Consider the following 72089-nt stretch of genomic DNA (forward strand, 5'->3'; position numbering starts at 1 on the left):
CTCAACTTTGGATCATTCCCACCACTTATCACTTTCCAACCTACAGGTACTGCTGAAGGAAAGTGAAGAAAATCATTCAAACTTTCTGACTGGTTCCATTTCAAAGTTTTGTTAAATTACCTTAACTGGGTCCTCACTGTTGCTAGACAATCCTACTGTTCTTCCCTTATCAATTCACTATCAAACTCTCTAGCTCTTCCAAACCTTTTTATCCCTTCTTAAACCTGGATCCCCTTCCCTCACTCCACTCTCTCAGTTGAGAACTTTGTCTCATTTTATAGAAAAAAAATTGGAGTCATTTACATGATCTCTCACTTCTTTCTTCTTCATCTCAGATCACTCAAGTGCCTTCTACCACTCTCTCCCTCCACCCCTGTTTCATCTGACAATGTGACCTTACTCCTCACCAAATCTAGCCCCTCTTCTTGTTCAAGAAATCCTGTTCCATCCTGTCTCCTCCAACACATTGCCCCTCTGTCATCTTCACTCTTTCGTTTCCTTTCAATCTCTCCCTGTCTACCGGCTGATTCCTTACTATCTACAAACATACTCATGTCTCCCCCAACCTGAAAAAAATTTTTTTTACTTGACCCTTCTATCTCTACTAGCTTTTGACTCAAATCTTTTCTGCCTCATTTACCTAAGTACCTCAAAAAGGCCATTTACCTTGGGTACCTTCACTTTCCTCTCTATTCTTAACCTTTTACAATCTGAATTCTGATAATCTTTCCACCAGAACCAATCTGAATTCTGATATCTTTCCACCAGAACAATCTTCCCCAAAGTTACTAATGATCTCTTAGTAACTAATTCCAATGACCTTTTCTCAATCCTCATTCTCTTCAACCTCTCTGCAGCCTTTGACATTGTTGATCACAATCCTCCTTGATATTATCTTTCCCTAGATTTTTCAGGACTTTCACTGTCTCCTGGTTTTCTTCCTTCCTATCTGACCACTCCTTGGCTAATCCTCCTCAAGATCCCTGTCCAGATAAATGATCCTCAGGATTCTATCCTGAGCCTTTATCTCTTCTCCCTCTAGACCACTTCACTTGGTGATCTCATCAGCATCGTGGCTTTAATTACCAACTCCATATTGATGATTTTCAAATCAGCTTTTCCTGCCCCAATCTCTCTGGGGACCTCTAATTTCACAACTTCAATTGCCTTTCAGACATCTCAAACTGGATGTCCTATAGACATATTAAACTCTATGTTCAAGACAGAACTCATCATCCTCCCACCATACCTTCCCCACTACTATTTTCCCTATTATTATAGCAGGACACCACCATCCTCCCAGTCCCTCAAACTTGCAACCTAGATTTGTCACTATCTTTGACCACTACCCCATGTCCAAGCTATTGCCAAGGAATGTCGATTTCACCTTTACACCATCTCTCAAATATGCCCCCTTTTCTTTTGGGGTGATGAAGGGAAATAATGGAATTTTATTTAGTAATTTATTTTCCCTCAATTACATGTAAAAACTATTTCTAACACATAAAGTTACAAATTCTCTTCCTGAACCCCACCCCTTCATTGAGAAGGCAAGTAATTTGATATAGGTTCTCCATGTGCAGTCATTATTCCCCCTCTTCTTCTCTGACATTGTCACCCTTCTGGGGCAGAGCGTCTCAGCTTGATTACTGCGGTAGCCTGCTAATAGGTCAACCTGCCTCAAGTCTCTTCTCAATCTAATACATTCTCCATTCAGTGATTAAAGTGATTTTCTTAAAGCAGAGATCTAATTATCACACACACACACAAACACACACACTTTCCTATTGCCTCCAAGAGCAAATGTGAATCTCCAGTTTCAATAGCATTCAAAGTCTTTCATAACCTGCTCCTTCCTATCTTTCCAGTCTTCTGGTAAAGAATAACCCTTACTCCCTACCTTGTACTCTTCAATCCAGAGACACTGGCCTCCTGGTTGTTCCAGGACATTTTCTCTCAGTGTCCCCAATGCTTGGAATGCTCTCTCTCCTCTTGGTTTCCTTTAAGTCTCAGCTAAAATTCTATTTTCAATAGGAAGACTTCTCTTAAGTAACTCTATCTTAATTCCAATGTTTTCCCTCTTGTAATTATTTCATTTATCCTCTAGAGATCTTGCTTTGTATAGAATTGTTTACATACAGTCTCTTCCATTAGATTACAAGGTTTGTGTGGAACTTTTGTCTCTTTTTGTATCTCCAGTGCACAGTGACTGGCACATGGTAGGTGAGATTTAATACATGTTAATTCAAGTTAACTGATTGATCATCTGTTCCTAATTCAAGAAAAAAAATGCACTATTCTGAAGTCCTTAATTTTTTTTCCTTATCAAAGACCTAATCTGATTCTAGAGTTAGGAAATAGTCTAATCCAGGGAATCATCTCTATAAAAGATAAAGAAATTTTTGTCTTGTTACTGTGGTCAGATTAGGAATAGAAATGAGAGAAGTATCTATTGCTCATACTTTAAATAGTAATAAAAATAATGTTCTTTTGTTAACAAAAGGAGGTATCCATTAACTTTGTTCTGAACTCAATATTTGGAGGTAGACTTTTGGTGACATCCACTCTCTCTGTCTTTGTCTCTGTCTCTGTCCTCTCTCTGTCTCTCTCTTCTCTTTTTCTTTCTCTGTTTCTCTGTCTACCTCTTTTCTATTTCTCTGTCTCTGTTTCTGTCTCTATCTCTCTCTCTCTCTCTCTCTGTCTCTCCTCTATCTCTCTGTTATCTCTCTCCTCTCTTTTCTGTCTCTATCTCTGCCTCTTTCTCTCTCTCTCTGTTTCTATATGTCCATTTCTCTCCTTCCTCTCATTTCTCTCTCTCTCTTCAGCTTTCTCTTTTTCTCTGTTTCTCTACCTCTCTTTCTTTCTGTCTATGTGTGTCTCTGAAGCAAAGTAAGGCTTTGGACTGCTTCTGTTTAACTAAATAGAGAAAAGGAATTTTTCGGTCCTTGTATTGTTATTGTTATTATTTCAAATAATTGCCTAGTCTTGCTGAATCCTCATTTTACTTCATATAAACTGACAATTTAGAGAAAGGTCAAGTCTACCATTAAGAGCTATTTCTGTATATATTCATGTAACAGACTCAATAAGAGGATTTATAAACATGTCATATATGCAAGCATCTTATATGCTTCACATTGTAAACCTAAGTTATATGAAGCTTTTTTAAGTATATGTAGTCTTATTCTATATTTAGATGTACAGTACCAATTGTGGGTATAAAGACCGTCTAGACAAAGAACTGGCAAAGTCTGCAAAAATTCATCACTGTAAAAATAAGACTCAAGTTCCTGTTATTTGGAGAGAGGCTTATACCAACTTCCTGCCAAACAGTGAAGTCTAGAGCTAAGTTCCTTTGGTCATTAAGATCTAAAGTCAGATTCCTCTCGAGGCTGAAGCTTGAATCAAGCTCCAGATGGGCTTTGAGGACAGATTCCTCTAATACTCAGGTGAGGATAGACTGAAATATTCAAAGGGAAAGTTATTGGTACCTCCAGATTGGCCTGAACAGTCTCTGAAATGGCTCTGACCCAAAAAAAAATTAAAATTAAAATTAAATAAAGCTAACATCACAGGAAAAGACTCTACAGAATGTTGTTAAATATGCTCAGAGATGGGCCTTTATCTTTAAAAGATCAAAACAAAAAAGCACCTTGCCAGTTTTATTCTGAGTAGTTAGACCTTGAATAGAAAATATGCTCACATAAAGTAGAAATCAGATACCCTTAAACATGACTGAAAAATGACTGGAATATGCACCTATTCTACTGTGCATCAAAAAAAAATACATGAGGCATCAGTTCTTAAGGGACAAAAATAGTTTTCTATAAGTCAGTTATAGAATCATAATTCACAAGAAAAATGGGCACAAGTCAAGGCTCAATGGGGTTTTTTTACTTTATTATTTATTATAGAAGAAATGTTTTGTTGCTGTTTCTTCTCTAAATTTTTATTCTAATATAGTTAATGCAGAAAACTAGTATATAGTGTAAAGAATAAGTTCTATAAGTTTCTTCAAGATTTATGGGTTTTTCTTTGTTTTTTAATATATATTATTATTATAATAATATCTAACATATTTAATATATATTATAAAACATTTTAAATGACAAAGGGAATGGGTTTCATCTACTGTAGAAATGATAATTGGAAATTTGTGGGCAAACTGAATCAGCATCAAAGGCTTAATGTTTTCAGAAGTATCTTTTAATCTTAAATATCAGTGTACTCAATATATTTTTGGTTGTGTGAACAAGGGAATGCCAATCAAAAAAGGTATTCATTTTCATTCTGTGTATGATTCGTATTGAAATCTATTTAATTAAAAGGTTTTCAATTCCTAAGTAGAATTAAAGTCAGGTTTAAAGTTTGTTTTTGTTTTGTTCCCCCCCTTCTCCTCCTCCTCCTCCTCCTCCTCCTCCTCCTCCTCCTCCTCCTCCTTCTTCTCCTCCTCCTCCTCCTCCTCCTCCTTCTCCTCCTCCTCCTCCTTCTTCTTCTTCTTCTTCTTCTTCTTCTTCTTCTTCTTCTTCCCTCCACTTTCCTCCACTGGAGAAAAACCTCTAAGGCAGCTTCTAGCCTCTGATAATACTTAAGAAGGTCTTTCTGAAAATAATGTATTTATAAACTTTTCCTTCTCTTCAACTAGGAGAAGGCTTATCTTTTTAAATCTTAGGAAAAGTAAAGCAAAAATGACCATTATCATTGCTATTATTTAACACAGACCTAGAAATGCTAGGTTGTAGCAAGAAAGAAAAGAAAGAAATCAAAGGAAGAGGAAACAAAATTGCTGTATTTTGCAGATGCTATAATAATTTACTTAGAAAAACTCTAAAAGGGGGGCGGCTAGGTGGTGCAGTGGATAAAGCACCGGCCCTGGAGTCAGGAATACCTGGGTTCAAATCGGGTCTCAGACACTTAATAATTACCTAGCTGTGTGGCCTTGGGCAAGACACTTAACCCCGTCTGCCTTGCAAAAAAACCTAAAAAAAAACACCTAAGAAAAAAAAAAAGAAAAACCCTAAAAGGTCAATCAAAAATTCATTGAAGCAATAAATTCAGCAAAGTTGCAGGACATGAAAGAAATTCATAGAAATGATCAATATTCCTTTACATTACCCCAAAAAACTATTAAGAAGAGCTAGAAAGAGAAATTTTATTCAAAATAATTTTTAAAATTATAAAATATTTGTTTATCAAGTTACCTAGGAATCATATGAATTCAACCATTTTCTAAATGAAAATGTTTTATTTTTTCCTAATTGCATGTAAAGATAGTTTTCAATATTTATTTTTATAAAATTTTGAGTTCCAAATTTTTCTCCCTCCCTCCCCTTTTTCCCTTTTCAAAATAAGAAGCAATCTGATATAGACTATACATGTGCAATCATATTAACATATATGAATTCAACTATTAAATACTTTTTTACAGAAATAAGACAGATCTAAATACTTTGAAAAATTATTGTTTGTGGATAAATCAAACCAACATAAATAATTAATTTTTTAGCAATGTGCCAATTTAACTACCAAAGAATTATTTTATGAATTTGGGGGGGGGGGAACAAAATTCATACAGTGAATCAAAGAGGATGTTAAAAAAAGTTAAGAAGGGAAATTTTTTTAAAAGCAAATCTCAAATGATACTACAAAGCAGTGATCATGGTGGGCTATAGAGTGGAAATAGTATTGATTAAAAATCAGGGTCTTCAATAAGTAGACCACATTAGGTACACAACATACAGAATAAAACAATTACAGTAGCAAAAGTTCTGATTAACCCAACTTCCATTGCTCACCATTGAGAAAAATTGCTAGAAAAGATGGAAAGCAGTTTGTCAAAAATTAGGTCCTAACAAATGTGTCACATTTCCAATTTGTTATATGAATAACTGTATTAATCTCTAAATAAATACATGATCTAGCCACCAAAGATGACATCATAGAGGAACAAGGAAGAATTTGTTTTTGGATTCATGAAAAAATACTGATAGAAAGGATCAAAAAAAGATAAAATGGATAATTTTGATTAAACAAAATGTAAAATACTTTGCACAAATCTAAAGCATTAAAATTCAAAGAGAAACTAGTAATTAGGGAAAATATTTGCAAGTTTCTCTGATAAAGCTATACAGAATTTCTTGATCTTAATCACTGACAACTGACAACTTAGTCAACTTAAATACTCAACAATAAAGAGAATGACTTGATTCCAATCATAAGACTAAAAGTCCTGACCTAATTTATTAATGGTCAAAGGACATAAACAGTTCTTTTTAAGGAAAAAATTCAAAGTATAAATAGTCATATGAAAAAAATTCTCTAAATCATCAATAATTAAAGAAACATAAATTAAAGTAACTGAAATTCTATTTCCCACCCATCAGATTATCAGATTGTCAAAGATGGCAAAAGAGAAAAAAATGACAAATGCTGGCAGAATTAGGGAAGGTCACATTAGCAAACTATTGATGGAGCTACCAAATGGTTGGGTCATTCTCAAAAGCAATTTAGAACATTATCTAAAAAGTTATTAAAGTTTACATAACCTTTGGCTCATCTATCCCACTGCTAGGCTTAAATTTCAATGACATCAAAGAAGAGGAAAAGAAGAAGCTAACTAGTGATAGATGATAGATAGACAAACACTCATAGAGATATCAGTTATATACAAAATTTTAGTTTTATATATGTGTATATGCATAATTTGTATACAAATGTAATTATAGTGATGTTTTAACCTACAAACTAAGGTGGTGCCTTTCTTTTCAAAATGAATAAACAAATTAAACAATTAGTAGACACAGTGGATAGGGTGCTTGGCCTGGAATCAGAAAGCTCTGATTTCAAATTCAACCTCAGATATATGGGTAAGTAACTTAATCTCTGCCTCAGTTTTCTCAGCTGTAAAATGAGGATAATAATGACACCTAACTCCAAGGGTTGTTGTGAGGAACAAATGAAATAATAAGCAGTGTGCTTGGTGCAGAGTAATAAGTGCTTGAAACCTTCTCTAATGATATATGCATATGATAATATTTTGCCATAAGAAATGACAAAATTGGGGCAGCTAGGTGGCATAGTAGATAAAGCACCAGCCTTGGAGTCAGGAGTATCTGGGTTCAAATGTGGTCTCAGGTACTTAATAATTACCTAGCTGTGTGGCCTTGGGCAAGCCACTTAACCCCATTTGCCTTGCAAAAACCTAAAAAAAAAAAAAGAAAAAATGGACAGTTTCAAAGGAAACTGTTACAGAGTGAAAAGTGAACAGAACTAGGAAAAAAATGTATACAATGACAACTTTATTGATGAAATCTTATAATTCTAATCAAATTGATTAGAAACAAGTCCAGAAGACTAAGGATAAAATACTCCTCTCATCACTGACCATAGATGCGATAATGTTAAAAGACAGAATGAAATTTTTAAAAATTATATATGGTTATATTGGGAATTTGTTTTGCTAAACTATATATATTTGGAGGGTAGAAGAGTGGCAAAAGAAAAGATTGGGAGGGATTGTAAAATAAATAATTTAAATGAAAATTAAAATTAAAAAAGAAAATAGTCCACATAAAAAGAGGTACTTAGAAAAAAGATTAAAAATGCAAAATATTTTTTAAAATAAAGCAATACTTCATCTTTGAGGGAAGAAATTAAATTTTCCTGGCAAGTTTCTTTAAATGATTTGACAGAATATAATTGTCTAGTAAGTTAGAAGCAAAGTTATCTAAAAAGAATTAGAAAGAAAAAATTAAAATAGACCAAGCAGTTGCTAGTTAAGCAATAAACCAAATGGGAAAATAATTATATGGCAAAAAGACAAAGTGTTGAGAGACTCAAAAGTTTCAGGTGTAATCAATTACTAAATAGTAAAGTTACAATATGGATTTGATTGTTTTCAAGCAGTATGTCATCTAAAGTAGATGGCATGGGTTATATATTTTATGCATAGCAAAACTATTCTAATTTGCAGAGGAGAGATTCAGTTGAGAAAAATTAGAAAAAATAGAACTACAGTGCAATTTGAGCATGAAACATGATTGAAAAATTGAGAGGCACAAAATTAAGAAATCAAGAATATTCCAAATGGTATAGAATGAGAGGAGGTAGAAAACAGAAGGAAATGTGTAGCATATTCAAATAAAGACTATATGTGAATAAGAAGGAAGTGGATTACTTGGTGTTTTAGAAAGAATGGGCAGAAAGAAGGAATTGAAACATAAGGAATGAAGGTAAGCATTCTAAATGTAAAGTGGGGGAGATTTTACAACTAAAAAGCTCTTCCCCATTGGGAAGATGGAGACCCAAAAATGGGTTTAACCTGGGGGGAAGGGAAAGGGGAGCTGGCCCACAGGAAGACTAGCCTATCTGAGGGAGTGTTATATTGACATGGGTAACTTCAGATCAGAGCTCCTAGAAGGAACAGGCACAGACCTCAATGGAAATTTTAATAATGAAATCCTAAATAACAAGTAGAAGAAAAAAAATCAGAGAATAATTAGGTTAAAGATAACTATCATGATGAAATAATATACATAAATATATGAGACAAAGAAAAAAGCAGAGAAATAATTATTCTTAAAATTATAAATTAGGCTGAGGCAGAGTAAGATGGTCACCAAAAACAACTTTAAAATGTGAGAGAGGCATGCAGCCCAGTACAGACTTGGCCAGTACAGACCCAGCCCCAGCAAACCCTTAAGTTTGGCGCTACTGAATCAGCAACTGCAGCAGCTGCTTTAAAACTTTCGGGTCACAGACAGTAAAGGTATTGACCAACTGGTCAGAAAGAAATTATAAGGGTCTCTGCTAGTACTAAGGCAGGACTCTGTTGCTTTGCATATATTTGGATCTTGGCTGCAGTCCTGGTTGGCAATCCCAAGGTGAAGAGGAGTCTTAGCACACCAGAACTGAGGTAGCATGAGAGTGGGGTCCCTACTCACTCTTTACAAAGAGTGTTTGTGGGCACATATAGACCAGAGGACAGGTCAGGAAAGTAGTTAACACCTCTCATTAGATCATAACACCTAGGCAGATCTGAAAACTTACAGATCTCTAGAAGTATCTCTAAAAAGAACTGCACAAAACCTCTAAAGTTTGGGACAGTGCACCCTTGATCCTTGAAGCAGATCCCTATTTAGCAAAGAGTTAAAATTAAGTAATAGATTAGGGAAATGAGCAAACAACAGAAAAAACATTTGACCAAAGTTATCATGGTTACAAGAAGATCAAAACACAGTCAAAAATAGATAATAAAATCATCGTTGCTACACTCAAAAACTTTAAGAAAATGAAGAATTGTTCTCAGGCCATGGAAGAGTTCACAAGGATTTTGAAAATCAAGTAAGAGAGGAACAGGAATAATTGGGAGGAGAAAGGAGAGAAAGGCAAGAAAATCATGGAAAACAAGTCAACAGCTTAGAAAAGGAAAGGAAAAAATACTAAAGAAAATAACACCTTAAAAAGCAGGCCAAATGGTAAAAAGAAGTACAAAAAAGTGAAAGAGAAGAAGAATGTCTTCAAATGTAGAATGGGTCAAATAAAAAGGAGATCTAAAATCTCACTGAAGAAAATACTTCCTTAAAAATTAAAACTGATTTAAAAGAATGATGCAAAAACCATTCATATCCAGAAAAGGAACTATGGAGTTTAAATGCAGACCAAAACTTTCTATCTCCAATTTTTAAAATCTGTCATATATATATACATATATATATATATATATATATATAATATTATGATTTTTTCCTCTCTAATACAGTTTTCCCCATTTCTATTTGACTCTTCTTATATAACATGATAAATATGGATTTATGCTTAGTATAGTTATATATATCTAACCAATATTAGATTACTTTTTCTTAGTGGGAGAGGAGAGGGAAAGGAGAAAGGGAGAAAACTGAAACTCAAAAACTTGCAAAAAATGATTGTTGAATACTACCATTGCATGTAGTTGGAAAAATAAATAAATAAAATATTTTTAAAAAATAAAATTAAGCAAAGGGAAGCTGATGACTTTGAGAGAAATTAAGAAACAAAACAAAACCAAAAGAATGAAAAAAATGGAAGACAATCTGAAATATCTCATTGGAAAAACAACTGCCCTGGAAAATAGATAAAGGAGAGAGAATTTTAAAATTGGTTACCTGAAAGTCATGATCAAAAGAAGAGCCTTGACATTATCTTTCAAGAAATTATACAGGAAAACTACCCTGATATTCTAGAAGCAGAGGGGGGAAATATAGATCAAAAGAATCCACCAATCATCTCCTGAAAGAAATCTCAAAATGAAAACTCCCAGGGATATTATAACCAAATTTCAAAGCTTCTAGATCAAGGAGAATATATTGCAAGCAGCAAGAAGCAATTAAAGTATCTTGGAACCACAGTCAAGACAACTCAAGATTTAGCAGCTTCTGAATTCAAGGATCAGAGGACATGGAATGTGGTATTCTAAAAGGAATTATAATCAAGAATCAACCACCCCCAAAAAAGCTAAGCACACTCTTTCAGAGGAAAAGATGGACATTCAATGAAATAGGGGACTTTTGAAGTTTCCTGATGGAAAGACCAGAAGTGAACAGAAAATATGGTCTTCAAATGCAAGATTCAAGTGAAGCATTAAAAAAGGTAACAGGAAAGGAAAATCATAAGGGACTTAAAAAGGTTACATTATTTACATTCCTACATGGGAAGATGATGTTGATAAGACATAAGAATTTTCTCATTATTAGGGCAGTTAGAAGGAGCATTATATAGAAAAAGAACACAGGAGTGAGTTGAAAATGAAGACATGATATCTAAAAAAATAACATAAAGGGATGAGAGAAAGGGAGAAAGGGAAAGGGAGAGGTAGCATGGGTTAAATTATCTTACATGAAAAGGCAAGAAAAAGTTTTTACATTGAAGGGGGAAAGGAGGACATGAAAGTGAGACTGAACTTTACTCTGATCAGAATTATTTCAAAGAGGGAATAGCATACAGACTTAATTGGGTATAGAAATCTATCTAACCCTACAATAAAGTAGAAGAGGGAGGGGAAAAGAGAAGGGGTGGGGGCAATGTAATGGAAAGGATGGCAGATTGGGGGAGGGTAAAAGGAAAGGAAAAAAAAAAGAAATAGGATGGAAGGAAATAACAAAGGTAACTGTGAAAAAATTTTGAAGCAAGTTTCTTATAAAGACCCCATTTCTCAAAATATATTGAATTGAGTCATATTTATAAAAATAAGAGCCATCCGATCAAAAGATATGAACAATTTTCAGCTGAATTAAAATGATAGTCTTATAAAAAAATGCTCTAACTCACTATTTATTGGAGAAATGCAAACCAAACTAATTCTGAACTATTACCACACACATATCTCTTAGATGGGCTAGTAGGTCAGAAAAGAAATATAGCAAATGTTGAAGGGGATATGGGAAAAAATGAAACATTAATGCATTGCTGGTGGAGTTATGAGCTGATTTAGTCATTCTATACGGCAACTTGGAATTGTGCCCAAAGGGCTATGAAACCAAATATATCTTTAGACTCAGTAATATCACTACTTAGGTCTATATTCCAAAAGAGATTTAAAAAAAACAGAAAGGAAAAGGATTTAAATGTATAGAAATATTTATAGCATCTCTTTTCTAGTGGTAAAGAATTGGAAATTGAGAAAACACCAATCAATTGGGGAATGACTGAACAAATTGTATATGATTGTGATGGAACACTATTGTGCTATAAGAAATAATCAGCAGGATCCTTTCAGAAAAACTTGAAAAGACTTACTGAGGGTAGCTAGGTGGCACAGTGAACAGAACACTGGCCCTAGAGTCAGGAGGACCTGAGTTCAAAATCAACCTCAGACACTTAATTGCCTAGCTATATGACCTTGGGCAAGTCACTTAACTCCATTGCCTTAAATAAATAAAATTTAGGGAAAAAAAAGATTTACTGAGCTAATGAAAAGTGAAATGTACTATGTACAAAGCAGCAGAAGTATTGTAAGATGATCAACTATGAAGGATTTTACTTTTCTCAGTAATATACAATGATCCAAAACAACTTTGAAGGACTTAAGTTGAAAAATGCTATCCAATCCCAGAGAAAGAACTGATTGTGTCTGAATACAGAATAAAATCTACTTTTTTAACTTTGTTTTTCTTGAGGTTTTTTTGTCTATTTTCTTTCACAACATGACTATTATGGAACTGTTTTGTATGACCGTACATGACATATACATGTATAACCTATATGGAATTGCTTGTCTTTTTAATAAGTAGAGGGAGGAAGAGAAGAAGAGAAGAGAATTTGGAACTCAAAGTATTAAACATGAATGTTGAAAATTGTTTTTGCATGTAACTGAGGAAAATGAAATATTAAATAAATTTTTAAAAATAGAAGTTAACTAAATAAGAAAAAATATTATTGAACTGAATATGCACTTAAAAATTAGAAATCTAACAAAATTCCAAGATAAGCAAAAGGAAGAGATCTTAAAAATTTGAGGGAAAAAGTTATTAAAAAGTTATGTAATTGATAAAACTAAAAGCCAAAAAAAAATCTAATAGATTCATAGTCCATTTGATTAAAGAGAGAAGAAAATTAAACCAAATAAAAAATAAATAGAATGAAAACATAAAGCATGCCATTGCATAGTTATATGCCAATGAAGCTAAGAACAAAAAAGAAATAAATTACTTTGAAAAATATTAAATATTGAAATAGAATATAAAGATCTTAAATCATTCAATCCAAAGAAAGGAAATAGAACTAACCATAAAGAAATTTCCAAAGGAAAACAACCCTCATCCTGATAGATTTATGGGATAAATATATTAACATTTTAAAGAAGAATTCATTCTGATGCTACATAAATAATTCACAAAAATTGTAAAAGAAAGAACTCTGCCAACCTCTTTTTTTTATGGAATAGAGTCCTAATATCTAATTCATGAAGGAATAAATCAAGCAAAGAATTTTAAACCAACATCATTAGTAAATTAATTAGTAATTAATAAAAAATTAATTTAATTAATTAATCAAAAACTTATATACTATTATATTTTATGTTAATATATGAAATTATATCATATTAATAATAAATTAATAATTTAATTTAGATAAAATTAATTCAAAAGATTTAAATAAAATCACAGCAAAAGGACTACAGCAAAAACTCATTTACTGACAGTTGTATTTATACAAGTAATACAAAGATGAATCAATATTAGAAGAATAATCATATTTCAAAACAAAACATCCTAAGTTACATGATTATCTCAATCATACAGAAAACCTTTGACCAAATCTACTCTCATTTGTATTTTTTAAAGCATAGACATGAGATCTTTTTGCAATTATTAAGTATCTTTCTAAATAGATTTTGCAAGGAAATGCTAGAAGTTGTCCGAGTAAATACATTATAGCAAAAATGCTGAGACATCCAATATCATTTGATATATTTCTAGAGCTGCAAGCAAAAAGACAAGACAAAAATCAAAGCCATAAATATTTGCAAAGAAGAGCCAAAGTTATATCTTATTGGCTGATGCCATGGAATTGAAGAATCCAAGGAATTCAAGCAAAGAAACTGAATGAGATAATAGATTCAATAAACTTACAGCTACAAAATAAACTCATAAAACAAATCAACATTCCTTCCTTTAAATAAGATCAGTGTTCCAGCTGAAGTAAGGATAGATTAAGTGGGCAGGATTGATTTGAGGCATGAAGACCAACCACTAACATATTCCATCAGACTAGGGGTAAAATGGTGAGAAGTATCTATGTGAATAAAGAGAAGAGGATATGAGCTTAAATGAGAGAAGTTATGAAGGTAGAATGATAAGATTTGGCAGTAGATGAGATCATTGGGATAATTGAGAATGAAAAGTCAAGAATGATATAAGGTATCCTTGACAATAATAAGAAAGTTCAGAAAGTAGGGTGGGTTTGGGGAAAAAGATAATGAATTTATTTGGAACATATTGACTTTAAAATGTCCAGGCTCTATCCATTTTGAGAAGTCCAGTAGGCAGTTGATGATAAGATTGGAAGTCAGGAAAAGTATTAAGTTGAATGAGTAGATTTAAGAATTATCTACAATTGAACTCATTGGAGTTGATGAGATCAGGAAGGGAGATAGCACAGAGAAAGAGAATACCCAGTAGAGAACCTTGGAGGATACCCATAAACATGATCTGTATAAAGATCCAATAAAGAAAAATGAAAAGGAATTATCAGGCAGATAAGAGAAGAATCAAAAGTAAGAAGAAAAACATTCAAGTTTTTCAATATTTAAGTATTTAATAGAAGAAGGTGATTACTTCAAAGATTACAGAGAGGTCAAGAATGATGAGAACAAAGAAAAAGTCATTCAGTTTTGCAATTAAGAGCTCCTTCATAACTTTGGAAAGAGGAGTTTCAGTCAAGAAGTTGAAAGTCATATTTTAGAATTTGGAAGCTGTGTTGATTAGGATATTAAATCAATTAGGGATGTATAAAAGGATCATCTTGACCCCATTGAATGCCCCCATTAAGATTTAGTAATTTGTAGTGGACCTGGTCAGCACGGTTTCAACAACACATGAATAGGATAGAGGGCAGAAATATGATGGAATAATCCAAAATTGAGATTTGGTAAGACAAGTTTAGCATAAAGAGGTCAAGGGATTTGAATATATAGGGTTAGAAATACACTAATCATTGAGGTAGAGAACCAGTGTTGGAGAGAAGTCAATGATATTATATCATTGCTAGGGAGCATTTAAGTATAAAGTAATTTCCTCTATCTTTCTTGGCCTGTAAATTTTTATGTTTGTCTGAGAACATGATTGCAATAATTGCTTTTTTTAAAAAATCACTTAATTTTAGTAATTTTGTTCTAGGTCTTCATTTCATTCTGTATGACTCTTCATTTTGAATGAATTTCTTATTTAGTGAGTATTCTCTGGTTCATTCTCTAAGAACCTGACCAACTACTGAGGAAGTCAAATAATTAGATCTTGAAGGCCCTTTCCTCAAGGTCCAATCTCATAGTAGGTGTAGATGCTGAAATCTATGAGACTTAAGAGGACCACTTCACAGTGTGTCTGGAAGAACCTGGACAGAGAAGAGGTGGTAATTCAGAAAAAGTCAAATATCCAGTGTTCGTCTAGGTCATGCCAATATAATAAAAATGACAATACTACCAAAGTTAATTTATATATTTACCAGAAGGATACTTTTTTAGACAAAATTAAAACAAAAATTTTTAGAAGAAAATAAAGAACTGTAGAATCAAAGAAATAATTGGGGGGGAAGGGCTAAAGGGGAAATAATACTTCCAGGTATCAAGCTACATTATTAATTAGTAATCATCAAAGCTATTTGATACTGGTTACAAAATAGAGATGTAGATCAATGGAACAGCTTAGCCAAGGGGGAAATCAGTAATTATGGAACCAGATAATTCAGTATTCAATAAAAGCAAATATATAAATCATATAGGAAAGAATTCTGTTGGTAGTAACTTTGACTAACAACTTAAATCATATTCCACAATAAACTTAAAGATATGTTCTGAACTTATAAATAATTCTGAACTTAAAAGTCATATCATCAAAAAAATTAGAAGAGAAATAGCTCATGTACTTTTTATAGCTGAGTAGGAAATTCATAACTGAACAAGATATAGAGTTAAATATAAAAGATAAAATAGATTATTCTGATTTCATACAATTGAAAGGCTTTTGACTGAACTCAATACATCTATGCTATGATTTAAAAAAGGAAAATGTTTCTGTACAAAATACTCTGCTAAATTTGACATCCAAACTGTATGGACAAATAATGTAAATAGATTACCAAAGGCTACATCCTAGCAGATTGTTTGTCAAAGAAGATGAACAAACAGTTTCTCAAAAGAATCACAACTATTATCAGCTATATATATGGAAGAGCATTCTAAATCAATAAGAGAAATAGAAAAGTCAAATAACCTTGAGATTTTGCCTCATCCAGAAAATTGGAAGATAACAAAAGATAGGAATAGCCAATGTCAAATAGTCAGTAGTCAAAGAGAGAATTGGTGGAATTCTGAATTGATCCTACTAATCTGGAAAGCAATTTGGAATTATGCAAATAGAGTGAATCAACTATCCCTAGTCTTTCATGTTATGATTCCAATTTTAGACTTCCCAAGGAAGTAAATGATAAATAGAGACACTTAGGGTTGGCATGTTGGATAGAGCACCAACCCTGGAATCAGGAGATCCTGAGTTCAAATCCAGCCTCAGACACTTGATAATTACCATCTGTGTGACCTTGGGCAAATCACTTAACCCTATTGTCTCATCAAAAAAAATGAACTCTATATGTATTAAAATTTTTGTAGTAGCATTTTTTGTGGTAATATGACATGGAAAAAAATAGAATTCTGTCACCTAGGCAATGACTGAACAAATTATAGTAGATGAATGTAATAGAATAATTCTGCATCCTCAAAAATTAATATGACAAATTTAAAGAAGCAAGGAAAGATGTATATGAACTGATGCAAAATTAAGTGTGGAGAGCTAGGAAAACAATAGATACAATGATCACCACACTGCAATTGAAAAAGAAAAACCACAAAGCACTAAAACTGAATATTCCAAAGACGTAACATTCAAAGTTGACCCCAAAGGAAACATAAAAAGATTCACCCTGAACCTTTGCAGAAGTGAGGGTTCCATGAGTGTGGAATATTAAATAAAAAGTTAGGTTTTTTTTGATATGCTGATTATTTTTCTTTCAGAAATTTGTCTTCTTATCCCTTTTTTCCTCTGAGAGGGAAAGAAGTAGAGAGAAATTGAGGTAATGCTAAAAAAGCAAATATCAATGTTTATCAAAATGCAAAATATTTAATCAGTAAAAAGAAAAATGAAGACATGTAACAGAATCAGTCTGTGCTAATCATAGTCTACAACCTAGAAACAAAAAAGATTAAAAGAAATTAAAACTAGCATAGATATTAAGCTAAAATGGAATTTTAAAAACTATATAGAAATTTTTTCTTACCTGACAACTTAAAAGAGTCACATTGTATATACAGCAGGCATTAACTGATTTGAAGGCTAGTGAAATTACTATTTATTAAGTACCTACTAAGTGTCAGATCTTATATTAAGCACTTTTCAAATATTATCTCACTTGACCCTTGTAATAGCTCTGAAAGTTAGGTGCTATATTTTTTTTACAAATTTTACATTTTACAGATTTTTACAGATTTTTTTTTTTTTACATTTATAGATAAAGAGCTGAGGCAAATAGAGGCTAAATGACTTGTCCAAGATCGCACACACAAAAAAAGTATCTAAGGTTGGATTTGGACTTGGGTTTTCCTGGCTCAACATTCTATCTACCTGCTGTTGAATGTCATGAGATCTATTCATTTTATAGGCATTTTTTGATCTGTCAGGGTTCCTTGGGAAGTCTCATTGTCAATGAGAAACCTTGTGAAATCTTGCCAGACCCTCTGAATTTTCCTACCCTAATAAGATCTGAAACCTTTCTCAGGGGTATATAGATGAAAGCCTTGTAAATTCTGTCCTGGGACTAGAGTTCTATATTCACAATATACTCACAAATTGAGAGAGAATGGCTTAAAAGTTTGCTTGCATGGGATAGAAATTATCTATGTGAAATTTTGTGAATACTGGTGATTATGAAATCTAACTGGATAGATTCCAACTCAATTGGAGTATATTAGTGTTGACGCTCTAAGTCAATTTTGGATCTCCAAACTAAAGTTTAAAAGAAATCCCTTTTATTCTAGGTTTTGATATACCGTGCATTAAACTATTCAGGCTAACTATAGTCCATATCTTTCTAGTTTTTCAGTAACTCATTAAAATGTTCATTTTATGTGTAAAACCCAAGAATTAAATTTTTTCTTCCTTTCTAATGATTAATATTTGCATCAGCATGTATTAAGTTGGTTTTTGGAAAGGTCTTGCATATTCTTAAATATCAGTTTAGCGAATTGCTATTTATTATGAATATCCTTTAACTTGAGAAATAGTTGTATTTTGCTTTTAAGTTGTAAGCAGTAGAACTTGCTATGTGAAGTGGAACATGCTCAGATTTGCTCTGAGTTTGAGTCCATAGATAACTGTTTCAATTACTGTTAAACTGCTTAACGTTGTCTAACCACTGAAGGGAAAATACTGAAGTGACTCAAAGTCTATATGATCTAATATTACTAATATGGGTGTAGATGACTGGAAGAGTTGGGAAGACAGCTTCATGAAAGACAATGGAACAATTTTGAATTTATTTTCCCACTGTACTATTTCCTTTCTGAACAGAAAAATTTTTCTCTTGGTAGATGGTGAGCCTGGCTATGAGACCCTTTACATAATGTGGAACTCTGATACATAATTAGCTGTTCCAAAAAGTATTTATGACTTACCTAAAATCAAACAGAGCTGATGGGACTTTGTACAACCATATCCCTCCTTTTATAGCAAAATTTTTTTCCATTACAGGAGAATTGTAAAGGTTTTATTATTTTTTTTTACTATTATAATCACTTGGTATCATTATATCTAATATAATGGATTTGATGTCTATAATTCTGAATTTTTTGCTATTATTTGTTTCAGACCTTTAGCCTAGGTGATAAATTTTTAGATTTGCCATCTCTTTGTTAGTTTAATACTTCTCTTTTCACATGTAAGTTTCTGTCCTGATATTCTCATATTCTTTGTCTAAATAAACAATTCTAATTCTTAATTGAGTGCTAGAAATTACTTTTGAAATAGGCAATAAGATCAGGCTATTTGGGAGCAGCTAGGTGGTGCCATGAATAGAGCGCTAGTCCTGGAATCAGGAGGACCTGAGTTCAAATTTGAACTCAGACAATTAACAGGTACCTAGCTGTGTGACTTTGGGTAAGTACCCTAACCCCATTTCCTTGCAAAAACCAAAATAATAATAATAATAATAATGTAAAAACTCTAATCTTTGAATTAGAATTTGAATATGTTTTAGTATTTATAAATTTTCAATTTGTATTGAGTTTTCTCATCTAGAACTGCATAATTACTTTAAAGAAATATTTCAATTATATTTTATTTTCCCCTGGTTGAGGTCTTTCTCTGATAATATTAAGAGACAAGACTCATTTTATAGGTCAAGTCATCAAGGATCATTTTTAAGGTTCTTCCTCTCATCTATAGACAATGTTGTCCATATCCTACAGACTTTGAACAAAATAGAAAGAGCAAATGGGTATGTAAAAATTTAAGCCCTCAAACCTTCAGATGGGTTATAGGTACACTGTTAGGATTATAAGATTAATACCATTAGATTTACAATATAAAATAATTACTATAAATAAGGCCAATATGACTGGGTTTTGTCAGGCCTTGCTAAATTATGTTGTCTTATCACTATCAGGTTTGAGTAGGAACCTCTATGATCTGGAAAAATAGAACAGACCATTCCAGAGTTAGCAGACTAAGCTAAGCAATTTGTAAACAATGGTCTGGAACAGACTGCCCTAACATAGAATTTCTAAGGGAAAATATTTTCCAGAAGCAAACAGCTTCATCATATAGATGGCTAAGATGATGGAACAAGAAACATACCTTGAGCTTTTTTGTCCTCCTAATGATGGAGTTACAGTTATTTGCCAAGGATAGCTAAGTGATGAAGTGGATAGAGCACCAGGATCTGAAGATCTGAAGTTGGGAAGATCTGAATTCAAATTCAGATCTTACTAACTCTGTGACTCTGGGCAATTCACTTAACCCTACTTGACTCAGTTTCTTCATCTGTAAAGTGATCCAGATAAGGAAATGATGATCCTTTCTGGTATCTTTGCCAAGAAAACCTCAATTAGAGTCACAAAGAGTCAGACACAAATGAACAACAGCAAAATTTGATGGTCTCAGTGTCTTATAGAGCTCTAACCCTATTGGAAAGGGACTTAGATGTCAGATTTAAGATAAAAACTAAATGTTTAAACCCATGTCCTCCATATTTCAACTCCTTATAAAATTATTAGTATTAATAGCTCAACTTGTAACTGAAAGCATGTCGGGAATCACAAAAATGTTGCTTTTTAAAATCCAGCTCCCTATTTCTAAATTTAAATATTTTTGCTAAATTGTTATTTGTGTTCAAAATTGTGGTATAATGAATGTGATAGAATACTATTTTTCTGGAAGAAATCAGGAGCAAGTGTATTTCAGAAAAACCTGGAGACTTAAATGAATTGTTGCCCAGTGAAATCAGCAGAAACAGGAGGTCATTGTATACTTTAACAGAAGCATTATATGATGATCAGTTATAATAGATTTAGCTCTTCTCAGCAATATAGAGATCAAAGGCAATCCTAAAAGACTTGTGATAGAAAAGAACACATTCAGAGAAAGAACTATGGAGACTGAATGCAGATCAAAATTGCATACTATTTTCACTTTAAAAAATTTTTGTATGCTTTTTCTTCCTCATGTTTTTTCCTTTTATTCTGATTGTTCCATCACAATATGACTAATATAAAAATATATTATGTATAATCTATATCAGATTATTCAGTGTCATGAGGAAGGGGGAGGGGGAGAAAACTGTGGAACATAAAATCTTATCAAAAAAATGCTGAAAATTATCTTTATGTAATTTGGGAAAAGAATTAAACAAAAAAGAGTTAATAATGTTCAAAACATTGCTCCAGAAGCTATGACAAAAGATTAGATTTTGGAAATTATTATCATCCTACATTCTTGCTAAAAGATTTTGCTCAGTCTTTCTTCTCAGATTTATTGCAGTACAACTGATCAATCTATTTTTGCTAGTGTTTAAAAGAATCATTAGGATTTTATATATTGTTCTCTACATTTTCATTTCATCCTCATCATAATCCTTTTGGAACTATGCTTCCTATTTTATTAAACAAGCAATTGGCTTGTTGAACTGTGAACCTATACAATGAGTAATCCAAATTTGATGATAGTTCTAAGGAAGTATCATTAGAGGGGGCGATTATTGAGGAGGTAACATATGTGTTTAAGGGAAACCTCTCCCCAGCAAAAGCTTAGAAATAAAAGCTGATAGCTTCAGCTGAGAAGGACAAGTTAAGTCTCAATGGTCCTCTCTTAAAGAAGGTTTCTTCTATGCTAAAGATTTCCTACACCCCACCAGGATATTCTGATAAGACTAACCTCAGAAAAAATGCATTGTTCAACTAGAACAAACCTGAGACTCCAAGGTTAACACACTCTCCTCAAAGTAACCTGATATGCTATCCCTATTATTCATCCTCCCATATTAGGAAAGTAGCTCAACAGTTTCACTACTGGCTCCTTTTGTCATTGGTAAAGTTAACTTAAGACTTCGTAAAATCCTCTATATGTATGTATCTCCCTTTGTTTGAGGCATTGTTATCTACCTGGAAACTACCTATCAGCTGATGATAATTAAACTTTTTATCTTCTTGCTTGTCTCCTGATTTATTGACCTCTAGCTCCAGTCAAAGGAAGCAAGGTGGAAGGAATTATTCTCCAGGAGAATTTTAGGACTTCTGAGTTGAGGAATTCACCAAAACAAGACAGAATTGATCTATAATCTGGATAATAACTGCTGGGCAGTTGGGGGTCACCCCCTTGTAGTTGTGGAAGTGATAGCTATTATTTACTGATTGGTGAATGCAAACAGCATGGACTACTAAAATTGGGAGATACTTGCATGGATTTTGTTTCCTTTGTGGATGATTTGGAGATGCATTCAACTGGATTAATGTTATTAGATTGCTACAGTAAGTTTATTTTATGTTGTATTATTTTAGTTCATAAGTTTATAATTTATTAATACTATAGTTAAAGTTCCTTGCATTACAACATTGAAAAAATGGTATATGGAGATGTTAATCGTATTTGAGCATGAGACCTAAAGCGATGCATATGTGGCATTAAGCAGGCTGGATCCTCTTTGATCTTATGTTATGATTAATTGTTAAATTAGAGTTATCAACTAGTAAAGACATATGTTGGAGAGACAGTGCTCTTCTGGGGACTGAATAGTTTAGTATCTAAGGGTTAATGCTCCATTTTATCAATAGTGAATTTGGTTTGGGTAACCAGAACAACAGACATTGGAAAATTAGAAATTCTAATCTAGTGTTCAGAGGCTGCTAAGTGTGACACAGTGAATAAAGTACTGGGCCAGAAGTCAGAAAGACTTGTGTTCAAAACCAGTCTCACATACTTTGGGCAAGTCACTATCGGCCAGCATCAGTTGCTTCACTTGTAAAATGAAAATAATAATAGCATCTCCCATAATTGTTGTGAGGAAAAAAATAAAATAACATTCTTAAAGCACTTAGCACAAAGACTGGCATAAAGTGGGCTTGATATAAATGTTAGCAATTATGATTATTATTATTTAGCTTTTTGCAAGACAATGGGGTTAGGTGACTTGCCCAAGATCACAAAGCTAGATAATTATTAAATGTTGAGGTCAGTTCCTCCTGACTCCAGGGCAGGCACTCTATCCATTGAGCCACCTAGCTGCCTATTATCATTATTATTATTATTATTAAACAGTAAAATTCACAAGATCTAAAAATATCTTGAGGGTAATGAAAATAAAAAATATCTCTAATAATTCAATTATGAATTTAGTGATCATTCCTTAAAAATCTGGTGTCATTCTGTAGCCAATTCAAAAGACTTTACATTTTATTTTTAAATTTTATTGATGGTTGTGATTGAGACTAACTCCAGGCAACTGCCAATGTGGCATATCTCAGTCCTAAACCTGCCAGTCCTATATATTCTAGCAGGTAAGGCACCCAGAAAAAGTCACCTAGGGAATGTGAACCTGTTCACTATATATGTAGTAATTTTTATTTAAAAAAAAAAGGTTCAGGAGGTCTTCATTTTTGTAACAAAGTAACTATAGTAATGTAACATTCCTTATTACAGGCACAAAGAGAGAGAGATCCAAACAGATTTTAAAAGATTCTATCTCATTAATGAGCATAGATTAGATTATGCCAGAGATAAAAAGGGGGAAATGTGAAGTCATTTATCTTTAAAATATTAACTTATAATACTATATAATAATCATTTATAATATAATTTACAATTCACAGTATCCTTGCTTGAAGTCCAGGGTCACAACTACACTTAATCAAAGGAAAACTAAGAACTACTCAAAGTCTTGATCAAAAGGTCTGATCAAAGACCAATTCTGCTCTTAGAAATAGAGGACAAGCTAGCTGAAGGAGGGATTTCTTGGGAAACTAAAGAAACTTTGGTTTATAGCGACCAAACAAGGAATAGAAATGTCTTGGTTTTATTCATCTGAGAGAAAAAAATCCTAAGTGTATCTTTAACCAGAGTACAAAGGTACTCCTTAAAGAGAGGAGTTATGAAATATCCCTTTGTTAACTAAGTAATCCTAAATTTTGTTCTGGACTAAATCCTTGGAGGTCATCCTTTGGTTTCATAATGGCCATGACCTTGATCTACCAGTAAGATTTTCTCTTCTAATTCTGTTTGACAAAACTCTAAAACTAATTTTTGTCTCTCTTGTCTGTCTATGTCTCTCTTTGTCTTTCTCTGTCTCTTCATCTTCTTTTGTCCCTTTGGTTTTTCTGTCTCTCTTTGTCTCTCTATCTGTCTCTCTGTCCCTGTCTCTTTCTCTCTGTCTCTGTCTTGCTCTCTATCTCATTCTCTTCCCCTCTATCCTTTCCTTTCTCTTTTCCCTTTCTCCCCTATCATGCTTAAAATTTAATAAATAAATTTCTCTCTGATGAATTTATACTGAATCATCAAAATCCTGAGTTTTTCAGCAAGCATACTTTGCAGACTCCTAGATTTCCATTATGGAGAGGTGGGGGAAGGCATATTTCTTCATAAAGTATTTATTTAGCAAATGATAACAAAAGAAACAAAAACCTTTAATCCCAAAAGAAATCTTAGGCTAACATTTTCTCCTCCCAGCAGTTATCTTGCAAAGTATTTAAAGAATTGTAAAACTTAAAGATATGCATTTTTATTTAACAAACAAGGTGTGTTCCAAATTTGTTTTCTGTGATAGGTGGCTGTTAATACTGTGCTACCTAGAAGACACTTTATAAATTATTTAATCTGGAGCAGCTAGGTGATGCAGTGGATAGCCTATTGGACCTGAGTTCAAATTCAACCTCAGACACTTAATAATTACCTAGCTGTGTAACCTTAGGCAAGTCTCTTAACTCTATTGCCTTGTAAAAATACAAAATGCAAAATAAAAACCAAAAAAATACTTAATCTTTCCCTTCAAAATAAGAGATTAACAATTTGTTTTTTTAATTTATTTATTTATTTTTGAATTTTGCAATTTTTGCCCTATTCTTGGTCCCCTCCCCCACTCCCACAGAAGGCAGTCTATTAGCCTTTACATTGTTTCCATGCTATACATTGATCTAAATTGAATGTGTTGAGAAAGAAATCATATGCTTAAGGAGAAAAAAAAAAATAAGAGAGCAAGATTACATAATAAGATAACAAAGGTAATTTATCTTTGTTCAAACTTTCAAACTCCACAATTCTTTCTCTGGATACAGATAGTATTCTTCATCGCAGATACCCCAAAATTGTCCCTGATTGTTGCTCTGATAGAATGAATGAGTCCATTAAGATTGATATTAACAATTTAAAAAATATTTTTCACTTCAACATCATTTCTGAATTTATCTTTCCATCCTCTGTCAACCTTATAAGCCATCCCTTATTTAAAAAAAAAAAAGTTTAAAACAAACAAAAAAGGAAACAACTAAGCTAAGCAAAATTAACCAACCTATTAAGTAGGTCTAAGTAAGATGCAGTGTTCCACATCCCTAGTCAGCCACCTTTACAAAGAAGGGAGGTAGGCATTTTATTTTATATATTCCTTCTTGGAAGCTAATTTTGAGCATTATAATTAGTGTTCATTTTTTAATTTGTTGCTACTCTTTCCATTTGTATTTTGTAAATTCTGTTTCCTGGTTCTGATTACCTTTTTTTTGCACCATTTCATATCCTCCCATGCTTTCCTACCCTCTTCATATTCATTTCTTAAATGGAAATAATATTCCATCACGTTTATATGCCATAATCTGCTTTGACATTTTCCATTTGATACCCATATATTTTGTAACTACAAAAAAATGCTGATATAAATATTTTGATAAATATGGTATTGTATTCTTCATTTCTTCTTTCTTTTCTATCAGGGGAAAGTAATAATCATTTACATAGTGCTTACTATATATCAAGAACTGTAAAATGTTTTACAAATATTATCTCATTTGATTCTATCATCTATCTGTCTTCTATCTATCCATGTGTTATCTATAATCTTTCTTTATAATAGTAGTGATAATGAATAGTGCACTGGCTTGAATTCAGGGAAAACTGAGTTCAAATCCTGTCTCAAACACTTACCAACTATGTGACTTTGGGCAAACCACTTAACCTATATGTGCCTCAGTTTCCTCATCTGTAAAGTGAAGACTTGATTGCCTCCAAGATACCTTGCCTGCTATAAATCCATCATCCTGTGGCATTTATGGTTTCTAAATCAAAGGGAATGAAGACTTTATTTATTGTCTTAGTATGATTCCAAATAGCTTTTCAAAATGTCTTTCCAAAATGCTAGATTAGTTTACAGTTGTCAACAATATATTAGTATTTTTGACTTTTCATAGCACCTTCAACATAGATTATTCCAATCTTTTATCATCCTTGCTAATATGCTGAGGGCAAGGTAAAACCAATGATTTGTTTGATTTGCTTTTCTTATTCCAATCTTTTATCATCCTTGCTAATATGCTGAGGGCAAGGTAAAACCAATGATTTGTTTGATTTGCTTTTCTTGAATTATTAGTGATTTAGAGTAGTCTTTTATATGGTTGTTAAAAGGCTACAATTCCTTTTAAGAGAATTGTTCATATCCTTTGACCATTTATCCATTAGAGAATGATTTTAATGTGATATATTTATGTTAGTTTTCTATATATCTCGAACATAAGGCAAAAGAGATGTTTAAACAATGAATGAGAAAGCAAGTGTTTTCAAAAAAGAAATTCATGATGGGAAGAGAATATTTTGTAAATGGATTTTTGGAAACATTTACATTGTTAAGTGATTTTGCTGCCAAAAAAGTGATGCATGTGTCACTTGTAAAAACTCATGTCTGTGTGCTTTGAGAGTCTGGAATCAATTTTCTAACCTTTTAAAAAAATCTTCCGAATGGAAATGGTTTGGGATTTATTTGCTAAATTTTTCTGAGTGCTAGGCCTTTAAATTCATTTGTAAGAATAATTAAGTAGGAAAAATGGAAATTTACTGATCAAATTTCTACAAAAACCTTTGCATAATTGGTAGCTGGATTTTAAAAATGAGAATCATTTTAGAAATAAGTATATATGTTTAAAGTACATGCTTAATTTTTTTTAATGGTAAGGTATAAATTTAAAAATTTTAAGAAACCATTGCTCCTAAGATAATGAAGCATCTGAGAAACATGACTCCCCCTGCTGGACCCAGAATGTTCTCTTATCTCAAAGCTAAGTAATTCAGACACACATATCACAAATCTATTTAGCACCTGCAGAAAACTGAGAAAAGGTATAAGGACATTGAAAAAAAAGCTGGAAATTGAAGAGAGTCAAATGTTAGGCTCAGGAGAGAGATTGATTCATTTAGAATGTGACTATGTGGGGACTAAGAAGAAAAGAACTGAAAAGCAAAAAATATGTGTGTATGAATATGCATATATATACATACATACCTGAACCCTCAAAATAGGACCTGTTTTGGATACAACTCCAGGTTTGAATTAGCATGCACATTAGGTTTGCTCATAGTAGGTAATATTTATAAGCACCTACTAGGCTGTTCAGAGCCCATTATGATTATTATCTCATTTAATCCTCACAACCCTGTGAAATAGGAATTATTATGATGCCATTTTTACCACTGAGGAAACTGAGATAGATGGAGGTCAAGTGACTTGCCCAGGGTCACACAGCAATTAAGCCAGTAAATGTCTGAAGTTGGATTTGATCTCAGATCTTCCTAATTTTAGTATGACAGCCATGTCCAGTGTGCCAGGAGAGTACTCAAGAGAGAATTGCTTGACTCACCCCAACAGTGGATTTATTTGGGAGCCAAGACAGCCTGAAATCGAGAGAATGACCACATTCAAAAGTGAACTGGGGAGAGCAATGTAGCAATATTTGCAGCAATACTTTAAGTCTGAGTTCACTTTTTCCAGGAACAAGGGTGGTAGAGGAAAGAATGTTCACCTACTTGGAACAGAAATGTTTTGTTATATTGCTTTTTTCTCAATAATTATCCCTTTATGAAAGCTAAGTAATGTTACCAGCCAAGGAACTAATCAGTGGTATTGATATTGAGGAGATATTAACTGACCATGGTAATTGGTATTGAGGGGACCATGTCAGAATAGGCAATAAAGTTAGAAAACATCTCACTGTCCCCACCCCCCACCAAGATACACCTAGAATCCTGTTGGAGAGACATAGGGATGAACTGAGGACCTGACTTAATCAGTGCAATAAGAAATTAGTAGAAGGACCTCCAGAGACCTTATCACTCCATTAACAATTAGTTTCCCATCATTAAGTATAACTATATTTTAAAACTCATGTTTATATTATAAATCGAGCAAATTCTCAGATACCAAACCCTTAGGAGGAGTTTTTAAGGGACAGAATTTTCAGAAATGATATGTCACTAGAACTAAAAATAGAGTTTGGCAGCCATTCACATTTATATCCATGTACATGGTCCAGAAAATTAGAGTTCTGCTTCAGGGGACACTAGATAAATGCCCAGAACTGTCCATCATTCCAGATTTAGCATATACTTAGCTCAGCTCATAAAATATTTCTTGAGTAGATCAAGAATCCTGACAGTCATATATATATAAATAGCATAAGGAAGTGTGTATAATCATTTTTAAAATGTCAGTCACTCAATGAATAAGACTTTATTAAGCACATGGAAGCTATCAGGCACTATGCTAAACATTGGAGATACAAAGGAAGATAAAAGACCTTCCCTGCCCTCAGGAAGTTTACAGTCTAAAGGGAGAGACAATATATAAGCAACCATATACAAACAAGATATAAATAGAATAGGATGCTTTAAATTTGTAAATATTTGGACATTTATTTTGAAAAATGTCAAGAATTGTGGGATTTTTTAAAGTGAAACTTCTTCTATGTTTAGAGATATTAAAAATGGTATTGAAAGATGCTGAGTAAACTCCCAAAAGTTGAATAACCTTCATAAAGCAGACTTAAGGGAAGTCAGAGAAAAGAATTATCAACTATTACAAGGCATATAATGGAATGAAATCAGTAAAAAAAACTGTGTTAATGAGATCTCTGACTCATTTGAATATATTTTTGAAGTCGTTGCTGTGTTTCTGTTGTGTCTGACTCTTTGTGACTCCATTTGTGGGTTTCTTGGCAAAGATACTGAAGTGGTTCATCATTTCCTTCTCCAGTTTATTTTACAATGAGGAAACTGAGGTAAACAGGATTAAGTGACATAGTCACATGGCTAGTAAACATTTGAAGTCAGATTTGAAATCAGGAAGATTCATCTTCCTGAGTCTAAACCCAATATTCATATTTTTAAAGAGAGGCAACCAAAAGTTCAAATCTTAATTCAGTTCCATTCAACTGAACTTAATAAACATTTTTGAGTAACTACTAGGTACAGGAATTATTAAACTGTCTTTCCTCCATTTTTCAATAATAGAAACATAGAATAAAAATAATTGACATTTACATAGCATTTTATCATTTGAAAAGCATTTTACATACACTTCATTTGATCCTCACATCAACCCAGAGAAGTAGGTAGCACAGTTAACATTGTCTCAGTTTTACAGGTGAGAAAATAGTCCTTCTAAATAACAGACACTAGATTCATACCAATGTCTCTCCTTAACAACCTTAAGGAATCATGATCCAATCCCATTTTACAGATAAAAAAACTAAGGCCAAAGGGAATGAAATTTCTTATCCAAGGTCATACAGGTAATCAACTGCAGAGTTAGGAATTACAGCAATTAAGAATTAACTAATTAATCAAATCCCAGTTTAGAAGTTTAAACTTGTCAAATAGTCATGACTCAGATAAAAGTTCAAAGACTGTTAAGATAACCTGAAAGAAAGAAAGATGGAAAAAATTATAAGGATGGTTGCACCTAAAAGTAGTAATAACCAAAATCAATAAGAAAGCAATGGAAAAGGTCATGTTTGTGTTCATGAAAAAATAATTAAATTTTATTGGCTTGTTTTTGAAATAGATTTCTTGTCTAACCAGACAGGAAATGTAAAGGCCACTCATGGATTTGATCCCATTCCTGAGATGAAGTAATGTGCCAACCCCGGTCTTCCTGTTAAGTCCATAAACATCTGATTTCAGATCCAACAACAGACACTTAGTAGTGTATGAGCCTGAGCAAGTCATTTAACCTTGTTTGTCTCATTTTCACCATTTGTGAAATAAACTGCAAAAGGAAATGCAAACCCACTCCAGTATTTTGCCAAGCAAACCCCAAATGGGTCATGAAAAGTTGGACATGACAGAACAACAATAGCAACTAATCTCTATTACAGGCATGCATATACCACCAAACCTTGTTATTTTATTACTCTTTCACAAACATATGCAATTTTAATACTTCTTTTTAGAAAATGAATAAAATATTCATATTTGCCACTATGCTATCAGTCTAGAGACCAAGTTCTGGAAGACTCCCCAACCCCCCTCACTATCCTTGCAACTTTCCATATCAAAATATAACTCCTAGTGACCATTCCTCTTTATGTGTTTTCTTTTTCGTTAAAATTTAAGTTCCTTGAGTACAAGGATTGTCTTCACTTTTTTTTTACTTTTATCTTCAGAATTTAGAACTTGCCACAAAATCATAATAATAATAGATATAAAATGTGCATACCCTTTGATCCAACAATACCACTACTAAGTGTATCCCAAAAGAGATTTTTTAAAAAAAGGAGAAAGGGTATATTATTCAAAAATATTTATAGAAGCACTTTTTTGTGGTAGCAAAGAATTGAAAATTTAGGGGATGCCCATCAATTGGGGAATGGCTGAACAAATTGTGGTATATGATTGTAATGGAATATTATTATGACCAGAATGATTTCAGAAAATCTTGGGAAGTTATATATATATATATATATATATATATATATATATATATGTAGTGATGCAGAGAGAACTGAGCAGAACCAGGAGATCATTCATTGTACACAGAATATTTTTTTACAATTACAATTTATTTGTTCCAATTTTCTTCCACAAAATGAATTTTTCAAGATTGTACATGTATAACTAAATTAGAATGCTTACCATCTCAAGAAGAAAGGAGTGGAAAGAAGGAGAAAAATAATTTGGAACTCCAAATTTTTAAAATGTTAAATATTATTTTATGTGAAATTGAGGAAAAATAAAACGATATTTAAATCAACAACAAGAACAACAACTTTATCCTCCCAGCTCTCAAAAATAAGCTCTAGGAAAAAGTTCTCATCTGGAAGAAGAGAAATAAACAGTGTTTTCCAGGCTAAATCACATATCTCATCTCTACTTTCCACTCAGCCTACATGAGGACCTGGAATGTGTCAAGCTGTTGAAAGATCATAATAGCAAAATAAGATTAATGCCCACCAATGACCCATCTTCAGTACCTTTCTAAATGTATCTACTGTTATTCTGTGATTATAAGATAGCTTACAACTAGGGAATGCTTATTTATTATCTACAAACTCTTCAAGTTAGCCTCAACAATAAATCCAAAAGCTCTTCTTAGTAGGCCTGGAGTTGGTTCTTATGATTCCCCAGATTATATAATAAAGTTCAGAGCTATATGCAGAGAACATGGGCATTCTTTTCTTCCCTCCATTCCTCCTCTAACTTTACCAAGAGAAGATCAATGAGCCTAACACAGTTTTGACATATATTATAGGCTAAAATATCTCTGTGCATTGCATGAGAAGATTGCCAAATATGAGTGCAGTCATCATTCCAAAGGTTCATAATATCATTTTTAGGAGTTACTAAAAATTTTGATATGTTGTTTCCTTGTATTTTCATTACAAATCCAAACTTTGACCAAAGTAAATCTGTCTACCTGTGTCTGTCTGTCTCTCTCCTCTCTACATAAACAAATGAAGTGATGAAAATATTAACTAAAGAGAGGGCATCAAGAATCAGAATTGTTGACAAAAGTAGAAGTTCATCATTAATTTACCCAACATGTTGTTGAGAGGAAAAGGAAGAGGGTAAGTCTAGTTTTATCCCTCCAGATTAAAAAAAGAAAAAACAGAGATGACAAAACTCCCCAGAGGTCAAAGTTTTTCTTTCATTTGATACAAGAGAAATTGATTTCTGTCAAAAGGGGAGTAAGAAATTGGGAACAAAAGGTTATTCTGAACTAGAGAGGGATTACTAGACTAGAATTTTATCTATCTGCCCTGCTAAATGCTACCAGTCTAAGCTAAATGGTTGAAAATGACTGAACAATGAACAAAGGAAATATATTTTTATGTTCAAGTCATTCATCCCCCTGTTTGGTATAACTTTAAAATGAAGGAGGGATGCCAGGCTATTTCCAAAGATATGTCTCCCAACCTACTAAAAGTTAGTTTCAAAAATCTATCATAAAAATTGAATAGTAGATGAACTCACTTATACAAGGAAGTAGCAAAAAGAATTCAAAAAAGGTACATACCTCAACATATATCAGACAGTACACAGAGTGTATTCTAAGAGACAGGCTTCTCAGCTCATTCAAGAAAGATGCCTCATATCATCCAAAGGAAAACACCCTAAAGTTTCTAGTGTAATATTCTCAATTCACTAACTCCTCATTATGTCGGGTTCTTTCCAAAACCTTCATCTCCCTTTTTAAAAAATAATTTATTTTTATTGATATTTTATTTTTTAAATATATGTTATGAAAGTTTTCAATATTCATCCATAAAACATGTATAATTTCAAGCTGCAAATTTCCTTCTTACCTTCCCTTCCCACCCCACTCCCCTCAGTGGCAAACAGTAAAGTTAATATTGTACATGCAATTTGTGTTAAACATGTTTACATATTAGGCATTTTGGGTATGAGAAATTGTGATTAAGGGAAAGAAATACATGAGATATTTTTTTAAAGTGGGTTTTTTTGAGGGGGGTGTTTTGTTTTGGTTTTTTTTTTTTGTTTTCTTCCTCTAGATGAGGATAGCATTGTCCATAGCCAGTCTAATAGGGCTATCCTAGCTTTCTGAACTCCTAAGAGGAGCTGCATCCATCAAGGTTGATCATCTCACAGTGTTATTATTAATGTGTACATCATTCTCTTGGTTCTGCTCCCTTCACTTAGTGTCAGATTCAGTAATTCATTCCATGCTTCTCTAGAGTCTGACTATTTATGGTTTCTTATAGAATAGTATTCTATAATATTCATAAACCATAACTTGTTCCCCAAATGATAGGCATCCCCTCAATTTCCAATTCTTTGCCACTATTAAAAGAGCTGCTATGAAAATTTTGGAACATGTGAGATTTTTGCCATTTTTTTTTATGATTTCTTCTGGATATAGCTCTAGAATTGGAATTGCTGGGTAAAAGGGTATGAAGGGTTTTATTGCTCTTTGGGAATAGCTCCATATTGCTCTCCAGAATGGTTGGATCTGTTCACAACTCTACCAATAATGCATTAATGTCCCAATCCTCCCACAACCTCTCCAACATTGGTCAGTTTTCCTTTTGTTCATCTTAGTTAATCTGATAGGTATGAGATGATGCCTCATAATTATTTTAATTTTAATTTTAATAATCAGTAATGATTTGGAGCATTTTTTCATATGATTTATATATTTATATACATATATATATCTTTAATTTCTTCATCTTTTTATATCCTTTTTATATCCTTTGATATCCTTTTATATCCTTTGATAATTTATCAATTGAGGAATGACTTCTAACCTTTTAAATCTGATACATTTCTCTATATATTTTAGAAATGAGAATTTTTCAGAACTGCAAGTTGTGAAGATTGTTTGCCAGCTTTCGGCTTTCCCTCTAATTTTGCCAGCATTGATTTTATTAGTGCAAAAAAAAATTTAATTTAATATAGTCAAAATCATTCTTTTTACAGTTTATATAGTATTCTATTTCTTCTTTGGTCATAAATATATCCCCTTTCCATAGATCTGAAAGATAGAATATTTCTTGGTCTATTAATTTATCTATGGTGTAACCCTTTATGTCTAAATCCTGTATCCACTTTGACGTAATTTTGGTATAGGGTGTGAGATGTGGGTCTAGTTTTTGCCATACTATTTTCTAGTTTTCCCAATAATTTTTGTCAAATAGTGAGTTGTTATCCCAGAAGCTAATGTCTTTGGGTTTGTCAAACAATAAATTACTGTAGTCATTTACAGCTGTTTCTCATGAACCTATCCTAATCCATTGATCTATGACTCTATTTCTTAACCAGTACCAGTTTTTATGAATGTCACTTTATAATATAGCTATAGATCTGGTAGAGCCAGACCACCTTCCTTTACATTTTTTCATCAGTTCCCTTGCTGTACTTGATCTTTTTTGTTGCTCCTGATGAATTTTGTTACTATTTTTCCTAGCTTGTAAAAATAATTATTTTGGTGTGGCACTGATTTAACTAATTTAATTAAATTTAGTTAAATTAAATTTAATTTAATAAAATTTAATTAAAAGTAATTTAATTTGGGTAGAATTGTCATTTTTATTATATTATTTCAACCTAACCTTGAACATTTGACATTTTTACAGTTATTTAGATCTGACTTTTTGGGGGTGAAAAGTGCTTTATAATTGTATTCATATAGTTTCTGAGTTTATCTTGGGAGGTAGATTTCCAAGTTGTCCACAGTTACTTTAAATGGAATTTCTCTTTCTATCTCTTGCTCTTGGGCTTTGTTGTTTATATATAGAAATGCTGATGATTTATGTGGATTTATTTTATATCTTGCTACTTTGCTGAATTTGTTCATTGTTTCAAGGAGTTTTTTTAAATGATTTTCTCAGGTTCTCTGAGTCTATCATCATATCATCTGCAAAGAGTGAAAGATTTGCTTCTTCATTGTCAATTTTGGTTCCTTCAGTTTCTTTTTCTTCTCTTATTGCTAAAGCTAACATTTCAAGTTCTATATTGAATAATAATGGTGATGATGGGTATCCTTGTTTCATCCCTGATCTTATTGGAAATCCTCCAAGCTTATCCCCATTAAATATAATATTTGTTGATGGTTTTAGATAGATATTACTTATTATTTTAAGGAAAACTCCCTTTATTTCTAAACTTTCTAGAATTTTTAATAGGAATGGATGTTGTCTTTTATCAAAGGCTTTTTCAACATCTATTGATATGTTCAATTATGTTGAATGTCTTCCTAATATTGAACCATCCCTGCCTACCTGGTATAAATCCTACCTAATCATGGTGTATTATTCTAGTAATAACTTGCTGTAAAATCATTACTAAAATTTTATTTAAGATTTTTGCATCAATGTTCATTAGGGAAATTGGTCTATAATTTTCTTTGTTTTGTTTCTTCCTGGTTTAGTTATCAGTACCATGTTGGTGTAATAAAAGGAATTTGGCAGAACTCCTTCTTTTCCTTTATTTTTAAATAGTTTATATAGACTAAGAATTAATTGTTCCTTAAATGTTTGGTAGAAGTCACTTGTAGGGGAGGCTAGGTGGCGCCCTGGAGTCAGGAGGACCTGGGTTCAAATCCAGCCTCAGACACTTAATAATTACCTAGTTGTGTGGCCTTGGGCAAGCCACTTAACTCCATTTGCCTTGCAAAAACCTAAAAAAATTTTTTTTTAAGTCACTTGTAACTCCATCTGGACCTGGAGACTTTTTCTTAGGGAATTTATTCATGGTTTCTTCAATTTCTTTTTCTGAAATGGTGTTATTTAAGTATGTTATTTCCTCTTCTGTTAATCTGGCTGGTTTGTATTTTTGTAAATATTCATCCATTTCTTTCAGGTTATCAAATTTTTTGGCATACAGTTCAGCAAAGCAGCTCCAAATTATCTCTTTAATTTCCTCCTCTTTAGTGATTAATTCATCCTTTTCATTTTTGATACTGGTACCAAATTACCAATATCAAATTAAACAGATTGACCAAAGGTTTATCTATTTTATTGGCTTTTTCATAAAACCAACTTTTAGGGTTTTTTTTAAATTTATTAGAGCAATGGCTTTCTTGCCTTCAATTTTATTAATCTCTCCCTTCATTTTCAGAATTTCTAATTTGGTATTTAATTGGGGATCTTTGTTCTTTTTATAGCTTTTTTAGTTGTTGTATACCCAATTCATTAAAGATATAAAGTTTCCCCTCAAATCTGCCTTTGACTGCATCCCATAAATTTTGGTATGATAACTCATTGTTATCATTTTCTTGAATATAATTATTGCTTATTTCTCTGATTTGCTGTTTGATCTACTCATTATTTAAAATTAAATTATTTAGTTTCCAATTAGTTTTTGGTTTATCTTTCTGTGACCCCTTATTACATGTAATTTTTATGCATCATGGTTTGAGAAGTATGCATTTATTATTTCTGCCTTTCTGCATTTTATTATAAGGATTTTATGTCTTAGTACATAGTCAATTTTGATACAGGTGCCATGTACTGCTGAGAAAAAGGTATATTCTTTTCTATTCTCATTAAGTTTTCCCCAGAGGTCTATCATTTCTAAGTTTTCTAAGATTTCATTCACCTTCTTAATTTCCTTCTGGATTATTTTGTGGTTAGATTTATCTAGTTCTGAGAGAAGGAGGTTGAGGTCCCCCATTATTAAAATTTTGCTGTGTCTCTTTGTAATTCACTCAACTTTTCCTCTAGGAATTTGGATGCTATACCATTAAGTGCATACATTTTTAATAATGATATAGCAGGGGTGGCTAGGTGGTACAGTGGATAGAGCACCAGCCCTGGAGTCAGGAGCAACTGGGTTCAAATCCAGCCTCAGACACTTAATAATTACCTAGCTGTGTGGCCTTGGGCAAGTCACTTAACTCTATTTGCCTTGCAAAAACCTTTAAAAAAAGAGAAAGAGAGAGAAATAATGATATAGCTTCATTACCTATGGTGCCTTTTAAGAAGATGTAGTTTTCCTTCCTTATTCCCTTTTAATAAGATCTATTTTTGTTTTTGTTTTATCAGAGATCAGGATCACTACCCCTGAATTTTTTTTTATTTTAGCTGAAGCATGATATATTTGGCTCCATCCTTTTACATTTACCCTGTGTGTATCTCTCTGTTTCAAATGTGTTTCTTGTAAACAACATATTGTAGGATTCTAGTTTTTAATTCATTCTGCTATTCACTTCCATTTTATGGGACAGTTCATCCCATTCACATTTAAATTAAGATTACTAATTCTGTATTTCCCCTCCATGCTATCTTTCCCCGTTTATATCTTTCTCTTTCCTTTCCTCATATCCCTCCTCACCAAAGTTTTACTCCTTTCCCCTTTAACTTTTCTTTTAAAATTTAATTTTCAGTTGATTTTCACTTAAACCTTTGCCTTCCTTTTTATCAGTCCCTTCTTCCCTTATCTTTCGCTTGCCCACCCCACCCCCCCTTTCCTATAGAATAGGATAGAATTTTAAACTCAAGTGGGAATGTATCTTACTCACTCTCTGGGTCAAATCTATTCAATAGAATTTACTCAATGTTCACACCTTCCCTTCTTTCCCTCTAAATTATAAATCTTTGTGCCTCTTCACCTAGTGTTATATATTATTCAAGTACTATCAGTCCGGTATCATCCATAGCAGCTTGATTAATTGACTGATTGATAAGCTCAAAGTACCATTGCAGATTGATTGATTGTTGTTAAGCAGCATTGCCTCAAAGTCACTAAATACCCTCTACTCATCTGTCTCATTAGAAGTACACTCTTCAAGTCTTGAATTACTTCAAATTATAAGAATTTTTTACCTTATCCCCTTTTCAAGACCCTTCAAGGACCCAATTCTCATGAGTCAAAGTATCATCCAAAAACCAGTTCATTTCAGGAACTATTTGTACTCCCCCTGAAGCATACTTTCTCCCACAGTCCCCCCACCCACCCATGGTACTTAACCCCTTGTTAAATAAAGTATGGATTAAGTCCAACCCTGATTTAATTAACTCTAAGAATCTCAAAGTGATCTAAGTACTGGGAAGCTCTGAAGGTCTCACTTGACAACTTTACAATTGATTGTAAGTTATGGGAGCCACTGACTCAGGACTGCTTAACTTATGATGCCCTCATCAGGGAAAGTGTTAAACTTTTTGAGCATAGAAGAATTAAAGTAGGTCAAAGGAAACTGGGACTCTCAAGTTTAGAGTAAACACCCCTGCTTTTCATCAGGGCTTTTTGTCTCAAAAATAGTGAGGTCATCTTGGTCCTCTTCAGTGGAGAGATAAGACCCAACCAATCCAATATCTTCAATTATATTTGTCCCCTTAATAATCCTAAGAGAAATACAATTCCCAAGAGTTATAAGTGTTATATCTTCTCTTTTAGGATTGCATACAATTTGAAGGTCTAGACTAACATATATTTTGTTTTGTTTTTTCTTCCCCCTTTCATTTACCTTTTAATGCATCTCTTGAGTCATGCATTTGGCAATTGAATTCTCTGTTCAGTTCTGATCTTTTTTTATCATAAAATTTTGGAAGTCCTCTCTTTTGTTGAACATTCATCTTTTCCTGTGATAGTTTCTACTGAACTTTGCAGGGTAATAAATTCTTGGTTGTAATCCCAAGCCTTTTCTCCCCCTGCCTATATGGTATTCCAGATCCTTCAGTGTTGAGTCTGATAGGTCCTGTATGAGTCTGATTGTGTTTCCTTTGTATTTAAATTGTTTCCTTTTTTTCTGCTTGCAATATTTCCTTCTTTATTTGAGAGTAGTAGTATTTGGCTATAACAGCCCTTGGAGTTTTTATTCTGTGGTATCTTTCTGGAGGGGTATTGTCTATTCTTTCAATGGCTATTTTGTCTTCTTGTTCTAGCAGATTTGGACAGTTTTCCCTCATAATTTCCTGCATGATGTTTTCCAGGATCTTTTTTTGATCTAGGCTTTCCGGTAGTTTGATGATTCATAAATTAGCTCTCTTGGATCTATTTTCCAGGTTGCTTGTTTTTCCTAAAAAGGTACTTTATTGGGTGGCAGCTAGGTGGCACAGTGAATAGAACATGGACCCTGGAGTCAGGAGGACCTGAATTCAAATCCAATCTCAGACACATTTAATAATTACCTAGCTGTGTGACCTTAGGTAAGTCACTTAACCCCATTGCCTTGCCAAAAAAAAAGGTACTTTATGTTTTCTTCAATTTTTTTTCGGCCTTATTATTTTATTTGATGGAATCTTGTAGTCTCATAAATTCATTAGTTTCTATTTGTTCAATTCTAATTTTTAGGGTTTTTATTTTCTTCAATTAACTTTTGCATTTCCTTTTCCATTTAATCAGTTTTATTTTTTGAAGAGTTACATTCTTTTTCCAGTTGGCTATTTTTACTTTCAAAGCAGTTGATTTCTTTGGTCAATTTTTTTATAATTTTCTCACATGGCTCTCATTTCTTTTTTTTTTTCATTTTTCTTCTTCCTCTCTTCTATGGTTTTGAAATTCTTGTTTAAGCTTTTCTATGAGCTTTTGGATTTGAGTCCAATTCATAGACTCTTTTGAGATTTCCTTTGTAAGTAATTTTTCACTGATTTCTTCTTCCAATATGGCACTGTTTTCTTTATCTACAAAGTAGTTTTCTGTAATGAGTGTTCTGTTAGCTTTTTTGCTCATCTTTATAGTTTTAATTCTGCTCCTGAGGTAAAAGGAGTATAGATCCAAGCTTTCTATTTTGGGGCTGGGGACTGATTCCTAGCTTGTCATTGGCCAAGATGTTGCCTATGCAGCCCAGACTTTGCCTTTGCAAAGGTTTATTTTCTCCTTTGTGTCCTGGATCTGTCTACACAGTGGTTTTTCCCATCCCAGTCCTGTCTTTTGCCCCAATCTTCCCAAGATTCAGACTTTGTTGGGGGTTGGGACCCTCCTTGCTGGCTTGCTATCTAGCTGCCAGGACCAATACTATTGTCAAGCTATCAGGACTTAGACTGCACTGTGGCTAAAAGCCTCCCACTGGCTTTCCCAATGTACTGCCTTGCCAGGCTTTACTTCCCCTTTTCCCCAAAAGAGACAGACCTTCCCTGAAGATCTTCCACAATGTCTATCATTGAAAACTTCTTTGGATGTTCTCTTTTTCTTGGTGGGATTGTGGCTTTAATGTCAGTGCAGAAGTTTCATTTATCTTTGGTAGGGAAAAGTTCCAGGAACATGCCACCATCTTGGCTCCACCCCAGAAGTTCCCCTTTTTCTCTCTTTAAAAAGCCTGTAACAACCAACAACTTTTCTTAAAGATAGAAGTCCAAAGATTTCACCCTTGCCAAACCCTCTCCAATTTTTCTCCTCATACAGCAATGAGAAGAGTCTTATGTAAAAATACAGATTTCAACCCAGGTAATTTATGTTACTAAAATTACTACAAACATATAATACTATTCTCTTTACAGTAGAATTGAAAGAATTTCAAAAGATCATTTTATTATTTAGGAAGAAGTTGGGGGAGTATCTAAAGTTGGTTTGTGGGAATTTTTTTTGTCATTTTTCAAACTCCTATTACCCATATGACTAAGATGAAATGGCCCTATCAGTAGAAAGGAGTAGTAGTAAGAAACAGTTAAAATATTGTTTCAGAAATAATGTTTGGAAAAATTCTCTCTTGATAAAAATATTTATTCTAAGAAGAAACATTTCACAAGAAAGGGAACTACCATTAAAAATCTGTAAAGGGTGTGACTGTAAAGTTATGCTACAGTTTTTCTCTTGAAGCTTATGGAATCATGTACCTTGCTTTGAAGTCACATTTCACACACACAACTCCAACATAGCTACTACTTGAAATCACAGAATTTTTTAAAGAGCTAAAACTATTGAAAGCCTTTCTTTGGTCCATGTCATGTAAATTTATTTTTTTTCCTTCCCTCTACCCACTCTTCCATCCTAGATATGGCCACCACAAAACACAAATAGAAATATACAAGAAAATTATTCTAAACCTACTTCTATTTATCAGTATTTCTTTTATTAGATATTATTAATTTCAAGCAAAAGCATTTGATGGAATGCCAAAGTAGAATATTTCTCCCCCCAGCCTCTTGATTGCAAATATATATATAAACATTGGAGAAAATGAGCATCCATAGATATCCCACTTAAGAGGACTCCCATGTTTTAAAAAAAATCATGTAGAGGAGCAGCTAGGTGACACAGTAGATACAGCACTGTCTCTGGAGTCAGGAGGACCTGAGTTCAAACCCGACCACAGACACTTAATAATTAAGCTGTGTGACCTTGGACAAGTTGCTTAACCTCACTGCCTTGCAAAACCAAAAAAAACAAAAAAATAATGTAGAGGTACAAGATGATAGTAACGCTCCCAAAAGATCTGCACTTTGCTGGGCAAATTTGTCAGCAGTACTTGTTCCTAGTTGGACAGTGTCTCTGTCTTCCTAGACTTTAGTCAAATGCAATATATCAATAATGATTTGGTATGTTTTTATATTGATAATAGCTTAGATATCTTCTGTCTGTACATATCTTTTGATCAGTTTTCTGACTTTTCCTCTATTTGTAACACTTTTCTATGTGTCTTGGATATCAGACTTTTATCTGAGAAACTTACTAGCAAGATTTTTTTTCTGATTTAGCCTTTTCTATTCTAATTTTTCTGCATTGATTTTGTTTATGCATAAACATGTTGGTTTTACATAATCAGAATTGTCCATTTTATCTTCTGCGATGATCTCTTTCCCTTACATGCTCAAGAATTCTTCCCCTATCCATAGATGTCCCCATCCCTGATCCTCTCATTTGCTGGCTCCTTTTTTAATCTAAATCAAATATTCATTTTGTAGTTTGTTGTCATATCTATTATAAATATTGGTCAAAACTGACCTCATCTTTCCCTCTACCCATATCCTCTTGATTTCCCTTTTGGAGGACAACACCATCTTCCCAGTCTGTCAGGTTCACAGCCAAGATGCCATTGTTAAATTCTCATGGTCTCTCATTGCCCATATCCAATCTGTTGCCAAGGCTTGCTGAATTCAGCTTTGCAATATCTTTAAGGTATCTCCTTTTCTAATACTGCCACTACCCATTTGCAAACTTTCATTACCTCATGCTTGAACTATTGAAATAGTCTGTTAGTGGGTCTACCTCAAATCTCTCCTCACTCCAGTACCCTTCAACTAATATTACTGTTACTGTGCACAGCATTTTCTTCATTCACTTTGTATCAGTTCATGTAAGTCTTTACAGGATTTTCTGTAATCATCCTGTTTGTCATTTCTTATAGCACAATAATATTCCATCATGATCCTTTACCACAGTTTGTTTAATCATTTCCCAATTGATGAGCATCTCTTTGATTTTCGATTCTTAGTTCACAAAAAGTACTGCTATAAATATTTTTGTACAAATAGATCCTTTTCCCTTTTTCAAATTGTCTTTGAGATATAGACCTAGTAGTGATATTGCTGGATCAAGAACTATATGTAGGTTCATAACCCTTTGTAATCCCCTCCTACTTATCCAGTCTTTTTACACCCTATTCCCTACCTCATATTCTGATCCAGTGATACTGGTTTCCTAGTTATTCCTCAAACAAAACACTTAGCTCTGGGCATTTTTTCTGATTTCCCATGCCTAGAATTCTGTCCCTTTTCATCTTAACCTACTAGTTTCCTAGCTTCTAAATAAAGTTCTAAATAAATTCCCATTTTCTGGAAGTCTTCCCAAACCCTCAATTCTTATGCTTTTCCTCTTTTAATTATTTCTTACTTATCTCATCCTGTCCTCCATTAGACTTTGCACTCCTGTGGACAGGGACTATCTTTTATCTCTTTTTATATCTCTATGCTCAGCACATCCTAGACACTTAAGAAATGTTTACTGTCTGACTAAACTAAAATAATTTCTGCCAGTCTGTCTTCTACGTTTTTTTCAGTAGTTTTAATCATGGTTAGACTTTTATTTTTAGTTTTATCAAATACAATATTATATATTCTGTGTGTTGTATATCAAATTTGTTCACTTTAAATTATTTTTTAATCAGTACTAAATAATTTTTTCAATAGTTTCAATAGTTTGAGATATTGTTCTAAGAGGACTCCTTCCTTCCTAATTTTTCATTATTTCTCCTAAGATCTTTGACCTTTTGTTCCTCCAAAAGAATTTTTTTCTAATTTTTCTAGATCTATTTTTTAAAAAAAGCTTTTGATAGCTTGATTAGCACTGAATCATCAAAAAATTTATGTATTGTAATTTTATTATATTAACAAAACTCAGTTATTCGTATCTCTTTTTTTTAGATTTGTCTTTATTTCTATAGAATGGTGTTGCACAGGACACTTCAGATGAAAAGTATCTTCCCACACAGAGATAGCTTGATCTTGTATATCATTCTAAGCAAAAAACCAGTACGATATGGATGGGAGATTGCCCTGTTATCTATTGCACCAGCAAAATGAAGGCATTTTTCAAATTATGTAATGAGGGTATTAAAATACAGAGTAGGGATGTATGAATGTAAATTAAGGGAAGAGGAAAGTTAATACTAACAGTACCATACAAACAAGAGGATGATCTACCAATCACTACCTACAACAAATTTATAATCTAAAAGAGGAAGATAGCACATAAACATGAAGTTAAAAAGCAAGGATGAATGTGAGAAGAATCCTGGCTCTCGGGCATGATGAAGAGCTCCAAACATGTCCAAAAACATGTAGTTCATAAGAAATTGAGAGAAAAACTGGCTGAGTATCATCTTTAGACAGGTTTTGGAACCTATGGCCCTGACCTCCAGTCAGAAAGTCCAGTCAAAGGGACAACGAATACTGAAATATCTGAGTAGCAGAATAAGCAGTAAGCAGAATCCAATAACATATTGTTTAAAAGAAACACAATAGAATAGAAAGATTCATAGGTAGTTAAAAATAAGAAACTGGAGTAAAAATTTTTCATGCCTCATCTGAAATGATAAAAGGTAGAAGTAGTAACCATTGTCTCAGACAAAGCAAAGATAAATAAGAGATAAATGGGGAAATTTATTTTGTTAAAAGAATGGTTTACAATGAATCAGTTTCAAAACAAAATATGGATGCACCAAATGGCATAACATCTAAAAACTTGCTGGAAAAGTAAATAAGTTGCAGGAATCAATCGTAAAACTATATTTGTTGGGGACCTCAACTTACCTGTCAGAGGGGCAGTTAGGTGGCACAGTGGATAGAGCACTGGCCCTGGAGTCAGGAGTACCTGAGTTCAAATCTGACCTCAAGACACTTAATAATTACTTACCTGTATGGTCTTGGGCAAGCCACTTAACCCCACCTGCCTTGCAAAAACCTAAAAAAAATACAAATAAAAAAATAAACATGTCTCAAACTAACCAAAAAGTAAATTAAAAAAGGACCTGGATAAAATTTTAAAACAAATAGTTATAGTAGTTTGAAATGCTAGACATCTAAAGATTATTAAACAGCAACAGAAGACAAGATACACATTTATCATCTGTGCATGAAACCTTCACAAAAATTGACCATGTGTTTATTAGAAGTAAAAAGACCTCACAATACAAATGCAGAAAAGCAGAAATAGGAAATACTTTACAAAAGCTATAATGCAATAAAATGTTATTCTATAAAAGACTACTGAAGAAATAATTTAAAATTAATTAGAAACTAAATAATTTAGACATGAAAAATAGGTGGGTCAAAGAACAAATCATAGAAATACAATAATTTCATTTGAGGGGACAGCTAGGTGGCACAGTGGATAGAACAACTGGCCTTGGAGTTAGGAGTACCTGAGTTCAAATCCAGCCTCAGACACTCAGACCTAGCTGTGTGACCTTGGGCAAGTCACTTAACCCCATTGCCTTACTAAAACCAAATAAATAATTAAAATACATACACCATTAGCTGATTGAGTTTTTAGAAGAAAGAGCAAAGTCAAATTATTGTCATGCAAAATGTAAAAGATGAATTCACAATAAATGAAAATAAAGGAAATCATGTGAAACTTTTAATTATATGCCAATATTAAAAAACAGAAAAACCTTTTTTAGTGATACTTGTTTTTTATTTTAAATATTTTTCCAATTATATCTAAAAATAATAAAAATTTGGGTTTCTTTTTTAAATTTTGAGTTCTAAATTCTTTCCTTTCCTAGCTAGCTTCTCCCTTCATTAAGAAAGCAAGGAATTTGATTTCTTCTTAGAATTAAAGAAATTTAAGTATTCTCTCTTTTGGATTGTACCACTGCTAGCTAGTATTAATAATACAGCTATGTACCTTGCTTAGAGTAAACCTGTAAAATATAGCTATAAACAATGGATCTGTTCTGCAATCTTTATTTGCTTCATCTAAGAATTTGTAATAATTAAATCCATGAAGTTAAAATGATTAATGGAAATTTGATCTATATTTTTAGAATCACATCTATTATTGAAACAATATACTTGAGTGCTATTTCAGTATTCGAAAAAATTAAACATTACTATTTTTCAACCTTGAATCTCTATTTGGTATTATTCCTTTTTCTTCATTTATTAATAATAACTGATGTTCAAAGTACATTGTATAATAATCTTATTTGATCCTCACTACAACCTTGTCAGTTAAGTACTCCAGCTATTGTTATGATCCCCATGATACACTTCTCATCTCTCCACAGAAAGCTCTCCTTTATAACATGTAATTTAAAAAAAATGAAAAATGAAATTAGGAAGAGAACATTATATATAGAGTCAGACTTTTTATCTCTTAATTTATCAGTTTTGCTGATTTTTTTTATCTTCACAAAGTTTTTGATACTTTGCAATTCTTTTAAGAATTATTCATATCCTTTGACTGGTTTTCTTTCTTTTGGGGAATGACTATTAGTCAGTTCCAGATTTTTTTTTCAAATGAAGGTAAATAATTATCTTCATATGTGTCACAGACTGCAGAAAGATTTGTTTAGGTAGAGCTTTACAGACATCTTGGAAATTATTTTTGGAGAGACTTATGGGTCATCTAATAAATAGCTCTCTTCCTCTATCATCAAATTTTTCCCTTCTCATTTCTTCAACCAGTTTTAGAAATTAGACTATTGGTTTTCCTGAGGTTTGGAGTTCCTCTGATGCAAAACTGCAGTCTCATGAAGTTTAGCATTTTTATGTTGTAACTTGTATTTTTGTGATGGCAAATTAAACCATCTTTTGTCTCAATTCTTACCTAGCCCTTAATCATTGAGAAGGCATTGCCCCCATACAAATTAAGGCTTGGAAAAGACCTTAATTTAGAAAGGTCAAGGTCACCCACTGCACCTGGGGCCATTACCAGTCATCTTGACATGTCTTAGCACTGGATTTCAATGACTCTGGAAGAGAGAGTGAGACTGATATTTTGCAAAGCTCTATCTCACTTAAATCCAATTCACTGGCCAATTAAGACATCATCTTAAAGAACATCCTCCTCAAGAACAAAGGATGAACAACAATAGAAATGAATTAATAGCAATACTCAGTTTAATGCTAATGCATAGTATCCAATATTTAATACATAAAGATACCATAGCATAGCAAATAGAGAATTCATCTTGAAGCCCAGAAGATCTGAATGCATGCTTCATCTCTGACAAATACTAGAACAAGTCCCTTGCAACCAGCAAACTATAATCTGAGGGCCAAACCATTCATATATATATATATATACACACACATATATATATATATGTATGTATGTATATATATCATACAAACTATTTTTAGCTCTCAGAGCTGTACAAAAACAGATGACCTTCAGGTCATAGTTTGCTGACCCCTAAAATAAAGAAAAAAATAGATCAATGCATTCCCTAATAAACAACAAAATGGAAATTAAGAAAATAATATAACAAAATTTTTAAGCAAAAAACAAATCAAAAGAAAAAATGCATTGAACTGATAAATCAAATTAAGAGTTAGTTTTAAAACTGACACAAGGTTGGAACTTCATTGATTATAAGACCATACTTTAATCTTTGTTAAGAAAGAATATTGATGTTGATGTTCAGTAATTTCAGTCATATCCAACTGAGATCCCATTTGGTTTGTTTTGGGGATATTTTGGGGCAAAGATGCTGCCATTTCCTTCTCCAAGTTCTTTTATAAATGAGGAACTGAGTAAACAGAGTTAAGTGACTTGACCAAAGTCACATTATAAGTAACTGAGAGTAGATTTGAACTCAGGAAGATGAATCTTCTACTGTTCCACAAATGAACATCTGCCTTCTCTTCTTTTCCTCCTACCCCACATTGAGAAAGCAAGTAAAACTTGCTGTTAACAAAAAAGAACAACCAAGCAAAACAATTTCTTGAATTGTCCATTTAAAAATAAATAAATAAACTAAAATTTCTCAATCTGCACTCTTAATCCTTTTCTTCTCTTTCAGATAGTGAGTAGCATATTTCATTGTAAGTCTTCTGAACTGGTTATTCAAGTTAAATGCTGAGAGAGAAGTTTCCATTCCTGGAGTCTAAGTACATCTCCTATAAGTTAGGTCATGAGATTAACTCTATGGAGCCCTGGTCCCATGTGCCCAGCCAAATGCTGGCCAAGGCCAATGGATGCCTCCATATCCTGAGGCATAGGGCAAAAGGGATCCTACAAACCCTTCCCTGGAAGTTCCAGGAAGAAAGCAAATCACAGTTCATAGGAGTGAGAGCAGAAGATAATTCTCCCTTTCATACTGACCACATTTCAAAGTTCTGCTGGTACTGTGAGTGACAGCACTACAGGTTCTTCCTGGGTTCGGGATTTCCATAGTGGTTCTTCCATTACAGGCTTCAGGATGAGAGGCTGGTACTGAGACCCTGCTCAATCACTTTCCTCAGAATCTCCCAGATGCTACTAACTTCTAAATTTAGTTTTGGTGTATATTTTAAGGCCCTTTGGGGCAAAACTCCTAAATATAGCTGTCTTCCTCTATCAGTCCTGGGCAGTTAGCAACAAAGCTGCCATTGGTTTCTATTCCTATACCCTCAACAAGATTGAGTCTCTCCTTGCTGAATTTGGAACCTCTTCTTACCCTGGCAAAAAATGTTCTACTTGTAGACCCCAATCCCCAGTGACTTTCTGGCTGTGTCCCTATGCTGATCTGGTCCAGAAAAATAACTCAACTGTGATTTTTTTCCCCTTGGATTTTCCAATCAGAACTTGGTCTGGTAAATTTCTAAATCGTAGGGGCTAGGAGCTCAATTGTATTTCTTCCTTATTATTCTGCCATCTTGGCTTTTTCCAATCCTTATTTCTATCCTCTTTCTTGAACCTCTTGTTGAGTTTACTTCTACACCAAATTCTGTGTGTGTGTTTTCAATGGTCCTTTTTCTGATACTGATGATAGTAAGGCTCATGTGTTAAGAAAAATAACAAGTCATAATAACTACCATTTGCATAGGTCTTACCATGTGCCAGACATTGTGATAAGTGTATTACAAATATAATTTCATTTAATCTTAAAACAAACTGGAAACTAGTTGCTATTATTCCCCCCCCCCTGCCTTTTACAGATAAAAAATCTGAGGTAAGCCAAGGTTAAGTGATGTCACTCAAGGTCATATCTGCTCCATCTACTCCTTCCTCCACGATTTTATATTCTTCTCAAAAAACCCCAATTATGTGAGATTGTGCATTCCATTATTTTTCTCTTCCTCTCTTCCCTAGAGTATTCCTTTTTTCTTCCTTGTTTTCCTTAAGAGCATTAATTTATATCCACCTTTTTTATTTCCTTTATAAAACTGAAGACAATAAGGTTTATAAGGATGGTTCTTCAGAATGTAAACACTCCATACCATTTGATCTACTATATTTTCCTTTATAAGTTTCTTTTGACTCCTATGTTTGCATTCAAAGTTTATCCTCAGCTTTGACATGAGGGATGCTTGAAAGTCCTCAATTACATTGAAAAACTTTTCTTCTTTGGGTTTTCCTCCCTTTTGCCTGTAGGATTATATTCTGCTTTAGAGAATGAACTATTCTTGGTTTCAAACTTTTTCATCTTTTGAGTCTTAGAATATCATATTCCAAGATCTTTTTTTTAAATTGACTGTTAGTAGCTTCCAGATTTGGATGATACTTATTGCAGTTGCTTTCAAAATCTTTTTTTTTTTGACTCAGAAGGTCTGGGTTTTTACAGACATTCCTGAGAATTTCACTTTGGCTTTTCTTTAATGAATTGGATTCTATTTTCACTTTGCTCTCTGACTCTAATAGGCAATTTCCATTCATGATTTAATGAAAAAATGATATGCAGTTCTTTTTTTGTCATAATTTTAGGAACTAATGATTCTTGAATTATTTCTTCTTGGTCAGTTTTCCAGGTAATTTGTTTTTTCTATCAGATTTCTTACATTTTCTTAGTTTTATAAAATTTTGATTTCATTTTAGTATTTCTTATTGTCTCACAGAATCATTAATTTCTTATTAAAAACATATTTAGAACAGGAAATAATTTTCAAGGTCATCTTCCTTAAATCTGAATTCTTCATTTGACAGATAAAAACACCAAAGCAGAAAGAGGTAAAGTGACTTATCTATGATCACATATTCAGTAAGTGGTTAAAACAGGACCCAACCCAGGTCCTCTTGACTCCCAGGTCAGAACTAAGACTGCTGCCTCTAATCTGATCCTTGCTAATTTTCAAGGAATATGTTACTTTGATAAGTGACACAGTAAATCGAGTACATACCCTGGAGTCACAAAGACTCAACTCCATGAATACAAATCTGAGGTCAGTCATTAACCAGCTGTGTGTGTGACCCTGGGCAGGTCACTTAATCCTATTTGCCTCAGTTTCCTCATCTGAAAATGAACTAGAGAAAGAAATAGCAAATTACTCCAGTATCTTTACTGGGAAAGTCCCTAATAAGGTCAGGAAAAGTTGGAGACAAATAAAACAACTGAATAACCTCAAGTATAATTTATATCAAACTTTTTATTCTTCTTTCACTTCTTTCCTCTCAATTGAGAATTTCATTTATAACTTTTTTTATTTATTGTTTCATTCCTTCAAGAATTCCTTTTGGTAAAGGTTATAATAATGGTTGTCCTTTGTTCTGGAAGACCATAACATCAGGGAAGTGATGCCACATGAATTGGATTGGGGGTGGGGGGGTACTATGCTAAGCCTTCTGGATCCACTGACCAGATATGAATTAGAATGACTGTAGGGCAATCAGGGTTAAGTGACTTGCTCAAGGTCACACAGTTAGCAAATGTCTGAGGCTGGATTCAAACTCCCTTCCTCCTGACTTCAAGATCAGTGCTCTTTCCACTGAATCATCTAGCTACCTTGGTCAAGATTATATATGCTCACATACATACACATACTTCCTTTGTGTGTGTGTGTGTGTGTGTGTGTGTGTGTGCCCATGTGTGTGTGTCTGAGAATCTACTTATAATAGTTGTAAAGTTATTGCTTCCTGCTTTCTGGTTTTGTGTTTTGAATGTCCCTAAATCTATACAATTTCTTTATTGTTGGTGTCTTTTTCTTCTTAGTTTTACCTCCTTAAGTGACTCTTTGTGTCAGAGCTGGAATCTCTCTGCTCCTACAGTCTCAGATGAGATTCTGGGACCTTCTTGCTTCTTGGCCCTTATGTGGTATTATATGGAATTCTGTCACTGATGTTCAAATTCCACTAGCAGATTGATTACCATACTTCCAGCTAGCCTTGCTAACTCCTATAACCTTGTCTGGGGTCATAGAATCCAATTTCTCATGGACTTCTTTCTTGCCACTTTCTGAGACAGAACTCTGTTGGATTCTTATATTCTTGGGATGTTTCAAAGCCCATTGGAAGACTTCTGACCTATGTGACTAAATCCTTCTTTGGTGCCTCTGGATGTTCTCTTATGCAGAGATATCCTGGATGAGAATACTTCAGATTTCTTGAACATGATATGATTTGGTATTCTTATTTTGATCTTTGCTTTTGTACTTTTGTGACAGGTTCTTCAGCTCCTGTTAATTCTATCATCTTTGTCTCAGAGAAGTTTCTGAAAGCAAATCACAGACATCACATAAAGTTAAGAAAGTCAAGCAGAATGTCTCTCCAGGCTATGGTCAATTCTTTTCTTTTGAACCCCTATATCTAGGTCTGATGTCAAATTCTTCTATTACAAATAATTATCTAACTTAGGCTAGCCACTTCCATATACCACTTTTACATAATCCTGATCCTATCCTGTTTTAACCACAAATGAATTTTAATGACAACAAAAGCTAATCTAGATAGGTCAATGTTTTCACCCACTAAACCTATATTCTTATTTATATTAGATTATCTGTCAATATCAAAGCCAAGTGCTTTGATGCTATATTTTAGCCATGGAATAATATTAGTCTCCCTATCTACAAAATAAACAAAAGGTAGGGAGGGGAAGAGTCAAGAAAGGCTTCATGTATATGGTGACATTTGAGCAGAATTTTGAATTATATTAGGGATTCTAAGATGCAGAGGTGAGGATAAAAAATATTCTAGCTGTTGTGGTAACTTGTGCAAAAGCAAAAATGGAATGTGGTATGTGAGAAAAAAGAAAATGGTATCACTGAAGCAGAGTATTTGAAGGGAAAAATATATGATAACTCTGGAAAGGAAGATTGGAGCCAAACTGTGAAAAGTTTAAAATGACAAGCGGAGGAATTTGTATTTGATCCTAAGGATCTTTTGGTTTCATTTGGTTTCATCGAGCAAGAGAGTGACATAGTCAGATCTGTATTTGAGGAACTTTGTTAATATTAACTTTGTTAATATTACTTTGGTATGATATTTGTGATGCCATTGGTCCTCTTCGAGAATGAAGGATGAACAACAACAGCAACAACCTTGGCAATTGAGTGACATAGCATTATTCCCCTACTGAAAAGTTTTCATTTTCTTTTGCTTCTCAGACAAAATACAAAGTTCTGCTTAGCATTTAAAGTCCTCCAAACTAGAGTATGATTTTCATTTTCCCTCTTCCCGTTACAATCTAATTTCATGTAATTCTCATTCTATCACTCTCCATTTCAATCAAAATGACCTGCTATTTATTCCTCAAATATAGTATTCCATCCACCTCCTTCCTATCTCCACAGCTTAAATTTTTTAGCTTCCTTCAAGCTCAGTTCAAATACCAACTTATTCATGCTGTTTTTCTTGCTATTTCTAATTGTTACTGGGCTCCTCTTTAAATTATTGCAAACATAGTGTTTGCATACTTTTTTAAATTTCTTTTTTTTTAGGTTTTTGCAAGGTAAATGGGGTTAAGTGGCTTGCCCAAGGCCACACAGTTAGGTAATTATTAAGTGTCTGAGGTCAGATTTGAACTCAGGTAATCCTGACTCCAGGGCCAGTGCTCTATCCACTGTGCCTCCTAGCCGTCCCTGCATACTTTTTTTTTAAATGATGTATGTGGGTATAGATTACAGATTAATGACAGTAGATTATGAAGTCTGTTAGAGCAAAAATGATTTCATTTTGTCTTAGTGTCCCCCAGTGCCTAACCCAGTAACTTGAACATACTAGGCTCTCAATAAAATATGTGATAAATTGAATTAAACTCTTTAAATCCAGAGATTCATTTCTGCACCATTAGTGTGCCTACCTTCTTTCTGCCCCACCTCAAGACTTGACCTATCCATTTGGGGGGGGCGGGGTTTGCAAGGCAATGGGTTTAAGTGACCTGTCTAGGTAATTATTAAGTGTCTGTTCAGATTTGAACTCATGTTCCCCCTAACTCTAGGGTTGGTGCTTTATCCACTCTGCCACTTGCTGTCATTGGGAGGACAGAGGCAATGGTCCAAGACAGAAAAATGTGGAACTCTAAATCTTATAAAAACTGAATATTAAAAATAATCTTTACATGTAAAAAATAAAATTTAAATCAAAATTATATATACATAGTATCTATGATAATATTGGGAACAATGAGAGAAATTATATGTGTGTGTGTATATATATATATAGATATATATATAGATATATATAGATATATATATATAAAGAGAGAGTATAATGATACTAAATATACATATATACAAGTTAGCCATGTAAGAGCATATGTGGACAAGGCAACTCATGCCTGCAGGATTGTGGGTGGGCCTTTGATGTCCTTTCTCTGATTGTGGAGCTATAGAGTTCCCCTATAGTCTGTTCTTCTCCATAGCTCAGTTCTAGCATATGATAGATGCTTAATAAATATTTGATTGTTTGCTTCTGGCAAATTAGTGGCAAGAGGTGGGCTTTTGATGCCTTTTAAATGACATCATATAGTCAGCTTCCTACTCTGCCAATGCATAAAGGATGGTCCTGAATGTTTTTCTCCTGGTGGCCTGTCCACAATAACTAGTAAGATAAGCAAAACAGCCTTTCACAGTTATTTTCATGACAGAATATGTCATCAGAGAGGGATAAATTCAGAGTAGATAACTTTCATGGATTGTTTTCAGATCTCCAGTTTTTCCTCTACTTGGTATCTTAACAGAAAGCAAAGTTATTTATCCCAAAGTCTTTCTTCGATGGAACTAGGTGAGAGAATTGTGCTTTACCAAGAAAAATTTGTGTGTTTGTGTTTTGGGGGAGTGGGGGGTTGCTTGGTTCCAAACATCAGTGTGCTAGGGACATCTTATAATGAGAGTACCTTATTCATTGAAAAACCAGAAAAATAATATGAAAGTGTTTTTCCTCCATAGAGAGGAAAGAACAAAGCCCAACTGGAGGTATAGACATTAGATCAGGGCCTGATGGCAAGCTCCATTTCCATGGAAACAGAAGATAGAAAAAGTAAAAATAAAAGGTTTTTTTCCAAGCAATAGCATGTTTTGTGTTATGTTTTTAAAAAATAAAATCATCAAGATATACTCCATTCTCACAGCCCTGACCCTCGTGTTTCTATGACCCATTAAAAGCCAACAGACAGCTGCAGAGTGACAAGAGGCTCTGGTGTCCCTGCCAAGATCTGCTGTCCATGTAAACCAGCTGGAGCAACAAGCAAACAAGTTCATAATACAGATCCTGGAGGTGGTGGAATACTTTTTTAAAAAAAGATAGATGGAAGAAGATTCAGAAAGGATCCTATTCTAAAAATCCAGCCACTTTTTAAACATCCTATAAACTACCAAAAAAATGAATTTTTTAAAAATCCCTTGTTAAAAAAATATGATTTTAAAATAGAAGCAGTGTTTTATTTCAACACATAAAATCAAAGCAGACTCTTACCATGGCACTTCTGATGACAGAGGGAAAGTACCATAGCAGTTGTATTTGTTTTTGGAAAATTTTTTCTTGATCTTTTAAAAATATATTATCTTCATTTCCCAATATATCCCTCAACTTATTCCATCCCTTATAGTAGACTAAAATAAAGGTGGGGGAAAAAGTTTAGCAGAATCAACCGCTGCAAAAAAGGGAGAGTATGCATTTGTACATATTTTCTTTAGAGCCAAGCCTCATCATTATAAATCACAAATGTCAGTTAATATTTGTATTGCTGCTGCTGCTGCTGCTGTTCTTCAAATTTTATTTGTTGTAGACTTTGTACACAGTGTTTTTCTCTACTAAGGTTCTACTTACTTTACATGAGTTCAAAGAAGTCTTCTCAGGATTTGTGATTCTTTGTATTCATTGTTTCTGATAAGAGTAACATTTCTAGCCACAATTTGATTACCTATTTCCTAATCAATGAGCATCAACTTTTCTCAGTTCTTTGCTTCTAAAAAAAATTATAACTAGTTTGAATAATATGGTATCTTTAAAAGTAGGGTCCCTGGATATGTAACAATTGGTTCAATAATTCTAAAAAGCAATATAGGGATTATGCTAAGAAATGGAATTACATTTTGGATGTTCCCCTTGTTGACTTTCAGTATGCTAGACCAGTTTCAGTCCAATAGCCAGCATCACCGCTGAGAGATGCTACGTTCAACTTCTTCAAGTCCGGGCACTTAGACGAAGAATATCTTCTATGTGAGGACCTTCTCAGAGCAACACCACAGCATGATGAACTCATCTTAAGTCCTATGTCTGTTTCTTAGTATACTTAATGTATTCTTCTTTCTTTCTTTCCTTCTTTCTTCCTTTCTTTCTTTCTTTCTTTCTTTTTCTTTCTTTTTCTTTTCTTTCTTTCTTTCTTTCTTTTCTTTTCTTTCTCTTCTTCTTCTTCTTCTTCTTCTTCTTCTTCTTCTTCTTCTTCTTCTTCTTCTTCTTCTTCTTCTTCTTCTTCTTCTTCTTCTTCTTCTTCTTCTTCTTCTTCTTCTTCTTCTTCTTCTTCTTCTTCTTCTTCTTCTTCTTCTTCTTCTCTCTCTCTCTCTCTCTCTCTCTCTCTCCCCTTGGCATGGGTGAAGAAATAGCAATAGCATTCACATACTCATTGCAATCAGAAAAAAAAGAAATTAAAAATATGAAAAAAGATTCAAAGATAGTAATTAAATGCCATTCATTCATTTTAATTCTCTCTCTCTCTCTCTCTCTCAAAAGTCAACTTTGCCTGAATATACTGACTCACAGTTGTCATAGTTGTGAGTTGTGTTTACATGGTTACTATGGCAACCAGACTTTTTAGGCAAAGAAAGTGGAAAAGAAATGTACAAGGCCCAACATTTGAAGGTGATAGGCTTGGCAGGGGAATTTTTTTTTACCTTTGTGCCAAATACTTTTATAATAAAATTACTTCATTAAAATGAAGAGTCCTTTGCCCACTTCCTCTTCCTAAAAGATAGTCACCACCAACAATCTAGTTTTACCAGTAACTAGTAATTAAAGACTCAAAGGATCTTTTGTTAAAATTGACAAAAACCTCTATATGCCCCAGAGTAAATTCAACCTCCATCTATCTGCTCCATGACTTTGTTCACCTAGTGATCCTCTCAAGAAAGGACTTGGTTCTCCTGGCTATCCTAATCAGATTGAGTTCCCTATGTAGTCAATGGGCTACACTCCTAAAACAAGTTCCCACTGATATATTTACCCTGACTCTTGTCAGCTAAAGGGCAATTTGCTCAAAGTAAAGACCTTTACTAAAATGCCATAAGAACTGTAGCAATATAATATTTCCCCCATAAACCTGGGTCCCATTCTACCACAATGAAGATGAGTGGTCATACATAGAGTTCATAAAACAGCACACACTGAGGAATACCTGTGGCCAAAGAACATACAAAGAGGAGTAATTTGCTATTCTGATTCTACAGATCTTACTGTCCTCACACTGCTCCCCACCAAGTCTCCTCTAATCTTGCTATATACTAATATTATAGATACTGTTTGACTGTTTGGCTCTAGTCACCACAAGCTCCAGATTTGGATTCCATTGGCATCCTGATCTAAAACACTGTCACACATTTTCAGGAAAAAACTAGACATCAGAACCTAAGAATGGCAGCAGTGTGTGTCCTGCCATCTCCCAAGCAGGATTCCAATATCCACCCCCTTGGCTACTCTAGCCAACTGGACTCTAATGCATAGATCAGGTGACATTCTAAGCTTTTATACTCGCAATCTTTTTTTTATTGCAATTAGATCAGAAAGTGGGCAGGGAAAAGATATTCTATTGACTTTGCTGATACTTACTACCTTTCTAACCTTTGCATGGGGCAGCTAGGTGACTTAGTGGATAGGGTGCCAGGCCTGGAATCAGGAAGACTCATCTTCCTGAGTTCAAATCTGATGATCTCAGATCTACTAATATGTTTAAACCTCTTTGTCTCAGTTTCTCTATCTGTAAAATGAGTTAGAGAAAGAAATACAAAACTTACTCCAGTATTTTCACCAAGAAAACCCCAAATGGGGTCACATAGGATCATATACTACTGAAAGATGACTCAACAACAACCTTTGCATATAGATGTCATAGCTTTTGTGATATGTGAATAAGCTATTCAAAATCTGAAAGAGCAACTTCTGAAAAGGATTTTGTCCTATACCTCTATATAAATAAAGTCACCAAATAATAAAAAAAATCCTAATATGAATGGCCAAAAAATTATAGTAACTTGACAGAATTTTTTTTGTCCCAACTCAAATATCCAGCAGTCTTGTGGAAGCTGAAGAAGCAGAGTTCAAAAAGCTGACAGGGTATGGTGGTAGTTACTGGAATTCTGACTCACAATAGAAATAAAATAAGCTTGAAGCTTCTTCTCACAATGAGAATTGTCAATACTCCCCTGGAGAGAAGAGGCATAGAAACCACAATTTATCAGAGGACCATTAGATAGCAGAAAAATGGAGAAAGTGTCCAAGACATTAACATCAAGAACTGATATGAGCAGTTCTATAGTAAAATATCAGTTTCAGAAGCAGAACATTCCTGTTGGGATGTAGCCCTGGAGTCATGAGTTGATCAAGTCCCACGTTTCCTCCTTCCAGTGGTATTGTAGGAATCTATGTGAATGTTTATGGAGAATTTTTTTTTCTTATTAACTTTGCTAATTCTAAAATATTAATTCTAATTCTGACTTTGAGTTAATGCTTTACATTTTTTGTGTCAACTAGGACATGTGAACTATAGTTTTGAATAAATGCTGCCTGAAAACATGCCTTGAATCTAGATGTAACTTTCAGAGACCCATCTTAGAGGAACCAGATAATATAAGCAAAATGCTACTGTTTGGATAACCCTAACTTTTGGCAAATGGTATTGTATAGGGGGAAGCAAGAGCAGAAAAAAAAACAACTCTCCAAATTCTACATAAAAGAGCAAGCAAACTTGAGAACATACTGACCCAAAATGACAGAAAAATGGCAAAACTTATAGATCATCACATTGGTAGCCTGGGACCCATAAATTCCATATGTGCATCTTTGGGACCTAGGCAAGTCCTCACCTTGGTGAAGTCACTCTTTGGTGGCACCAACCCAAGAAATTGAATCTATTTATTGCTTATCCTTCTGTTGAAGTGTCAATTGTTACAAAATGATGCTACTTCTACAACTCCATAACTCCAAGAATTGTGTCTTTGTTCAATGCAGAACTTTCTTGAAACTCTGAGCCAGAGTTCCCAGAATAGAATTTGTCACAGTTTTTTTATTCATGTTAACTCATAATTTATAGCTTCAGGGGTATAGTGTAGAGGCATACAACAGTCTAGATGTAACCCAAATCATCCCAAAATGTCATTGTTATGTTACATATGTCCATGCATGAAGGACTAGAGTTATCTTAAAGAAGTTTAGCACATACATCTTGGCTTTTGTTAAAACCAGGATATCATGGGAAAAGATTCTGAATTAGATATTGAATTATCTGGTGACTCTCACATAAAAATATTCACGACTCAAATTGGCAAAAAAAACTTTTCATAACAAGGTTTCTATAAACTTATTTGTAGTTTTGCTAACAATTGTCCACATGTCCAGTTCTTAGAGAAGGAGAATAATACAATGGAAAGCATCAAGAAACAACAGATATGGAAATAAAAACAGAGATATGATACTTAATAGGAAGCAGCAGGCACATGACTTCAGTGGAGATGTGATGCCCAGTGGGAAGTAAACCTAGCAGAAAAATGTGGTGACCTCACAAGGGAACATTGATAGTCCTGCAATGTTAGATTCCTCAGCTGACCATCCACAAGTGGATGTTGGCCTTCAATTAGGATGTTTTTTCAAAAAACAAAATCACATTCTTTTCCCATAGAACTCCTTGTAAATTATTGGGAATAATCACTTAAAAATCATAGGCTTAGTTAGAATAATCTATGACTCATTTCACTACCTTTTCCCACACAAAACACTTTACCTCTTAAATTGGTCCTACTTGCTGTCCTCTATCCCTAGTTGGTATCCCTTCCTCACCTCCACTATTAAGCTTCTCTGGTATTCTTTAAGCTCAGTTCAAAACCCACCATCTACAGGTCTTCCTAGTCTTCACTGTATCCTTGCTAGTGTCTTCTAGCCGAAATTATTTCTAATTACATTGCATTTCTCTTATATATAATTTTCTGCACATTCTTTTCCCATTAGAATAGAGTCTCTTTAAGGGCAAGGAATTTTTTTTGTCTTCCTTTGTATCCCTAGTTTAGCAAAGAGGTTAACTATTAAGTAAGCTACATTTAATAGCCTGTTAACTGACCTTAGCCTTGTTGTCCTCTTCTAACCCTACTCAGAAGAGGATAGGACATTCTTTCTAAAAGACCATAACATTGATCTCCAGGAGTTAATGGACCACTTTAATTGGTTTTTAGTTTACTCCATTGAAGCACTAGAGTTTATTAGATAAATATCTCACATAGGAGGAATTCTGTTTATCTCATGAATGGTTAATCTGTTGGTCTCTTAAGCACTTGCATAAATTTGGGATTCAATACTAAATATTGGGATTCAATACTAAATATTCAATACTAGATATTTCATTGTCATCTAAGGATCAGATAATCAAATAGGAAAGACATAGGGGCAAGATCAAATTGACTCACAACACTTGATGGCTCCTTTATGTATAAAGAACTTTCTGTAATAGCATGAGTCCTTTTTATACAAGATAAAGATATATTCTCATTCTCTCTCTCTCTGTCTCTCTCTGTCTCTCTCTCTCTCTGTCTCTCTCTCTCTCTTCCTCCCCACAGTCCCTTCTTCATCATCTCTGCCAATGCCAATAATCTGTCTGTGGCTCCCAAAAATTTTTTTATTACAGTATGGGTCACATGCAGCAGATGAACTATAATGTGCAAGCAGAAGGAAAAACAGCATGGGCCTTATTTACTAATTTGAAAAACATGTTTAAAAGTCTATTTATGATAGAGCCACGAGACATCAGCAACCCATTGTGTGTGGGTTTTCAAACACCAAACCAAGGTTCCCCATGATTTAAGTTTAGAGATGAAAAGTTCTGTATGTTTCTTTTTCCTTTAAAATAGAACTTCTTTTAAAGCCTAAGACCCTCAAGTGTCAACACAGGCACTCTCTCACATACCCACTCTCTCTCACACACACACACACACACACACAAACATGCAAACATATACATACACACACATACACTTACAGTGTACTTTTGATTTTCCTACTGAAACTTTAAAGAAAAGAAAATCAAACTTTCTTCTCTGCTTTTAGCAAACTGGAAGAGTAGTGAGAGGAGGGCAGAAAACTAACAATATGGTATAAACAAATAGTTGCTCATTCCATCAGTGCAAAAATCAGGTACAATTTGGGGGTATCTGCAATGGAGAATACCATCTGTATCCAGAGAAAGAATTGTGGAGTTTGAACAAAGATCAAAGACTATTACCATTAATTTAGAAAAAAAATACATTATCTTATTATGTAATTCTGCTATCTTTTATACTTTATTTTTCTTCCTTAAGGATATGATTTCTCTCTCATATCACATTCAACTTAGATCAGCATATACCATGGAAACAATGTAAAGACTAACAGACTTCCTTCTATGGGGGGGTGGGGGAGGGAAGAGAGATTAGGGGAAAAATTGTAAAATTCAAAATAAATTTAAAAAAACAAACAGTCAAAATGAGAAAGAAGATTGTAAAAGCTAAAAGAGGATCATAGCTTAATGCTCTCTAAAAGATCAGGTCAGTGGAATCAAACATCATCAATTTCATTTGAATTTTAAGAAGATTTAGAGACTTTCAGATAAGATGGTGATGTGTAAAGTCCTAGAGGAATGAAGCTCTCACATCAACAAGATCTAAACCATGACCAAAAAAAAACAATGACCATGAAGACCAAAGAGGAACCCCAGAAAGCTCCTTCAACCAGTTCTGAATTGCTCAAGAAAATGGCTAGGTTTTTGGAGTAGGAAAGAGGAAACTGAAGGCAATTTGAATTCTGGTAAATAAGGTCTAAAGTCAAATGGATTTTTGTCTAGATTAACAGTTAACATAGTCACAGTTAAAAGTACACAAATATCAGGAAGACTCCAAGAGGACTAAAGACAGCACCCCCATATGAGCCCCAGAAAGAGATAAGGCTACTACAATTATCAGTTGGAGATCACATCAAGAAGAGAGACAGACAGGGCTAGCACCTTCTCAGGTCTATCAGAAGACAAAGTAGCCAAGAACAAGGATTAATTCCAGTTACTCTGTCCATCACTAAAATGGAAGTAGCATACAGATTTTAGGGAAGATGGGGCAGGGGGAAAAAGAACATGTTTACCATATCTAAGAATAATATAATGAGGCAGAACCTGGTTCTAGAACAAATTCCCAATGAAAAAATTAAATGTAGACACATAAGTAAACAAATGAAAATTTCAAATATAATAAACAAATATATTAGGTTAAGAGAAATCCAAGCAGTACACCTAGAAGAAGAAAATAACTGCAAAATTAGTATATAAATAAAAGCTCAGAAAATAATGACCTGAACATAAGGGTTCCAAAAATGGAAGGAAAAAATGAAACAAGTGTTTAAAAATTAAAGTGGTGCTCCTTTGGAGGGTGAAATGGAAGGAAAAACAGAAGGAAGAAAAAACTTCACCTAAGTAAGAAATGTAGAAAAATGAGAATGGATCAAAGCACAACTATCCCTTTAGAAAACAAGAACTATTTTAACAAAATCAAAAAAAAATGAAAAAGTAAAAGAATATATACATTATCTACTGACCAAAAATCAAACAACAAACAACAACAAACCCTAACCTGAGAACATATCAAGGGAAAATTATTTAAAATCATCAGACATCCTATAACTATGACCAAACAAACAACCTGGTCAATATATTTTTAGAAATCCCAAAATAAAACTACCCAGATCTTTTAGAATTAGAGGACAATGTTAAAATAAAAAGAATCCACTTATAGCTTCCCAGAAAGAAATGCCAGTCTGAAAAATTCATAATTTTTTTTTCTTATTCAGTTTTGTTATTTTAAATTCCAAATTCTCTTCCTTCCCCCTCCCCAATCCCCCCAGTAGTTGAGTATATAAGAAACAAAAAACTGTTACCAATATTAAAAAAACATATTTTAGCCATGTTCCAGAAATCAAAATAATAAAACAAAGGGAAATATATATATATATATTTCAATTTGTACTCTGAATTCCTCTCTTTTCTATCTGGAGATAAATAGCACAATGTCACATTAGTTCTTTGGAATTGTAGTCAATCATTATGTTGATCAGAGTTACTAAGTTTTTCATAGTGGATAATCTTTACAATATTGGTTTTGCTCCCTTTATTTTACTTCTGTTCGCATATGTCTTACCAGATTATTTGGAAACAATCTCCTACATCATTTTTAACAGAACTGTAGTATTCCATCACATCTACATTTATACCATGGTTTGTTCAGCTATTCCCCAATTGATGACATACTCTCCATTTTCAGCTCTTTGTTACCACAAAAAAGAGCTGCTCTAAATATTTTTGAATATATAGGTCCTTTTCCTTTGTTCCCTTTGACTTTAGACCTAGTAATAGTATTACTAAGGTAAAGAGGATATATATAGTTTAATAGTTTTTTGAACAAAGTTCCAAACTTTTCCAGAATGATGGGTTTCAGAATTAGTTCATAGTTCCAATGATAGTATAACAGTATAGTCATTTATACATGTTCCCTCTAGCATTACTCAGTTTCCTTTTTTTGTCATTTTAGCCAGTCTTTTGGGTATGAGATAAGTGTTGCTTTAATTTGCATTGCTTTAATTAATGGTTTAGAGCACTTTTTCCCCCTTGTGGCTAGTGAGAGCTTTGATTTCTTCCTCTGAAAACTGCCTATTCAAGATTCCTTAACCATTTATCAACTAGAGAACAGTTCTTGTACTTATAAATTTGGTTCAATTCCCTATTTATTTGAGATATAAGAACTTAGCAAGAAAAATCTTGCTGAAAATATTTTTTCTCAATTTCCTACATTTTACCTAATGATAGCTGTACTGGTTTTACTTAATTTTATATAATCAAAATTATACATACTTCTTCATTCTCTTGATCTTGAAATCTTCCTCTATCCATAGATCTGACAGGTAATTTCTTCTAGGCTTCACTAATTTGTTTATTATATCATCTGTTATATCTAAATCATGTATTCATTTTCATTTTATCTTGATATATGCTGTGAGATATTGATCTATGTCTAGTTTCTGACAGACTACTTTCCTTATTTCCCAGAAATTTTCATCAGAGTTCTTGCCCCTGTAGCTAAGATCTTTGAGTTTATCAGGCACAGTTACTATGTTCATTTGTTTCCATAAATTGTAAACCTAATCTATTCCACTGATCAAGCAATCTTTTTCTTATCTAATACTAAATTGTTTTGATCATTATAACTTTGCAATGTATTTTGAAATCTAGTACTTCTAGATTTCCTTCCTTTACATTTTTTTTCATTGATTCCCTTAACATTTGACTTTTTGTTCTTCCAGATCAATTTTGTGGCTATTTTTTCTTGTTCTACAAAGTAATTCTTTGGTAATTTGTTAATATGGCACTGAATTAAAAAATTTAGGAAGTATTTTCATTTTATTATATTGACTCAGGCTACCCAAGAGCAATTAATATTTCTCCAAATATTTAGATCTACTTTTATTTGTTTGAGTAGTATTTTGCAATTGTGTTCATATAATTCCTGTGTATGTTATGGCAAATAGACTCCTGAGTATTTTATATTGCTATAGTTACTTTAAATGGAATTTCTCTACCTTTTCCTGTGGACTCATTAAGGAATTTCATGGCTAAAATTCTAAGATTCCCAATGAAAGAAAACTTATTTCCAGAAAGTTCAACTCTAGAAGCCAGAAAAGTATTCAAGTACAAAAGAACCAGCACTCAATTTCAATAAAAAGTCAATGATACAAGGAAAAAAAAAGCTTTGAATATAATATTTTTAAAGGTATAGGTTAAAGGATAAAACCAAGAATTGTTTGCTCTGAAAACTCTCTGTAGTATTTTAGGGGAAAATGTTAATATAAAAAGGACTTTTAACATTTTTAGTGGAAAAAAAAATCTGGGGAATGTCTTTGAAATGCAAACATAGGACACAAGGGAAACATAAAAAGTTCAGACAACAAAAAAAAAAGGAAACATTAAAGAGAACAGGAAATGACCAAGAAAAATAATACACCAATTCACTTGTGAAATGGCAGATATATATATAAAAAAAGAAAATAGAGGAGTAGAGAAAAGATAAATTCACCAGTTTCCAGTGTGGTAGCAAATTCTTACTAGGGGGATGAATTCTTATGTGGTTAAACAAGCCATACAGAATTCCGAGTGCTCATGATTCTATCCCGTTCAGGGTAACAGCAGCTTTCCTTTGCAAATGACTGGTCATTGGATTGATGTGCTGGGTTCCAAAGTTCTGAGGTTTACTGTGCCTCATATAGTTTTTGTCTTCATAATCCTTCAAGTCTTTTTTTTCCCATTTGGAAAAAAAACTACACTTTCCATTAACCCCTCTTGCTAATAATGGGCTATATTAAAAACTGAGATAGACCAAAAAACAATAAGATGAATGGAGTGGCTAACTCATGAATCTGACCTCCCTGAAGTGGGAAAAGGAGAATGAGAGAGAGAGAGAGAGACAGACAGACAGACAGACAGACAGACAGACAGAGACAGAAAGACAGTCTTTGAAATACAAATATATTCAATTCAAAAAGAAATCATGCAAGTGAACCAAGTGCAGAGAGGGAAGTTCAAGGTGGAGGGAAGAGTTGAGAAGGTAAGAAAAAAAAAAGAAATAAACTTTGGAGGGTTGTTCAAATAGGGAAGATTAAAAGGAGGGGGGAAAAGTATAAGACAAAGTGATCGGGACTAGATTAGATCCAAAGAAAAGAACGGTGTGGTGCAGAAATGAACAACTTCAGTTTTTGGATTGGTTGAGTTGAAGCAGAATGGATGAGCCAAACAAGTTCTGGCAACCAGAAAGTCACATCAATAGCATTGGGCCCCCTAAGTCAGTTAAATCTCTAAGACATTCTCAATAACTTTTAATGAAAAATTAAACAAAACTAGCTTAAATAGTGATGGAATGAATAGGACAGGAACTCATATTATTCTCACCATACCCACTTAATGATAAGGTCCTAAATTTGTCTTTTTTTTTAAGGTTTTTGCAAGGTTAAGTGACTCCTAAGGCCACACAGGTAGGTAATTATTAAGTGTCTGAGACCGGATTTGAACTCAGGTATTTCTGACTCCAGGGCTGGTGCTCTATCCACTGCGCTCTAGGGACTCTATATATTAAACTTACACATCTTCTTCCAAAGGCATGCTAGAGCTAGCTTATATTGGTTTGAGAGAGTCAATTGCTAAATTTTTGATGTGAGCACCTTGAAATCCTGTAAATTCCACAAACAGGGCTATTATTTATTGTTTTTGTTCATTATAGAGATTTTAGAAAGTGATAGGAAAATGTTAATAAGCAAATTTAATTTTAAAATAGGTCTTGGGGGGAGCTAGGTGGCACAGTGGATAGAGCACCAGCCCTGGAATCAGGAGTACCTGAGTTCAAATCCAACCTCAGACACTTAATAATTACCTAGTTGTGTGGCCTTAGGCAAGCCACTTAACCCCATTTGCCTTGCAAAAAAAAAAAAAAAAAAAACCTAAAAAGCAATAGGTCTTGCACATATTTGGGGGGGGGAGGGATAAAGTCAATTAAAGATTTGCCAGCACATTCCTGCTTACTTCTGGTTATAAATCAACACTAATACTGTCTGCTGGATTGTTTAGGAAAAGAGGGCAGAGGCTTGTCTATCTGAAGTCTTTTTTTTTTCCTGTGTGTTTGTGGCTCCAGGCATGAAATAACAAAAAGTACCATATTTTTTATTATGATCACACTAATATACAATATTTACATTTAAATTTAACTAACTTAACTTACCTTGCCTATAAAGTATATATATATATATATATATATATATATATATATATATATATATATATATATATATATGTATTATATGTTCAAAAGAAGAGATGTAATGTGTAATGAGGATGAAGGGCAACAGAAGTGGTGTACTTGCACTTGTGAAATATTAAAAGGACAGGGTGGCTAGGTGACACAGAGGATAGAGCACCAGCCCTGGAGTCAGGAGTACCTGAGTTCAAATCTGACCTCAGACACTTAATAATTACCTAGCTGTGTGGCCTTGGGCAAGCCACTTAACCCCATTGCCTTGCAAAATACTAAGATATATATATATATATATATATATATATATATATATATATATATATATATATATATTAAAAGGAACTATAGGGACAGCTAGGTGGCACAGTGGATAGAATATAGAATTTGAAATCAAGAACTCTTTTTGAGTTCAAATATGACCTGAGAAACTTACTAGCTATGTGACCCTGGGCAAGTCACTTAACTTTATCTACCTCAGTTTCCTCATCTGTAAAATTAGCTGGAGAAGGAAATGAGAGATTATCTTTGCCAAGAAAACCCAGATGGTGTCACAAAGAATTGGACAAGAATGAAAACAACTCAACAACAACAACAAAGGAACAAAGCAAGATTTCTAAAGAGTTGGATAGATGCTATATGAAGAAAGTGTGGAAAAAATGAAAACATTGATGAGAATCATGTAATAGTAGAATGAATAAAGGGATTTTCATCTATAAGAGGTAAAAGTTGCCATACCAGGCAAATTACTGATCAACCAAAGTATCATGACTAGTATAATTAAATTGATTGTGGCTTCCTAGTATATAATATAGCAAGCTATACCAGCAGTATGGTATAATGAAAATAAACTTGAGATTGATACCCCACCATTACTCCATAATTACCCAGAAAGAATGCTAGTCTGAGATGTGATAAAGAAATCTAAGGAAAAGTTACCAACCATTTCCCAACCAATATTCAGCCATTTCAGTCATGTTTAACTCTTCATGACTCCATTTGGGATTTTTGTGTCGGAGATACTAGAGAAGTTTACTATTTTCTTCTCCAACTCATTTTACAGTTGAAGAAACCGAGGTAAACAGAGTTAACTTACCCAGGGTCAGCGAGCTAGTGTCTTAGGCTATATTTGAACTCAGGAAGATGAGCTCTTGCCTCCAGGCCCAGCACTCTATCCATTGCACTACCTAGACATTGTCCTTTCCAGCAAAATAGAGACAAAGAGACAGTCTGTGGACATTGGGAACAAGGACTAGCCAGGAAAGTATTTTACAGAATCTTCCTGTGGGGAAACTGAACTGAAGACTTCATTTGTGAAATAGATTTAAAAAAATTCCCAAATCCAAAAAAGGATGAGTCTGATGCTATAAAAGAAACAAGGAAAAGAACCAACTAGCATCTCCATCACATGTTGAGTCAGAGATCCAGTGTGGATTGAGGAAGGGGCCTGAACTGAGAAGCGGTCAGCTTGTGTTTACAGACCTAGCAGTTAAGTAGTCATAGCCTTGAGGCCACACTTTAGGCAAGGATCAAGAATAGGAGTTGCATCTGTATAACTTAAATCTCTAATAAGTAAAATCTCAGATTGAACACTGAGCCCATTCTGAAACTCAAACCAAGAAGGATTCTGATGCTCTCCTCTGAACATATAAAGCTTGCTAGCTAGCTGATAAGAAACTGGAACCAGGCAACTATCCACTGGAGTTCCAAAGAGAGAAAAGATTACAGTTGTGTTGCCTAGAACCAAACTGTTTCAAGAACTTGTAAAACTCACACTAGGAAGGCAGTGATCAGATTTTGATTAGCTTAGAGTGTTGGCTGCACGGATATCTTTCAGGTGCCCAGTGAAAAAATGTTCAATATATAGAAGAAGCATTAAGACCCCAGAGAATGCTAATGAGGAAAAACCAGGTCCCAACATAACTACCAAAAGTATACAGAGCCTGACACTAAATCAGCATCCTAATATGGGAATTAAAATTAGAAAAAGGAGTAAGATACAAACCCTGAAGAAGAGAGTAATTTCAAACATATACTCAAGAAAAACTCAACTTAGATAAAAGCTCAAATAGAATTAATGCAAGAGATAAGAAAGATTTTTAAGTTTAAAAATTATTTTATAAATGAAATGAGAGTGGATTGGATAAAAAATGAGAGCTTTGGAGGAAAGTTGAAGAAGAATGATACATGAGATACAAAATAATTCTCAAGTTGAAACTCTTGAACATTTTAATAGGACATCCAGATTTAATGAATTCATGATACATTTTTAAAATTAAAAACAAAGTCAAAATACTGAAAAAATAGACAAAAGTATAAGTTATCCTGAATAAAAAACAATTGATGTGGGAAACATAAAGAAAAATAATTTGAGAATCATTGAATTTGAGTCATAATTTAAAAAAAAGAACCTGATCAGCATGCTTCAAAAAAACATGGGGGGGGTGCGGCTAGGTGGCGCAGTTGATAAAGCAACCAGACCTGAAGTCAGGAGTACCTGGGTTCAAATCTGGTCTCAGACACTTAATGATTACCTAGCTGTGTGGCCTTGGGCAAGCCACTTAACCCCATCTGCCTTGCAAAAAAAACCCTTAAAAAAATGGGGAAAAAATTGCCCATATCCCTTGGAACCAGACAGCAAAATGAAAATGGAAAGGATTTAAAAGTCACTTACAGAAAATTATAACTTCCAGAAATGTCATAGCCAAAATTCAGAGCTTCTGGGGTCACAGGAAAAAAATGATGAAAGCAGCCAGAAAAAAAATTGAAGAAAACTCAGCCAAGATCAGAGAAGATTTAAGAATTATGATTCTAAAGGAGCAGAGAGTTTAGAACATAATGTTCTAAAAGGTAAAAAATAGAAGTTTAAAATCAAATATGTTACTTAGAAAAACTAAGGATAATCTTGTTAGGCAGAGTGGCTGAAAATGAACCTTTAATTAAAACACAATAGCATTTTGAGAGAGAACAAAAAATTCACTAGGGAAGAAAGGTGGTGGTAGAATTTGGGGAACCATCTTACATAATCAGAGAGAATGTAAGTAGGACAAAGAGGAGAGGGAAATCTTACTTCAAGCAACCAGATCAAAAGAGGGTAGAATACATATACACATGCACATGCACATATGTCCTCAAGTGGGTGAAGAAGTACATTTAATTCAGTGGGGTAAAAGGAGAAAATGGGAAGAAAAGAATGGGGGGGAGATAAATAAATCAGTGAGTCCCTTTCTCCACATGGGTCAGCATAGAGAGACCAACACATCTGTAGACACTGAGGACAAACAAAAGATGCATAAAAAATTTTATAAAGCTTTTTGGAATAGCAAAGAATTGGCATCTGAGGGCAAGTACCTTCAAGTTGGAAAATGGCTGAACAATTATGGCATATAACTTAAAGCTTAACACGGTGCCTGGCAAAAAGCAAATGTTTATTAATTTGTTTGATACAAATGTGATAAAATACTACTGAGTTGCAAGAAATTGTGGAGGAAATAGTTTTGGGAAAATCTGGGGAAGACGTATAAATTAATACAAAGTGAAGTGAGCAGAACCAAAGGAAAAAATATACAGTGCTATTAATATTGTAAAGATTAAAAAAGGAGCGGCTAGGTGGCGCAGTGGATAAAGCACCAGCCCTGGAGTCAGGAGTACCTGGGTTCAAATCCGATCTCAGACACTTAATAATTACATAACTGTGTGGCCATGGGCAAGCCACTTAACCCCATTTGCCTTGCAAAAATGTAAAAAAAAAAAGATTAAAAAAACTTTTAAAGATGGGAACTTTGATCAAAACAAAAATATAAATTGCTCAGGTTAAATGAAGAAGAAATTAAATACTTAGGGGTGGCTTGGTGGCACAGTGGATAAAAGCACCAGCCCTGGAGTCAGGAGTACCTGGGTTCAAATCCAGTGTCAGACACTTAATAATTATCTAGCTGTGTGGCCTTGGGCAAGCCACTTAACCCCATTTGCCTTGCAAAAACCTAAAAAAAAAACAAAACCCTATCTTAGAAAAAGAAATTCAACAAACTATCAATAAACTCCCTAAGAAAAAAATCCCCAGGGCTAGATGAATTCACAAGTGAATTCTAGCAAACATTTAAGCAACAATTGGTTCCAATTCTATATTCTGCCTAATTCCTTCTATGTCATCACTATGGTACTGATACCTAAACCAGGAAGAGTCAAAACAGAGAAAGAAAATTATAAACTAATTTCTCTAATGAATATGGCTGAAAAAAATCTTAAATAAAATATTAGCAAAGTGATAACAGCAAATTATCACTAGGATAATATACTATGACCAAGTAGGATTTATCCCAGTAATGCAGGGTTGGTTCAATACTAGGAAAACTGTCAGTATAATTAACTATATCAATAACAAACCTGTCAGAAATCATATAATTATATCAATAGATGCTGAAAAAGCCTTTGACAAAATACAGCACCCATTCCTACTAAAAACACTAGAGAGCATAGGAATAAATGGATTGTTCCTTAGAATGATAAGCAGTATCTATCTGAAACCATCAACAACCATTATATGCAATGGGGATAAGCTAGAGGCATTCCCAATAAGATCAGGGGTGAAACAAGGATGCCCGTTATCACCACTACTATTCAATATTGTATTAGAAATGTTAGCTACAGCAATAAGAAAAGAAAAAAAATTGAAGGAATTAGAATTGAGAAGGAAGAAACAAAACTCTCACTCTTTGCAGATCATAGCCATAGATATAGAGAACCCTATGTCTTTAGTTACTAGAGAATCCTAAAAAATCATCTATAAAGCTACTAGAAACAATTAGCAACTTTAACAAAGTCATAGGATGCAAAATAAGCCCACATAAATCCTCAACATTTCTATACATTACTAGCAAGACACAGCAGCAAGAGCTTTTTTAAAAAGAGAAATCTCATTTAAAATAACTTCAGACAACATAAAATACTTGGGAGTCTACCTGCCAAGGCAGACTCAGACTCTATGAAAATAACTATAAAACATTTTTCACACAAATAAAATCAGACTTGAATAACTGGGTAAATATCATCTGCTCAGGTTGAGCTAATATAATAAAAATGATAATTCTACTTAAAATAAACTACTTATTTACCAATCAAACTTCCCAAAAATTATTTTAATGAGCTAGAAAAAATTGTAACTAAATTCACAGGGAGAAACAACAAGTCAAGAATATCAAAGGATTTAATGAAAAAAAGTGCAAAAGAAGGCAACTTGGCCTTATCAAATCTCAAATTTTATTGTAAAGTATCAGTCATCAAAACTGTCTGGTACTAAGAAACAGAGTGGATGGAGTAATGGAATAGACTAGGTGCAAAAGAGACAGTAGGAAATGATTATAGTAATCTGCTGTTTGATAAATCCAAAGAGTCTAGGTTCTGGGATAAGAGCTCACTCTTCAATTAAAAAAATAAAAGACTTGGGAACTTTGATTAACAACAAAAAAATAACCACAAATTCAAAGGATTCATGATGAAATATGATACCCACCTCTTAAAAGAGAGCTGAGGGCCTCAGAGTGAAGATTAAAGAATATTTTTTCTTTTCTTCTTTTTTGAATATAGCTTATTTGGAAATTTGTCTTGTTTGATTATACATATTTGTAACCTAAGTTTTTTTCCTTGCTTTCTTAATTAGTAGAAAGAGGGAGATAGGAGAGAAAAAGAAATAGGAGTTAAAAATAAGATAATTGAATTTAAAAAAAAAGGAAAAAAAATAACATGGTAAAATACTATCATACACTATGAAATGGTAAAGGACATGATTTCTGAGAAACCTGGGAAGATTTGCATGAACTGATACATGTTGAAGTGAACAGAACCAGGAAAACAAATTATTAAATTATTAAAAACAATATTATAAAAACAATTTTTGAAAGACTTGGGAACTCTGATTAATATAATGACCAGCCACAACCCAGAGGACTAATGCAGGAACACACTTCCTTGAGAGAGAAAAAGGCTGAGAGTAGAATGAGATGTGTGTACATGTCTATGTCTATGTCTGTGATGTCTATGTCTATATATACACATCTATTGTTTTACACATAGACTATGCAGAAATTATACATCATTATATCAGGGTCTTTTCTTTCTTTCTCAATTGGTGGAGGAGAAGTGGGAAGAGAAAACATGTTTTTATACTTATTTAAAAAACAATTTTTAAAAAATGATGGGCAACTCGAGCAAGGGAGCTTTGCATAACTGAATTAATCCAAAATGTTCTCATACCTATCCTTGTTGACTATTCTCCTATGACTAAATAAATCTCTTTTGTTTACTCAGAAAACAATGGGATGTTTGAAGTGTTCGGACCTCCAGTGTAAGGGTTTGCCAAGCCTTTTCAGGTCTTTTCTCCACCTTTGGTGTCCATCTGTAATCTACAGCTCCAAAAAGCTGTAGCAGGCATAGCAGGCAAATACTAATAAAATCATCTTGGCAAACAGACTGAACCAGGTTCAGGGGAACAGACAGATGTCAAACCCAAACTCAGTGCTTTAGGGTAATTTCTACCCCAATCATCTGAAGTCTTCACTTAGTAAATAGGCAAATGAGAACAATTTGAAGACATTTGAAGCAGATATTGCAAAACACTTAGAGCTTAGTCAGACATCAAAGATGCCTAGGTTATCGATGATCCCAGGCCATGACCAGTTGTCTTAACTTTTTTTTTTGCCACTGGACTCCGATGGTTTTGGAAAAGAGAGGCTGCTAACTTTGTGCAACTCTGCCTTATTTAAATCCAATTAAATTCATAAGTCCAGAAAAGGAAAATAACACCAAAACACCTACAAATAAAGACCAAAAAAAATCCTAACTTAAACATAAGATCTCTTAAAATTCCTAAAATCATAAAGCAAGATTTAAAAAAAAAATCACATTTTTATTAAAATGAAAATGATACATAAGTAATATATTCCTTAAAATTTAGATTAGGAACAAATAAAAGTTGACAAAAATTTTTTAAAAATCCAAAGAATTTTAAAGGAAAATTTAAGGTATCTCATTTTTTAAAAACTGACCTAGAAATCAGATCAGA

Source organism: Macrotis lagotis, chromosome 1 (genome assembly GCF_037893015.1).
Source record: "Macrotis lagotis isolate mMagLag1 chromosome 1, bilby.v1.9.chrom.fasta, whole genome shotgun sequence".
In the NCBI taxonomy this organism is placed as follows: domain Eukaryota; kingdom Metazoa; phylum Chordata; class Mammalia; order Peramelemorphia; family Peramelidae; genus Macrotis; species Macrotis lagotis.